The 72,089-nt window shown below is 45.2% G+C and overlaps 1 protein-coding gene and 1 long non-coding RNA gene across 5 annotated transcripts in view; one reads left to right on the top strand and one right to left on the bottom strand.

Annotated features, from left to right (window-relative positions):
- The window catches only part of slc25a5 (solute carrier family 25 member 5), a 57,809-nt gene extending 21,004 nt beyond the window's left edge, over window positions 1–36,805 (top strand). The window contains exons 3-7 of one of the 3 annotated variants that reach the window (XM_086001254.1): window positions 4,946–5,118; window positions 8,122–8,256; window positions 35,117–35,600; window positions 35,745–35,885; window positions 36,380–36,805. In XM_086001254.1, the coding sequence (XP_085857380.1) occupies window positions 4,946–5,118; window positions 8,122–8,256; window positions 35,117–35,600; window positions 35,745–35,885; window positions 36,380–36,537 (1,091 nt within the window). In that variant the 3' untranslated portion in view covers window positions 36,538–36,805. Of the gene's footprint in view, window positions 1–4,945; window positions 5,119–8,121; window positions 8,257–12,129; window positions 14,019–33,348; window positions 33,595–35,116; window positions 35,601–35,744; window positions 35,886–36,379 lie in introns of those variants that run through there. The other 2 variants (XM_086001245.1, XM_086001235.1) reach the window with 2 other exon arrangements.
- An 11,901-nt stretch (window positions 36,806–48,706) lies between these two features.
- Window positions 48,707–70,718, bottom strand: LOC147125323 (uncharacterized). Of its 2 annotated transcripts, none has more exons than XR_015081572.1 (2): window positions 69,958–70,718; window positions 48,707–49,076 (listed from the first exon to the last, which is right to left on the bottom strand). It is a non-coding gene; the product is annotated as an uncharacterized LOC147125323 (long non-coding RNA). The 2 variants fall into 2 exon arrangements; XR_015081567.1 differs by lacking the exon at window positions 69,958–70,718 and adding an exon at window positions 68,739–68,954.
- Between the last annotated feature and the right edge of the window lie 1,371 nt (window positions 70,719–72,089).

The following is a 72,089-nucleotide window of genomic DNA, read 5'->3' as shown; positions in this document are numbered from 1 at the left end:
GGAACTCCCTCCCTAACAGCACTGTGGGAGTACCTTCACCACATGGACTGCAGCTGTTCAGGAAGGCGGTTCACCGCCACCTTCTCAAGGGCAATTAGGGATGGGCAATAAATGCTGGCCTTGCCAGTGATGCCCACATCCCAGGAACGAATATTAAAAAAAATAATTCACAGAGCACCTGCTTGGATTCTCAGTCAGAGCTTCGTCTGGGGGGAGTGGCGACCTGAAGAGGAGATAAATATTTGGAAATAAGTGGGGGGAAAATAAAGCAAGAAAAATGAAATGGGTGAGAAAGCAGCTAAACCCTTTTTTTTTAGGATTAGCTTTGGCCTATTATGGGATTATTATCAAATGTCCTGGTTGCATGCACATTGCATACATGGGTTTTCAAACTGGTACGTTGGACTTGAGGGGTCATCAAGGAAATCCCAGGGAGGCCGTGAGGTCACTAGATATTGGGCACTTGGAGCAGAAGCACAGTGTCTGGGAAACTCTATTTCTCTACACTCATTGGCTTATTAACAAGTTGGTTCTGTTGCTGGAAGAACAATCAGTGTCTTTTTTAAAAACAATGTTTAACACACTGTTCTTTTGGGTAGCTAACACTGTCTTTCAGAAGTTAGGATAGAGTGTGTTAGTATTTGCAGGGGGTCCCCATGTCATGCCATTGTCCACAGGACAGGGACTAGAGACACAGAAGGAAAAATCAGCGCTCGGGGAATCCAGACCAGAAACCCACTTCTGCACCTACTCGCTAAATACGTGTTCAAATCCCTCCATGGCCTCGCCCCTCCCTATTTCTGTAACCTCCTCCAGCCCTATAACCCTCCAAGAACTCTGCATTCCTCCAATTCCAACCTCTCGTGCCTCCCCCCACTTCCCTCACTCCACCATTGGCGGCCGTGCCTTCAGCCGTCTAGACTCTATGCTCTGGAATCCCTCCCTAAACTTCTCCGCGTGTCTCTCTCTTCCTTTTTAAGATGCTCTGAAATTCCCTGCCTAAACCTCTCCGCCTCTGTTTCCTCCTTTAAGACGCTCCTTAAAACCTACCTCTTTGACCAAGCTTTTGATCACCTGCCCTAATATCATCTTCTTTAGCTCGGTGTCAGTTCTTGCCTGATGACGCTCCTATGAAGTGCCTTGGGGATGTTGTACTACATTCCAGGGCAGCACGGTGGCATAGTGGTTAGCACTGTTGCCTCACAGCGCCAGGGACCCGGGTTCGAATCCGGCCTCGGGCGACTGTCTGTGTGGAGTTTGCACATTCTCCCCGTGTTTGCGTGGGTTTCCTCCGGGTGCTCCGGTTTCCTCCCACAGTCCAAAGATGTGCAGGTTAGGTTGATTGGTTATGATAAATTGACCCTTAGTGTTAGGGGGATTAAATACGTGGGGTTACGGGGATAGGGTGGGATATGTGTTGGTGTAGGGGTTACGGGGATCGGGTAGGATATGCGTCGGTGCAGGCTCGATGGGCCGAAATGGCCTCGATCTGCACTGTGGGGTTTCTGTGATTCTGTGATTTCTGTGATTAAAGGCGCTGTATAATTGCAAGTTGTAGCTCAAGAGTGTAACTGGTGGAGGCTTGGCAGTAGGTCGCTGTGTGAGGTGGTGAATGATGCAGAGGGAACTTAAGTTTTGGAGGGAGAATTTGTGGAATTGTGTTGAAAAGAAAAGGTAATTTAGAAAAACTAAGTCGCAGCAAAGTCGAGTTCAGGAACCAAAGCGGGCCGGTCGCATTATCTGTAGTTGCCAGCAGATGGTGCTGTGACTGAGGCTTCACTTCCGTTCTATTACACAGCAGGGACTCTGCAAACATGACTTGAGAGCAGAGATTGGGAGCTGTGCATGTTGGCAGACTGCTTGAAGAACAGAATCCATTTCAAAGGCCGTGGCTCGTTCTACCCTGACATTGGAGCCCGTTGTTTCACTGATTAATCGCACACCGACACTGAACACCCCCCGCACAAAAGCAAAATACTGCGGATGCTGGAAATCTGAAATAATGCTGGAAATACTCAGCAGGCCAGGCAGCATCTGTGCAGAGAGAAACCGAGTTAACGTTTCAGGTCTGTTAACTCTGTTCCTCTCTCCCCACGGATACTGCCTGACCTGCTGAGTATTTCCAGCTTTTTCTGTTTTTATTTCAGATTTCCAGCATCCGGCGTATTTTGCTTTTGTGCGGGTGTGTTCTGTGTCAGTGTGTGTTTAATCAGTGAAACGACAATGTCAGGGTCTAATGGATGCTCCAGCAAAAGGTTCTGTTTGTATATTTTATTCAGAGTGGGCCATTGTTGCATGATTTAGAATATTATGTTTTCTGAGGGGTTTTGTCAATTTTCTCTTCTCTCAAAGATTGGTGCCAACTGTGGCTCAGTGGGTAGCACTCTCGCCTCTGAGTCAGCAGGTTGTGGGTTCAAGTCCCACTCCAGAGACTTGAGCACAAAAATCTAATGAGGGAGTGCTGCATTGTCGGAGGTGCCGTCTTTCAGATGAGACGATAAACCGAGGACCCATCTGTCCTGACGCTATTTAACCAGTTGTTCCCCGGTGTTCTGGCCAATATTTATCCCTCAACCAACATCGCTAAAACAGATTATCTGGTCATTGTCACTTGCTGTTTGTGGGAGCTTGCTGTGCGCAAATTGGCTGCTGCATTCTCTACCCTACGGCGGTGACTACACTTTACATAGAGTTATACAGCACAGAACGAGGCCCTTCAGCCCATCGTGTCCGCGCCGGCCATCAAGCCCTGTCTATTCTAATCCCATTTTCCAGCACTTGGTCCGTAGCCTTGTATGCTATGGCATTTCAAGTGCTCATCTAAATGCTTCTTGAATGTTGAGGGTTCCTGCCACTACCACCCTTTCAGGCAGTGAGTTCCAGATTCCAACCACCCTCTGGGTGAAAAAGCTTTTCCACAAATCCCCTCTAAACCTCCTGCCCCTTACCTTGAAACTATGCCCCCTGGTTATTGACCCCTCTACTAAGGGGAAAAGTTATTTTCTATCTACCTTATCTATGCCCCTCATAATTTTGTACACCTCAATCAGGTCCCCCCTCAGCCTCCTCTGCTCTAAAGAAAACAACCCCAGCCTGTCCAGTCTCTCTTCATAGCTGAAGCGCTCCAGCCCAGGTAACATCCTGGTGAATCTCCTCTGGACCCTCTTCAATGCAATCACATCCTTCCTATAGTGTGGCGACCAGAACTGCACACAGTATTCCAGCTGTGGCCTAACTAGCGTTTTGTACAGCTCCATCATAACCTCCCTGCTCTTATATTCTAGGCCTCGGCTAATGAAGGCAAGTATCCCATATGGCTTCTTAACCACCTTACCTACCTGTCCTGCTGCCTTCAGGGATCTATGTACATGCACACCAAGGACCCTCTGATCCTCTGTCCTTCCTAGGGTCCTACCATTCATTGTGTATTCCCTTGCCTTGTTAGTCCTCCCAAAATGCATCACCTCACACTTTTCAGGGTTCAATTCCATTTGCCACTGTTCTGCCCATCTGACCAACCCGTCTATATCGTCCTGTAGCCTGAGGCTTCCCTCCTCGCTATTTACCACTCCACCAATTTTCGTGTCATCTGCGAACTTACTGATCATACCTCCTACATTCATATCTAAATCATTAATGTACACTACAAACAGCAAGGGACCCAGCACCGATCCCTGCGGTACACTACTGGACACAGGCTTCCAGTCACAAAAACAACCTTCGACCATCACCCTCTGCCTCCTGCCACTAAGCAAATTTTGGATCCAATGTGCCAAATTGCCCTGGATCCCATGGGCTCTTACCTTCTTGACCAGTCTCCCATGCGGGACTTTGTCAAAAGCCTTACTGAAGTCCATGTAGACTACATCAACTGCACTACCCCCATCCACACACCTAGTTACCCTCATCCACACACCTAGTCACCCCCTCTCAAAATTCAATCAAATTGGTTAGACATGATCGCCCCCTGACAAAGCCATGCTGACTATCCTTGATTAATCCTTGCCTCTCCAAGTGGAGACTAATTCAGTCCCTCAGAATTTTTTCCAATAATTTCCCTACCACTGATGTTAGGCTCACTGGCCTGTAATTCCCTGGTTTATTCCTACTACCCCTCTTGAATAATGGTACTAAGTTAGCTGTCCTCCAGTCCTTTGGCACCTCCCCTGTGGCCAGAGAGGTTCTGAAAATTTGTGTCAGAGCCCCTGCAATCTCCTCCTTTGCCTCACACAGCAGCCTGGGATACATCTCATCTGGGCCTGGGAATTTATCCACTTCTAAGCCCGCTAAAACCGCTAGTACCTCCTCCCTCTCAATGCTAATTTGTTCAAGCATATCACAATCCCCCTGCCTGATTTCTGTGCCTACATCGTCCTGCTCCATAGTGAACACAGATGCAAAATATTCATTTAAAACCTCACCTACATCTTCCGGCTCTACACACAGAGTGCCACTTCGGTCCCTAATGGGCCCTACTCTTTCCCTGGTTATCCTCTTGCCCTTAATATACTTATAAAACACCTTCAGAAGTACTTAATTTGCTGCAAAGCACTGTGGGGCATCCTGAGGTGTATATAAAGTGCTATACAAATGCAAATTCTTTTTTTTATAACTTGGTATGTAACTTGCCATCTGAGTCTTTGCAAATATATTTCAACTCCTCCTGTTCACTGCTTCCCCATCCAGTTAGTTAAGTGTTGGTTAGTTATCCATTGGTACCATTTACTGACTGCCATAAAAAAACTCCAGCCTAGACTAGATCAAATAAACAAATGATACAAGTGTTTAGAGATATGCCGGCCAGTACAAACAAGGCAGCATTGGATTTAAATACTAAACAGATATCGCACAGAGCCTCAGCATCTTCTGCTACAGACTAAGGTGTTTTTTTTAAAAAACTGATCATTTATTTGTAATCTCGGAATTCCTGCATTTCCTTTTCCAGGAGCAGTACCCTTTTCCGCAGGTTCCTTTTTGGTCTACATCAACCTGGATAAACTCTGGGATAAGCCCAGTGTGAAACTCACTCCACTCCAGAATTTTGCGAATGGCTGCCTGGCAGCAGGTGTCGCCCAGACTCTCTCGTTCCCCTTTGAAACTGTAAAAAGAAAGATGCAGGTGAGTTCTGATCCGCGCTGTACCTATACATGGCATGAGAAATGTGCGTGCTGTTCTGAGCTGTGCCTGCAGCCTTCGATCTAGGCTGTATGGCTCGGTACATTTACTCACTCGATTACCAGGGAAACTCCAGCAATTTGCTTTTCTTCAAACATATTCTTCATCTTCTAAGAGCCATTAATTTTTTTTTAAATATTCGTTCATGGGATGTGGGCGTCGCTGGCAAGGCCAGCATTTATTGCCCATCCCTAGATGCCCTTGAGAAGGTGGTGGTGAGCCGCCGCCTTGAACCACTGCAGTCCGTGTGGTGAAGGTACTCCCACAGTGCTGTTAGGGAGGGAGTGCAAAGATTTTGACCCAGCGACGATGAAGGAACGGCCGATATATTTCCAAGTCAGGATGGTGTGTGACTTGGAGGGGAACTTAGAGGTGGTGGTGTTCCCATGTGCCTGCTGCCCTTGTCCTTTTAGGTGGTAGAGGTCGCAGGTTTGGGCGGTGCTGCCGAAGAAGCCTTGGCGAGTTGCTGCAGTGCATCTTGTAGATGGTACACACTGCAGCCACGGTACGCCGGTGGTGGAGGAAGTGAATGTTTAAGGTGGTGGATGGGGTGCCAATCAAGCGGGCTGCTTTGTCCTGGATGGTGTCGAGCTAACTGAGTGTTGTTGGAGCTTCACTCATCCAGGCAAGTGGAGAGTATTCCATCACACTCCTGACTTGTGCCTTGTAGATGGTGGAAAGACTTTGGGGAGGTGAGACACTCGCCACAGAATACCCAGCCTCTGACCTCCTCTTGTTGCCACAGTATTTAGTGGCTGGTCCAGTTAAGTTTTTGGTCAATGGTGACCCCCAGGATGTTGATTGTGAATTCCGATGGTATCTTTGTTTTGTGTGTTCCCAGCCGTGTCCACCAGTCGGCGCTGTTGGCCATTGCTGTATCAGGAGCCTTTTCAGATGGCTTGTTTTTTTATTAAACGCAGCAACTCAACATTTTATGAACTAGTCACTCGCTGAGTTTGCAGTAACTGATGACTCGATGTAGACCAACGTGTAGCCAAGGCATTTCGTCACTGGCTCCTAATCAGGAGGATGTGATTCCAAGCTTCATAGCACCTTATAATCAGGAGACCTGACATTCTGGTTATGAGGTGACTTTGATTATAAGGTGCTTTGAAGGTTAAATCGTACCAGACAGACAGCAGCCAGTTCAGGTGTGCTGGAGCAGTACCAGTATAATTGAGCCTTGTCTCATTGGTGGGTTTAATGCAGGCGCGACATCCGAGTCATTCTAAGAAAACTGGCTTTCAGGCTTTCCAGTTGATTTCAGGTTTGTCATCATCACCGTTTCGAAAAGTGCAGCGAACCTAAGTGGAGCTCCCCAGCAGCAAACTGCATGAACACACAGAGCACACCCGTGCAGGGCAGGGCAGCAATGCAGTGTTTTGATATCAGGGGGGAATGTAAACTAAGGATGCAATTGCATCTTTTCAGCGGCAGTGCCAGTACGCGGGTTTTCCCACAACGTGACAGCCAGTGGCTCAGTGGGTAGCACCTTCTCCTCTGAGTCAGAAGGTTGTGGGTTCAAGTCCCCACTCCAGGGACTTGTGCACATAAATCTAGGCTGACACTCCCAGTGCAGTGCTGAGGGAGCGCTGCACTGGCGGAGGTGCCGTCTTTCGGATGAGACATTAAACCGAGGCCCCGTCTGCTCTCTCAGGTGGACGTGAAAGATCCCGTGGCACTATATCGAAGAAGAGAAGGGGGAGTTATCCCCAGTGTCCTGGGCCAATATTTATCCCTTAATCAACATCACTGAAAAACAGATTATCTGGTCATTATCACATTGCTGTTTGTGGGAGCTTGCTACCGTGTTTCCTATATTACAACAGTGACTACACTTCAAAAGTTCTTAATTGGCTGTAAAGCGCTTTGGGATGTCCGGTGGTTGTGAAAGGCGCTATAGAAATGCAATTTTTTTTTTATTTTATTGCCACGAGTGCTTTTAGATGTTCCGAGCAATATAAATGAGTTTAATTCCCAAGCACTGGGAGCTGAAACTCGCCTGTTTGTAGCAGTTCTGTACCAACCAGCATTACAGTGGCAAATAGGCGATGAATTGTGCATCGAACTGACTTCCGTTTAGTACTAATTGTGCACTAAAGTGAAACATGTCCGTCACTGCGCTGTCCCTGCTCTATAATTGTAATTTAATCAGCCTTAATAACCAGAATAATTTCCATCTGACTCATTCTGATTACTGATCTGGATGAAGCATAAATAATTCAATCGCCCACCTCGTACAGGCCGAGAAATCATGCACTTTCGCCCGTCTCCGCCCCTGCCACATCCCATCTGCTGCCGAAACCCTCATTCACGCTTTTGTCACCTCCAGACTCGGAGTATTCCAACACTCTCCTGGCCGGCCTTCCATCTTCTACCCTCCATAAACTTAAGCTTATCCAAAACTCTGCTGCCCGTATCCTAACTCGCACCAAGACTCGTTCACCCATCACCCCTGTGCTTGGATCCCAGTCCACCAGCACCTTGATTTTAAAATCCTCATGTTCAGATCTCTCCATGGCTTCGCCGCCTTCCTCTCTCTGTAACCTCCTCCAGCCCTACAACCCTCCGAGAACTCTGCGTTCCTCCAATTCTGGCCTCTTGTACATCTCTGACTCCTTTCGCCCCCCCACCATTGGCGGCCCTGCCTTCCACCGCCTGGGCCCCAAGCTCTGGAATTCCCTCCCTAAACCTCTCCTCCCTCTCCTCCTTTTAAGACGCTCCGTAAAACCTACCTCTTTGACCAAACTTCTGGTCACCTGCCCTAAAGTCTCCTTCTTTAGCTCGGTGTCAATTTTTGTCCGATTACGTTCCTGTGAAGCACTTTGGGACATTAAGGCGCTATATAAAATGCAATTTGTTTTTGTTGTTGCCGAGTTCAGTCTTGGTAACCTTGCATTCATTGTTCTCAATTTCCGTGTGTGAACACCTTATCTCTCGTTGTAGGCTCGGAGTCCTCTGCTCCCCCACTGTGGAGGGGTTGATGTTCATTTTACTGGCGTCGCGGACTGTTTCAAGCAAATTGTGAAGACAAAAGGTGTCCTGAGTCTATGGAATGGTCTCACGGCCAACCTACTGAAGGTGATAACCGTCTCTATAAAAGCGGTAGTTGTTAGCTGGACGGGCAGCAGGAGGAATGCATTGATTGTGCGGCCCGGCATTATCATTAACATTGACCTTGATTTCTCTGTGCACGAGGCAACCACTACAGACGACGTAACAGCTCTTTGTCTAAAGGGAGAACTGTCCATTAGACATGAAAACAATTTGTTATTGTTTAAATTGGTGTCAGTATATTCTCAACTGTTACTTAATACCTGTTGGAGTCACACAGATTGGCTCCTGGCTTGAAACCTCTCCACTCTCTACCTCCCTCTCCTCCTCCTTTAAGACGCTCCTTAAAACCTACCTCTTTGGCCAGGCTTTTGGTCACCTGCCCTAAGATCTCCTTATCTGGCTCGATGTCAAATTTTGCCTTGGGATGATTTATAACGTTAAAGGCGCTATATAAATGCAAGTTGTTGTAGTTATTGTCTTTTACATTTCACAGCAGTAATTAATATATATATTTTAAAATTCAGTAATTAATAATCAATTGTGGGGGAGGGGGGAATTTGAGTATCGTACAAAAATAATATTACTTAAACTTTGAGGTTTAGCTCCTCTGATGATTCAGCCAGTGTATGTGGCGAGAGGCTGAGTTACACAGACCGGGTGGTAGGCCCCATGTTCAATCCCCAGTCTGTGCTGAGTTAGCTGGCCTCAGCCCTGATGGCGCTGTGGGTTTACGCTTGGCTCCAACAGCCCTGGGTTAAGGAGAGGGTAAAGCCAGCACGGCTTCCCCACGCCCGATGGCTATCCAGTGGCGCACACCAGAAGTGCGCAGGTCACTGCAAGATCGGCTCAGCCCTACCGTTGAACAACCTGCTAACTCTCCTGGTCCAGGCTCGCGCGTGAATAATGGCAGCCTGGGTAAGCTGCAGGAGGCCGTGAAACTCTACCCCCGCCAGGAGTTGACACCTGCGCAAGAAAAGATGAGGACAGAAAATTGGAGAAAAAAGGATCACATTTATTTTCTATAAATTGAGGACTCTCCAGATGATGTCGAAGGAGTTACAGTCTGAAGGTTACTGGATACGGTGTCTGCCTTGGCTCAGTGGTAGCACTGTCGCCTCGGAGTCAGAGGCCATAGGTTCAAGTCCAACTCTAGGCTAACATGCCGCTGCAGTACTGAAAGAGTGCTGCAATGTCGGAGGTGCTGTCTGACGGATGAGCCATTAAACCCTGTCTGCCCTCTTGGGTGGATTAAAAAAAAAAAAAATCCCATGGCACTATTTTGAAGAAGAGCAGGGGAGGTCTTCCTGGTGTCCTGGCCCAGATTTATGGTGAAAGGCTCAGTCGCTAAAAGCATCACTTTGCACAATACTGAACCGTACAGATCAAGAAAGTCCCAGGTTTGATTCCTGGTCGCTGCGGAGATAGCTGATCTCAACCACTGGGGGGCACCACTGCATTCCTGGACACGAGAGAGAGAGAGGGGAAATCAGCCAGGGTTCCCTCTTCTGTTCACTGTCCGGTCACCCCTGCTGGAAAGTCTGCATCGGTGGATGAAAGCATCTTGCTTGGCTGTGATGCCCACAAGAGCTGAATAGCTTTCAGCACTCATGCTGGAAGAGACACTTAGACGAGTTACTGGAGGATTACATAGAATACACAGCACAGAAACAGGCCATTCGGTCTAACTAGCCTGTGCTGGTGTTTATGCTCCACACGAGTCTCCTCCCACTCCATCTACCTCATCTTAGCTATTCAGCATATCTTCCTATTCCCTTTTCTCTCATGTACTCGTCTAGTTTCCTCTAGAAAGCATCCAAGTTATTTGCTTCAACCACTTCCTGTGGTAGCGAGTTCCACATTCTAACCACTCCCCGAGCAAAGACATTTCTCCTTATTTCCCTATGGATTTATTAGTAACTATCCTGTATTCATGGCCCCTAGTTTTGGATTCTCCCACAATTGGAAACATTCTCTCCACATCTACCCTGTCCAGCCCATTCATCATTTTAAAGACTTTTATTAGGTTTCCTCTAAGTCTTCTCTTTTCTTAGGAAAAAAGCCCCAACCTGTTCAATCTTTCCCGATAGCTGTAATCGCTCAGCTCGGGTCCGCCCTTGTAACTCCCTTTTGCACTTTCTCCAGTACTACAATGTCCTTTTATATAGTATGGAGACCAGAGCTGTGCACAGTACTCCGAGTGTGGCCCGACCAGGGTCCTGTATGGTGTATGAAATGGGAAGTTCACATTGGTGCAGTGGGTGTGAGTTAAGGTTCGCTGGCAAGGTAGAGTTTAGGAAGCGTCAGTCTGCACCTGACAGTGCGATAACTGACGTGTGGGTCCTTGATCCTTACAACGGGGCGAGGGGGGGGGGGGTGCAAAATGAGAAGACTGTCCTAATCCCAAACATTGACACTCCTTGATTTGATGAGCATAAAAGCATAAATCTAAAATATGTTCATTAAAATGGAGTTACTAGTGTCGCCTACAAGAGTCTCCATCTTAGGAAAAGGTCCCAGGACCTGACAACATAGGAACAGGAGGAGGCCATTCAGCCCTTCCAGCCTGTTCTGCCATTCAATTAGATCATGGTTGATCTGCATCTTAACTCTATCTACCAGCCTTAGTTTCATAACCCTTCATACCCTTGCCTAAAAAAAAAATCTTTCAATCTCGGCCCTGAACGGCCGAGCTCTAATCTTAAGGTTTTTGGAGCAGCCAGGAGTGACCCCTTTAAGGACCACAGGCCAGGCCACTCACCACCAGGACACGTGGGCAGAGCGTGTGTGTTACAAGCTCCGCCCAGGTGTCCCTGAACACTGCCGTCAGGGTTCCAACAATGTCATAGGACCCTGATTTGCATAATTAGTGGCCGACTGCCTGAAACAGGCAGGCGCTCCGGCCGCCTAAGACTACCGACTCCATTTTGAGGCCGTTGCCGCCCCCTTAAAGCTGACTTGGCCCAGTTACCATCGGCCCCACCGTCTCGCAATGGGTGGTGCACCATAATAGAGGAACTCAAAGGCGAAGAAGGATGGGGAATGGGAATAATTTATTTGGGGGGGGGGGGGGGGGAGATGTTACTCTTGAGCAAGAAAGAGTTAACTGTAGCATTTGAGAAACTAAGACTGATCAAATGTAAAATTCCAGCAAACGTATGGAACCTGTCTGGATGTAATGTGGACGCACAAATGCCACATGGTGATGACCCAGCATTGGGAACTGGCCTGGTTCCAATCCTTAAGACATCTGGAAAAGCCAAATGGAATCTTCAGACCAAAACCTTCAAACTCCTGTGAAGAGGATTTGTGCCGATGCACTTGGCGTGTCCCGTGAAGCTAATTTTAGGACTATTACAAGGCTCTGTTCCTTTGGGAAGAGTGTCCGATAATCTGTTTCCAGTGTACAATATGAGGCTGTTCTGTGGCCACTCTTTTTTTTATTATTAACGAGAGCTATTGAGAACTTACCATGGAGGGGAGGTGGGGGATGGTTCGCGATGTCCAGATTGTCCAGAATTAGGCTGAAGGGTTTTATAAATTTCACATGAATGCAGCAACTGTGGGAAAAGGCCTGTGAGTGACAGCTGCTATAGAAACAGACGCGGATCAAAAGCTTTATTTGCATTATCCCTGCGTGGAACCTCTTTACAATCCCAGGAGACATTCTTAGTGCAGTAGTTCCTCATCACACTGCTCTCCAATGTACTGTGCCCTTCAGTGTAGCATAGACATGTTTTATATGCTAGATATTATAGCTCCCTCACTAATGGGCAAGCCATATAAAATGCCCTCATGCTTGACTCTCAAGTACACTTGTTAGGGGGACCTGTCGCATTCATTTTTAAACCTTTGCCATTTGCCCGCCTGATGTAACCCCCCCTTGCTCTTAATTTACAGATCGTCCCGTACTTTGGTCTGATGTTCAGCACGTTCGAATTCTGCAAGCGGGCTTGTCTGTACAAGAATGGCTACATCGTGTCGCCCCTGAGCTATCGGCTCAGCCCGGGAGTGGACCAGAGCTTGGGGGCCGAGGAGCTCCAGGAACTGAGGAGGATGATCAGGGGAAAGAGCTTCGAGACGAACCAGTCCCCGCTAAGCAACAAATGGTGGGGTTGAGGGGAACGGAGCATAGAGGCCTGTGACAGGACACTGGTTGACCTCGAGCACAACCTTCGCCTGGCTGCTCAAAAGAACCCATCACTTCAAAGAGAGTGCACGCCCCTGTTCACGTCACACTTTGTGTGACATCTCAATCAACTAGTAGTCAAGCTGAATAACGGGGGTTGTACCTGTTATCGAGCTCATTTGGGTTTGTTGTTGTATGAGTGGGGCAGCCAATTATAAAAAGAAATGCCCTTTAAGTCTCAAACTTTAATAACTCATCCTATGATTACCTGCCCTTAAACATAGAAACATAGAAGATAGGAGCAGGAGTAGGCCATTCGGCCCCTCGAGCCTGTTCCGCCATTTAATGAGATCATGGCTGATCATCCAAATTCAGTACCTTGTCCCTGCCTTCTCCCCATATCCCTTGATCCCTTTAGCCTTAAGAAATATATCCAACTCCTTCTTGAATATATTTAATGAATTGGCCTCAACTGCCTTCTGTGGTAGAGAATTTCACAGGTTCACCACTCTCTGGGTGAAGAAATTCCTCCTCATCTCTGTCCTAAATGGCTTACCCCTTATCCTTAGACTGTGACCCCTGGTTCTGGACTCCCCTGCCATCGGGAACAGCCATCCTGCATCTAGTCTGTCTAGTCCTGTTAGAATTTTATAAGTTTCAATGAGATCCCCTCTCATTTAAGATAATACACAAAGTTAGCTTTCATTTTTACTGATCTCGTTTTCTAACGACAGGCAAAGTCACATCTGCGGGTATTGACTGCACCCAATGAATAGGTGGCTGGTAATGAGAAACAATGGAATGGGCGTGAAAGGTGCAGCATCACGACAGACATAAGTGACACGAAAATCATTTGTAAGGCAACAGCAAAAAAAAACTTGCATTTTATATTGTGTCTTTAATATAGAAAACTGTCCCAAGGTGCTTCACTGAGAAAATGAACATCTGAACCAAAGGAAGAGAGATTAGGAGGTGTGACCACGTACATTCTGGACAGGCAGTGTACTCAGTTAACCATTTCACGGATTCTGAACGAATATACTAACACGTGTATCCAGTACTCTTGTTTACTTGGTGCTAAAACAAAATAGTCCAGTGAGTAAAGATGAGCGAGAGAGAGAGAGACTGAAATCAGCTTCTGTAGATGATCTTTGGTAGTAGACAGCAGAGTTCCACTTTATGACCCCAATCTGTAAACAAACTTGATGTCTAAGCAGTTATTTAAGGTGCTAAAGAAGAGAAGGATTGCGTTTTCAACCAATGTACTAACTTATGAGCAAGTATTCACACCAGTCAATATTACTGGATTAACTCTCACTGGGTCATGTCCCGATTGTTTTATTGCACAAACATAAATGGCTCAATTTAGTCTCCTCTCTCCTGTAACGGAAGACTATGAAATCACAGATTTCTTTGCAACAAATTAGCCTGTGGAGACCGTGTGATCTGTCAGAGTTTCACCATTTTCAAGCAATAACAGAATGATGTAATAACTAAGACATGTATCCAATATTACATTTAGATTCTAATCCTTTGAGTTAACCCCTTTTTTACGTCCTTAATGAGGCCAAAGATAGCAATTCTTCTGATAATGTTCTCCCTTTTTAATGACGGTTTAAATTATATGTATTATACGTATAATAAACATTTAAACATGAAATGTTTAATCGTCGCTGTATATCACATGTGTTTCATCCATAATACATCTGAGAGGTAAATGGTTTATCGAGGTGTGACATCCCTTAACAGTTCCTGTGATAGTCGTCACTTGTTCCATGTAGTGTGACTTTTCTCCTCTACTCCTGAATTTTCTAACCACCATTGCAAACGGTGGTTGTAGATGTCACCATTAACCCCAATGCACCTGATTCTGACATAACCATGGCATTCCTGCTCACTGATCCCATGCTGTACATGCCTGACCAACAAAATGACAGCAAGCGAAATTTCAGCGCCCCACTTCTGCCCTTGCAGTTACACTTCCACCTCTGCATCTACGTTATTTGCCTCAACCACTCCCTGTGGTAGCGAGTTCCACATTCTCACCACTCTCTGAGTAAAGAAGTTTCTCCTGAATTCCCTATTGGATTTATTCGCGATTATGTAATACTTATGATCAATGTTCCCTATAAGCTGCAGCGCTGTGCTGGTCCCGCGCAGCCGGGGACCGCCTTTTTCAATGTTAAAGTTTGCACATGCATGTAACTGTGAATGGGCCGCGCAGCCCCTTAAAGGGGCCACGCACCCAAAAAAAAATTACGGGGACTGATGTAAGAAAAAGGAGGCTTACCATCAAGTAACTTTAAAGTAAGCTTGAAGTAACTTATAAACACACTATATACAAGAGAGGTCTTTACCATGCCTCTGGTAGAAGCCTCTTACAATACTGAACAGACCAGTATTTATACCAGTCCAACAGGAAGTGACACATGACAGGAAGTGAGGTATGTACACAGTTCATAGTTCACAGTTCACAGGAAGTGATGACATAACTTCCCGGAAGTGATGACATAACTTCCCGGAAGTTATTATTTTTATCACATTCTTCCCTCCTGCAGGTTTAGGAGGCTGTGGTCTACCTTTTGGTCCGCAGCCGCCGAACAAGGAAGAGTCGCACCCGTTTGGATTCCCGTCGTAGAGGGTCGCTGGTCCGCTTACATGCGGTTGGCCATTGGCCAGAGTCCGTGTGGCCTGGATTGCCCTGTGAAGGGTCGGGGAGATCATGGCTTCGAGTACGAGCCCCAATAGGTTCAAAGTCAGACTGCCTCTGTTCAGAGGGAGATGCAGAGCTGGTCTGTGGCAGACCAGTACTTTCATGCGTGGTACTGGGAGGGTCGCAACCTTGAGCACGGGGTTCTACCGGCACCAAGCTAGTTGGTGTCCGATCAGGATCCTGGAGAGGGGTACCCGATAGGTCCCAAGAGTTTCCTGGTGAAATGCCATCACCCGATGTCCCACTAGGTCCTGGTGGGCAGGGAGCCAGATCCCGTAATGATACGGTAGATTCTCGGCCGTCGGAATATCGTATGTTTGCATAGGTGGGGTTGGCATCGGTTAGTTCGACCTCGTCTACAAGAGGGTCATTTTTAGACGTCCGAACGTATCTTCGGAGTAATACAGGTCCAGGAGTAGTTAGCCATGACGGGAGTGATGTCCCATGAGATGAGCGACGCTGGAATCCAAAGAACCGCTCATGAGGTGTAGTATTTGTGGCTGTAGAAAGCAGGGACCGTATAGAGTGCAATGCATCCGGAAGCACTGTTTCCCATTGCTGGTCTGGTAGGCCCCGAGATCTTAAAGCGAGACGTACGGAATTCCAGATGATACCGTTATACCTCTCTACCTGCCCATTTCCGATGGGATGGTATGGTGTTGTTTTGCTTGTAGCAATTCCCCGTTCTGAGAGGTAGTCCTTGAGTTCCCTCGACATAAAGGATGGACCCCGATCTGAGTGAATATAAGCCGGCATGCCACAGAGAGAAAATACCTGCTCAAGGCAGCAGATTACGGTGGACACCAGCATATTGGAGCAGGGGAAGGCAAACGGAAAACGTGAATATTCGTCGATCATGGCGAGCAAATATGTGTTCCGAGTTGAAGAGGGCACTGGGCCCTTAAAATCGATGCTAAGCCGTTGCATCGGTTGGGTTGCATGTATGAGTATACCATCTGAGGGGCGGAAGAACTGAGGTTTTAATTCCGCACAAAGCCGGCATTCTGAGCATATTTTCTTTACATCTCCAGTGGAAAAAGGGAGATTCCGTGATCGTACGAAATGTAGCATGCGCGTAACGCCAGGATGGCACAAACCATTGTGGACATCCATGAGGGTGGAGGATGACATAGTGGAGCAGAATGCCCGTGTGAGGGTGTCCGGGGCCACATTCTCCTTGCCAGGCCGATAGAGAATGGTATAACCAAAAAAGAGGCCAGTTCCATCCTCCAAAGTTGTATTTTATTATTCTTAATTTTGGTTCGTTTTCGATTATCGAGCATGAAGGCGACTGATCGTTGGTCCGTGATCAATGTAAAGTGCTGGCGAGCTAGAAAATGGTTCCACTTCCATACTGCCTCTATGATGGCTGTGGCTTCTTTCTCAACCGGAGGATAATGTAGCTCGGCACCTTGTAAGGTCCTGGATATAAATGCTACAGGACGACCTTCCTGATTCAGAGTAGCCGAGATCGCCACCTCCGAGGCATCACATTCAACCACGAAAGGGAGATTCTCATCAATGGAGTGAAGAGCCGCTTTCTCCAACTGTTTTTTGAGAAGGTTAAAGGCTGCAACAGCCGCTGTTCCCAGTGGAAATGATCTAGCATGCAGCAAGGGTTGGATTTTGTCCGAAAAATGAGGAATCCATTTAGCGTAGTATGCAAACAGACCGAGAGCCCGACGTAAAGAAGCCGGATTCTTAGGTGACGGGAGCTCTTGGAGCGGGCGAAGTCTTTCTGGGTCTGGCTTAATGATACCATTGCCTACGCAGTAGCCAAGGATGTTGATGGTCGGTTGCGACTCAACAGATTTGGATTCATTCAGGGTCAAATTACGGCGATGGAGGGCATCCCGAAATTTTTGGAGGTTGGAGTCGTGTTCCTGTTGATCGTGACCTGCAATGGTAATGTTATCAAGATAGGGAAAAGTGTCCCTTAGGTTTTCCTGCTTAACCAGGCCATCCATTGCCCGTTGAAAGACAGCCACTCCATTAGTAACCCCGAATGGGAGGCGACAAAATTGGTACAGCCGTCCATTAGCCTCAAAGGCTGTGTACTGCTTATCTGAGACCTTCAAGGGTAACTGATGATAGGCACTTTTTAAATCGTAAGTTGAGAACACTTTGTATTCGGCCAGTTTATTAACCATATCATCAATGCGTGGCAATGGGTAGGCGTCCAAGTCGGTATATTGATTGATGGTTTGCGAATAATCGATGCATAGTCGCTGTTTGTGAGGTTTTAGAGGGTTCTTGACAATGACGACTTGAGCCCGCCAGGGCGACGAACATGGTTCAATGACATCCTCTGCTAGAAGTCGAGAGATTTCAGCCGCAATAAAAGATTGGTCTTCCTGATTAAAGCGCCGCGATTTCGTTATTATCGGTTGGCATTGAGGCGGAATACTGGCAAATAATGAGGGTTCATCAAGTGAAGCTGCTGATAATGCACAAAATGGTAATTTAGACGGTATATTAGAAATAGTAAGTCCGGGTTTGGATCCACCAAACTCAATGGTGAGTTTCTTATGCTGTTTTTGGAAGTCCAGTCCTAAGAGGAGATCACTACATAAGTCCTTGAGCACCGAAAGTCAGGTGGAGGGATACATACGACCATGAAGTGTCATATCAACAACACAAAAGCCGGAGATTCTGGTATTAAGTGATGACTGGGCCATCGCAATTGCCTGGTCCGATGGGAAGACATGTAGTTTCAATTTCGCAACAATCTGTTCCTTAATGAAACTATCAGTACTTCCTGAGTCAATTAAGGCATCTAAGGTATGCCCTTTAATTGAAATTTTTGTGGCAGCATGAGACAGGTTCTGTGGGCAAGCAGCTGTAATTGGTGTCGTTGCACACAGTTTCTTAAGTGCCCGAATCACCTCATCGTAATTATCCCATTCATCAACATATTCGAACACTTTTGGGGTCACATAATTGATAAGTATCTTCAATCTAGCAGGAGCATCCGCTTCACATTCATCCAGAAAATTCTCAAAAGTACGGTACCAATGCTTCCATACCCTGCCAGCTGCTGGTGCATTCGGGTCCAAGTCCAGACGAATAGGTCTAAGGATTTTCTCCATGATGGGTGGTTCCCTGGATCCTTAATTCCGAGTTTGTCCGAAGGTCTAGTATTCGTGAGTGTAAATACTAAGTTACTTAAATTGATGTAAGAAAAAGGAGGCTTACCATCAAGTAACTTTAAAGTAAGCTTTAAGTAACTTATAAACACACTATATACAAGAGAGGTCTTTACCATGCCTCTGGTAGAAGCCTCTTACAATACTGAACAGACCAGTATTTATACCAGTCCAACAGGAAGTGACACATGACAGGAAGTGAGGTATGTACACAGTTCATAGTTCACAGGAAGTGATGACATAACTTCCCGGAAGTTATTATTTTTATCACAGGGACCATTGTTTATGACCAATAGTTTGGTCTCCCCCACAAGTGGAAACATCTTCTCTACGTCTACCCTATCAAACCCCTTCATAATTTTAAAGACCTCGATCAGGTCACCTCTCGGCTTTTTTTTCCTGGAGAAAAGAGGCTCCAGCCTGTTCGGTATTTCCTGCTAGTTGTACCCTTAGATTCACTAAGATTCTTAGATTCAGTAAGGCTGGCTGCGAGGAAGACCCAGTAAATATGTCAGCCAGGCCTTGGCAAATCCCAGCAGGCTTACGCTGGCTACACAAGGTGCATGTGTTGGGAACTGGAACCAACGGTGCTGCCGTGGCTCTCTACATAGTACAAGAAGCAGCTCAAGACATCTTCCGAACCTCTGTACTTGGTTTCTTGAGGGTTTGAAAGTGAAAAGTCGGGCATCCGAAATCCGATTGCTCTAGCTGAGGACTTGCTTCACTAACTGTAACCTTGATTCTCACAGCCATCATTCTGTCACACCCCAGCCATTGGGATGTGAAAGTTCAAAGTTCTGGCCTCGTCGATGTTTTATTGTCCATGTATTTTGTACCTAAAGCTGTTTGAAAAAGAAAAAAATGCTAAAGAGTATGGAGAGCGAACAGGATTGGCTCATGTGGAGAAAAAGGCCCAGGTAGACTTGCTGGGCCAAATGGTCTGTTTCTGTGCGATAAAATTCTACGATTCTATGTAATAACTGTTTCTATAATGTATACCGTCTGTAGTCAACCTCACCAAAAACATAACTCTGGTCTAAGGGTAGAATCTCATTCATTCCTATTGTATTACATATGGATCAGAATTTTATACATAAATATAAAGTTCTCATAGAGGCACTGAATAGAGGAGCAGGGAGATTATGCTTGAACTGTATAAAATACTAGTTAGGCCACAGCTAGAGTACTGCGTACAGTTCTGGTCACCACATTACAGGAAGGATGTGATCGCACTAGAGAGGGTGCAGAGGAGATTTACGAGGATGTTGCCTGGGCTGGGGAATTTTAGCCATGAGGAAAGATTGGATAGGCTGGGATTGTTTTCTTTGGAACAGAGGAGGCTGAGGGGAGACTTGACTGAGGTGTATAAAATTATGAGAGGCCTAGATAGAGTGGATAGGAAGGACCTATTTCCCTTAGCAGAGAGGTCAATAACCAGGAGGCACAGATTTAAAGTAATTGGTAGAATGATTAGAGGGGAGTTGAGGAGAACTTTTTTCTCCCAGAGGCTGGTGGGGGGCTGGAATTCACTGCCTGAAAGAGTGGTAGAGGCAGAACACACATCACATTTAAAAAATACTTGGATATGCACTTGAAGCACTGTAACCTACAGGGCTACGGACCAGGAGCTGGAAAGTGAGAGGCTGGAATGCTCTTTTTCGACTGGCACAGACACAAGGGGTCAAATGGCCTCCTTCTTTGCTGTAAATTTTGAAGATTCTGTGACTCATCTGATGACAGGGGCTCCTCTAATTTCTAGTTATTTGTGTTTTGGTCAGACTTATTGGGGTGGAAATTGGACATTGTGACCCCTGTTTTGCGGGCATACAATGGGCGCAATGAGGCCCAATTTCGGGGACCAATAGCCTACACCCCAAGGTTGCCTGGAAGTCGTCCGTCCTGAAACAGCCACCTGAAACAGGAGTTAGGTCTCTTATGTATGTAAATGAGGGGCCAAATACCTGTCTTAGGCCACTTGACAGAATTGGTCGGCGGTGAGTGGGCCAGACATTGAGCCTACCACACTCAGGCCCGATCCCTGATCCACTCAGGATTCCTCCGGTGTCACTGGCCTAAGCAAAGCCAACTAAAGTTTTTTTTTCCAAAATTTCCAAAGATGTTGCTGCGGAACTCCCCTGACACCACAGTATTCACGATCGCGCCCCACCCCCACTCCCACTGTTGCCACCCCTCCCCTCCACTCTGGGATGTACCTTTGGATATTTTAGCCATCCACTAGGAGGCACATGACACTAATTTTAAGATCATTCGAAATCTTTTGAAAACAACAGGGAGGAATGTTAGCATAGTGGTTATGTTACTGGTCTAGTAACCCAGAGGCCTGGACTAATAAACCAAGAGAATATGAGTTCAAATCCCACTATGGCAGCTGGGGAATTTAAATTCAGTTAATACATTAATCTGGAATAAAAAGTGCCAGTAATGGTGACCATGAAACGACCAGATTATTGTAAAAACCCAGCTGGTTCACTAATGTCCTTTAGGGAAGGAAATCTACCGTCCTTACCCGGTCTGGCCTATATGTGACTCCAGACCCACAGCAATGTGGTTGACTCTTAACTGCCCTCTGAAATGGCCTAGCAAGCCACTCAGTTAAGGGCAATTCGGGATGGGCAATAAATGTTGGCCTTGCCAGTGACACCCACATCCAATGAATTACAAAAAAATTCCCATTCATTTACCTGTGCTACCTTTTGCCATCCTTTCCCCTGTACCATGCAGGTGAGCAGTGAATATTCCATCGCACTCCTGACTTGAGCCTTGTCGGTGGCATTTGATTAGGATTTTTCGCATTGTGTTTGGCCATAGGTGAACCGATCTCTCGGCCACACTGTCCATCATTGTGCTTTCACCAGTGCTAGTACGAGCCCTCCTTTGATATCGAGGGAAGCCCTGGCCAGAGTGTCACAGTCGAGACTTTGCACTTACCTGCACATTTATGCCTGCAGTAAAATTAGAGTTGCATCGGCACATCATCATCAGCCCCTTTATAGAAACAGGAAATTCAGCACCAACGGGCACTATCACAATTGCTGAACTACCCCCAGTGGAACCAGAGAGAAGATCTGTATGGGTTCGGAACAGAAAATAATTTTTTTAAATGGTCCTAAAACATTATCTGAATGGCAGTGTGAGACAGGTAGGCTGAAAGACATTGGCCTAGAAATTCGGTGGCGGCCCGTTTGGGGTGCCAGTCTCGCCAGGGCGCCGGAAGTACCGCCCCGGAAGGAGCCGCGAGCGCCCGCCGGAAATTCAGTTTGAGCGCCCCAAACGGAAGCGCGGCGCTACTCGAGACGCCCCGCATCCGTCTTGGGGCGCTGCAACTGAAAATCGCAGCACAACGTGCCGCAGCGCCACACGCTGCGGCACGGCGCGCTGCGGTACTGCAGGCCTTCCTCCCCTTCTTAAAGGGGAGGGGCCTGCTGCAGCGTGATCTGAGATCAGGAGGCCGGGGACGGCTGCGCGAAGAGGTGCTGGCAGGCGGCCAGCAAAAAAAATGGCCGCCCCGCACCTCAGCGCCTCTACCGCCGCAGGTAGGCTCCCCTGAACTGGTCGCAAATTGCGACCGGCGTTACAGCGGGGGGCGCTACCAAATTTGGCGATCGGGACGGTAGCGGAGCACACACTGATGACGTCATCGGTGGCGGCGCAGCGCTACCGGCTAACGCTGCCATTAGCGCCCCACTAAATTTCGCGGGAGACGTGGCCAGTGGCGCAAAACCCACTGAGTGCCCTCTTTGGGCGCTGACTGGTGGCGCAGCCCACTGAATTTCTAGGCCATTATCTCATTCCCACATTCTAATGTTGTTTGTGTTTCTTATATTTTCCACAAATTATCTTCATTCCTGTCCGGTGACCTGTGCTGGGGTGTAGTTCCATAGTGCAAGAAATCATGGTAGGTTATGTTACCATGGGGTAGGGGGGGGGAAGGAAATCAATGCTGACCCCAATCCTGTACTCACCAGATAGCTACACGAAAATACCTTCCAGAGATCTCCCCGGAAAGTGATCCAGTTTGATGAACCCTGGCTGATTTTTTTCCCTTCCCTCACCCAAGGACACGGACACTGAGGCCCACAACAACATTTTTGCAGTCAGCTGAACTGAGATCTGCTAACTCAGTGCAGACCAGGTTTGTTCTTATACCATTAGGTTCTTTTACCTGCTAATCCATCTGAGGAGGGCAATGGTCTTCTACCTTATTAGTTGCTTTTATACTGGCCTCAGATGAGTATTTACACCATTGGTTCATGACTCACTGGTCTAGCACAGCCAATGGAAACCCTGCTGTACACAGGCTGGATTCATTAACTTGGGCCGGCAGGGAACCTGTTTGCTGCCTGGTGCAGCTGGCGGTGGAGTTTAACAGATCCAGCAATGTGGTACCAGTCACATGAAACCCCAGACTGCAGGAGTCACTGGCGTTAACACTGACTCAAAGTGCAGTGTAAAAGCAGCTATCATCATTTTTTAAGCTCTTTTGTCACTTTTCAGTTTCAGGGCTGGGCTACATTACATGGTTTAAACAAGCACAGCGACCGTCACGTTACAACGATACAGCGTTATCTCCTTGGTAACACACAAACATCATTCCTCTGCTATGACAGAACTAGTTGTTCAGTCTGGTTGTTTTCGTGGTTTCTCAGTTTGTCTGGTTTGGGTGTATTTTTAATCTTATGTGTGACCAGGTTTATGATTTGCTATGCTACCATCTAGTGGGTTTTGATCTTTCAGTTTATATGTTACCTTTCTGGGTTTTAATACTTTCTTTTTGTTCTGTTTCGTTCTCTCCTTTGGTTTGGTTATCACCTGTTTTGTTTCCACTGGGGCTGTGGGTGAGGTAATGGTATCAACAGCTCTTTGTGATCTATTCTAACCCTCTGATTCCTTGTTTACTGGCAGAACATTGTAGGAAGGGAGATCCCATTGATAAGAATTTAATTCCCTCCTGTTTCCTTACCTTTGGGACTGCAGAGAAAGGGGAGGGAGATGGAATTATTTAGAAAAGGCATTCGTACTGTTGCTTTTATGAGAGGAATGTGTAAGATTACATTGTTACATCAGCGAGGATGAGGAAATGAAAGAAATTAAGATTAGTAAAAAAATAGTACTGGAGAAAATAATGGGACTGAAAGCCGATAAATCCTCTGGACCTGATGGCCCGCATCTAAAGGTTTTGAAAGAGGTGGCTATAGAAATCATGGATGCATTGGTTTTCAGGTTGGCTGGCTGTAACTAGTGGGGTACCACAAGGATCAGTGCTTGGGCCTCAGCTATTCACAATCTACCTCAATGATTTGGATGAGGGGACCAAATGTAATATATCCAAGTTTGCTGATGATACAAAGCTGGGTGGGAATGTAAGTTGTGAGGAGGATGCAAAGAGGCTTCAAGGAGATATAGACAAGCTAAGTGAGTGGGCAAGAATATGGCAAATGGAATATAATGTGGAGAATTGTGAAGTTATCCTCTTTGGTAGGAAAAATAGAAAAGCAGAGTATTTTTAAATAGTGAGAGATTGGGAAATGTTGGTGTTCAGAGGGACCTGGGTATCCTTGTACAAGAATCACTGAAAGTTAACATGCAGGTACAGCAAGCAATTAGGAAAACAAATGGTATGTTGGCCTTTATTACAAGAGGATTTGAGTATAAGAGTAAAGACGTCTTACTGCAATTATATAGGGTCCTGGTGAGACCACACCTGGAGTATTGTGTACAGTTTTGGTCTCCTTACCTAAGGAAGGATATACTTGCCATAGAGAGAGTGCAACGAAGGTTCACCAGACTGGTTCCTGGGATGGAGGGATTGTCCTATGAGGAGAGATTGAGTAGACTAGGCCTATATTACATAAGAACATAAGAAATAGGAGCAGGAGTAGGCCAATCGGCCCCTCGAGCCTGCTCCGCCATTCAATAAGATCATGGCTGATCTGATCCTAACCGCCAATCTACTATCACAGAACCATCTCCTGAATCTAACAGAATTAGACACACGAAATAGGAGCAGGATCAGGCTACAAGGCCCCTAGGCCCGCTCCGCTACCCACAGGGCCATGTCCGATCTGAACCTAGACTCATGTCCAAATTCCTGCCCGCTCCCCGTAACCCTTAATTCCCTTTACTTCTAGGAAACTGTCTATTTCTGTTTTAAATTTATGTAATGATGTAGCATCTACAGCTTTTTGGGGCAGCATATTCCATGGACCTACCACCTTCTGAGTGAAGTAGTTCCTCCTCATCTCAGTCTCTAGAGTTTAGAAGAATGAGAGGTGATTTCATTGAAACATACAAAATTCTTACAGGGCTTGACGGGGTAGATGCAGGGAGGATGTTTCCCCTGGCTGGGGAGTCTAGATCCAGGGGTCACAGTCTCAGAATAAGGGGTCGGCCATTTAGGACTGAGATGAGAAAGAAAGAAAGACTTGCATATATATAGCGCCTTTCAAAACCACCGGATGTCTCAAAGCGCATTACAGTCAATGAAGTACTTTTGAAGTGGAGTCACTGTTGTAATGTGGGAAATTTAGGAAAATGTGAGGAGAAATTTCTTCACTCGGAGGGTGGTGAATCTTTGGAATTCTCTACCCCTGTGGCTGTGGAGGCTCAGTCGTTGAGTATATTCAAGACAGAGATCGATAGATTTTTGAATATTAAGGGAATCAAGGGATATGGGGATAGGGCGGGAAGGTGGAGATGAGGTAGAAGATCAGCCATGATCTTATTGAATGGTGGAGCAGGCTCGAAGGGTGAAATGGCCGACTCCTGCTCCTATTTCTTATGTTCGTATGTTCTTATCAGGTGAACTGGTTACAGCCTAGAAATTACTACCAAGTGTGACTATAAATAAATGGGGTAACACCTGCATTGAAATAGAAGACAGAGGAACATCATATAAACAAATTGGGGGTGAATTCAGTGGGAAATTTGGATGGAGTGTAATACGGGCTACTGAGTCACTGTCACCACTGCCACCCAAGATGAACTTTGCCCCCATTAAGTGCTTATCCAGTGACATCATCGGCAGTCAGTTTCAGGCCTACATGATTGTTTCTGCCCAGGTTATTAGCCACAAGAAATGAGAACTGCTTTTATAGGAAGAAACCTCTATGTCATGCCACTGCAGCACAGTACGCACATTGAAAATATATGCTCAATAGTAATTTTACCGGAATAAAGCTTTTGAAATTTGTCCTCTAATTTTTCTTCAAATTATTTTGAGAAACAGACCATTAAGTTTTGTTTGAGCCTCAGCAAGATGCTTTCCGTCCTTTGGCTAGCTCAGTGGTACCTCCTAGGATATTGTGCACATTCTCAGGCTGTGGATATCTGCCAGGGGAGGATTCAGGAAAGAGTTAATTTAAATGCAGCGAGAGAAATGTCGACGCAGAGTAGAGTTTTGGGTAAAAATAAGCAGAGTGGGTCAGGAAGGGACAGAGAGAGTAACAAAGGTAATAAGGCATCAGTGACTAAGGTGACATCAGGGAAAAATAGAAATAAGTCAAAGCTAAAGGCACTGTATCTGAATGCGCGAAGCATTGGCAACAAAATAGATGAACTAATAGCGCAGATAGAAATGAACAGGTTTGATCTAATAGCCATAGCGGAGATGTGGTTGCAAAGAGGCCACGGTTGGGAACTAAATATTCCAGGATACTTAACTTTTAGAAGAGATAGGCAAAATGGAAAAGGAGGAGGGGTAGCCCCGATAATAAAGGATGGGATAAAGACAGTAGAGAGAAAGGATCTTAGCTCCAAAAATCAAGAAGTAGAATCAGTTTGGGTGAAGCTAAGAAACAGCAAGGGGCAGAAAACATTGGTGGGAGTTGTTTATAGGCCCCCAAACAGTAGTTGTAATGTAGGGCAGAGTAAAAATCAGGAAATTAGAGGCACATGTAACAAGGGTAATACAGTAATCATGGGGGACTTTAATCTACATATAGACTGGGCAAACCAAATTTGCAGTAATAGTGTGGAGGGCAAATTCATGGAATGTATGCAAGATAGTTTTCTAGATCAGTATGTTGAGGAACCAACTAGGGAACAGGCTATTTTAGATCTAGTATTGTGCAATAAGAAAGGGTTAATTAATAACCCTGCAGTAAAGGGGCCTTTAGGGAAGAGTGACCATAATATGATAGAATTTTACATTGAGTTTGAAAGTGATTTAGTTAAATCCGAAACTAGGGTCTTAAATCTAAACAAAGCAAACCATGTAGGTATGAGAGGCGAGTTGGCTATGGTAGATTGGGGAACTACATTAAAAGGTATGATGGTAGACAAGCAATGGCTAGCATTTAAAGAATGAATACATAATTTACAACAAATATACATTCCTTTAAGGCACAAAAACCCCACAGGAAAAGTGGTCCAACTGTGGCTAACAAGAGAAGTTAAAGATAGTATTAGATTAAAGGAAGAGGCTTATAATTTTGTCAAAAAGAGTAGTAAACCTGAGGATTGGGAGGATTTTAGAATTCAGCAAAGGAGGACCAAGAAATTGATAAAGGAAGGGAAAATAGAATATGAGAGTAAACTAGTGAGAGTCATAAAAACAGACTGTAAAAGTTTCTATAGTTTTGTAAAAAGGAAAAGATTAGCAAAAGTAAATGTGGGTCCCTTACAGGCTGAGACAAGAGAAGTTATAATGGGGAATAAGGAAATGGCAGAAAAATTAAACAAATACTTTGCGTCTGTCTTCACGGAAGAAGACGCAAAAAACTTCACAGATATAATGGAGAACCAAAGCTCTAGCGAGAATGAGGAACTGAAAGAAATTAACATTAGTAAAAAAATAGTACTGGAGGAATTAATGGGACTGAAAGCCGATAAATCTCCTAGGCCTGATGGCCTACATCCTAGGGTTTTGAAAGAGGTGGCTATAGAGATAGTGGATACCTTGGTTGTCATTTTCCAAAATTCCATAGATTCTAGAACGGCCCCCGCAGATTGGAAGGTGGCAAAAGTAACTGCACTATTTAAGAAAGGAGGGAGAGAGAAAACGGTGAACACAGTTAGCCTGACATCAGTAATATGCTAGAATCTATTATTAAGGACGTGGTAACAGGGCACTTAGGAAATAATAATAGGATTAGGCAGAGTCAACACGGATTTATGAAAGAGAAATCATGTTTGACAAATCTGTTGGAGTTTTTTGAGGTTGTAACTAACAGAATAGATAAGGGGGAACCAGTGGATGTGGTGTATTTGGATTTTCAGAAGGCATTTGATAATGTGCCACACAAGAGGTTATTAAACAAAATTAGGGCTCATGGGATTGGGGGTAATATACTAGCATGGATTGAGGATTGGTTAATGGACAGAAAACAGAGAGTAGGAATAAATGGATCATATTCGGGTTGGCAGGCTGTAACTAGTGGGGTACCACAAGGATCAGTGCTTGGGCCTCAGCTATTTACAATCTACATCAATGATTTGGATGAGGGGACCAAATGTAATATATCCATGTTTGCTGATGACACAAAGCTGGGTGGGAATGTAAGTTGTGAGGAGGATACAAGGAGGCTTCAAGGGGATATAGACAGGCTAAGTGAGTGGGCAAGAACATGGCAAATGGAATATAATGTGGAGAAATGTGAAGTTATCCACTTTGGTAGGAAAAATAGAAAAGCAGAGTATTTTTTAAATGGTGAAAGATTGGGAAATGTTGGTGTTCAGTGGGACCTGGGTGTCCTTGTACATGAATCACTGAAAGTTAACATGCAGGTACAGCAAGCAATTAGGAAAGCAAATGGTATGTTGACCTTTATTACAAGAGGATTTGAGTATAAGAGTAAAGACGTCTTACTGCAATTATATAGGGCCCTGGTGAGACCACACCTGGAGTATTGTGTACAGTTTTGGTCTCCTTACCTAAGGAAGGATATACTTGCCATAGAGGGAGTGCAACGAAGGTTCACCAGACTGGTTCCTGGGATGGGGGGATTGTCTTATGAGGAGAGATTGAGTAGACTAGGCCTATATTCTCTAGAGTTTAGAAGAATGAGAGGTGATCTCATTGAAACATACAAAATTCTTACAGGACTTGACAGGATAGATGCAGGGAGGATGTTTCATCTGGCCGGGGAGTCTAGAACCAGGGGTCACAGTCTCAGAATAAGGGGTTGGCCATTTAGGACTGAGATGAGAAATTTCTTCACTCAGAGGGTGGTGAATCTTTGGAATTCTCTACCCTAGAGGGCTGTTGAGGCTCAGTCGTTGAGTATATTCAAGACAGAAATCGATAGATTTTTGAATATTAAGGGAATCAATGGATATGGGGATAGTGCAGGAAAGTGGAGATGAGGTAGAAGATCAGCCATGACCTTATTAAATGGCTGAGCAGGCCCAAAGGGCCAAATGGCCTTCTCCTGCTCCTATTTCTTATGTTCTTATGTTCTTCAGTCAATAGAGTCACCATTCTAGGCCTTCAAGTAAAAACTTTAATGATGGTGTTAAAAGACACAAAAGACAACTTTAATTTTGATTAAAACCTTATTTTGGACAGTCGAAATTTCTGTTAATTAGAGAACAAAATGGCAGAAATTATATTTTTGACTAAAAAAAGACTTGCATTTATATAGCGCCTTTCACGACCACCAGACGTCCCAAAGCGCTTTACAGCCAATGAAGTACTTTTTTGAAGTGTAGTCACTGCTGTAACATGGGAAAATCACTTTCAAAGCTTCTATTGCTGCATCAACAAACTGATATTGGAATGTTTACTTACGGTTTTTCCATTATTAAATGCTTACGTTAAAAATCCTATCATAAAGTGTTTATATAAGCAGTTTCCTTTGTGAATGTTGGCATAAAAAGCAGTACAGGAAGTAATGTTTATGGACAAAATGCACATTATACACATGATTCTTAATATATAGATGTGCTAATCATAGCATTTTCTGACAATCAATTACAATTTATTTTGATTACCTTTCAGCAATAATACCACAATCATTAATTCTTCTGTGTAAATATCATTACAGAAAGATTGATGATTTTGACATCAATAATGGATATTTAAGTAGCCAAATGTGCCAGCCATTTCACAAACAGAAAGAACCTACAAATTGGGATAAATGACCAGGTAAATTGCTTTTGGTGGTGTTGGTTGAGGAAGGAATAATGACCAGGACACTAAGAGAACTCTCTGCTCTTTTTCAAAGAAGGAACGATTTGCATTTATATAGCACCTTCCGTGACCTCTGGACATCCCAAAATACTTCACAGCCAAAGAAGTACTGTTGGAGTGTTAGGAAAAGGAAAAGCCAAAAAGTGTTGTTGGCTGAAGGATAAATATTGGCCAGGACAACTCACCTGCTCTTCTGTGAATAGTGTCATACATATTTAAGTCCCCCTGAGAAGTAGGGCCTCAATTTAGCATCTCATCTAAAAGATGGCACCTCTGGCAGTGCAGCATTCCCTCAGTGCTGCACTGAAGTGACATCCTAGATTATGTGCTCAAGTCTCCAGGGTTTAAACTCACAACCTTCTGACTCACATGCAAGGGCACTGCCACTATCCAAGGATGACACCTTAATACCATAGGATCTTTAACAAACATCTCATCTGAACAACGGCACCCAGTGCAACATTCATCTGCACTACAATAAAGTGTTAGTATTGATTTAACTTTAAAGTCCTGAAGTGGGTCTCAAACCCACAACTTTCTGACTCAGAGGTAAGAGTGCTATCAACTGAGCCATAAGAATTCCAATAACGCTCAAATGGAAAAAGGAAAGGTGAAAGACCAAGAATAACTTAACAGAGCACTGTTGATAAGGACTGCTCAGAAGCTGACATCACCTAGGTACAAGGAACAGCATTTAACTAAAAATTTAGTCAGTGGCGGATCGATCTCTATGGTGTGAGTTTCAGCTCTCCCGACCTTAGTTTGAATATGGGGCCAAATCAACCGAATCACCAGTGTCCAGCAACAGTGATGTCATCAAGCTGGCCTAGCAGCCAATCATATTGAAGAAGACAACAAATCAGGAAGTAAAATGCACTGATTATAATTTACTTTTGATAAATTTTACAGAGAGCAAAATAAAGATTGGGACGTACACATAGGATTAAGGTAAAAGATGAAATATCATAAACAAACTTTAAAAAATATATTATATTAGAAACTTAATCAAATTAATGGAAAAACTTGACATTCCACAAATATAAAATGAGTTTTTCAGGGCCAGAATGGTTGTTCAGCAGTCAGTATGTCGTCAAAAACCCAGTTACACCTCTTTCAACAGGCCTTAACATTTTTGGGGATTTTTAACAACGATTTTTTAAAAATCCATTCCTCGGATGTGGGTGTCGCTGGCAAGGCCAGCATTTATTGCTCGTCCCTAACTGCCCTTGAGAAGGTGGTAGTGAGCCACCTTCTTGAATTGCTGCAGTCCTTGTGGTGAAGGTACTCCCACAGTGCTGTTGGGGAGGGAGTTCCTCAGTAATGATGAAGGAATGGCGATGGATTTCCAAGTCAGGATGGTGTGTGACTTTGAGGGGAACTTGCAGCTGGTGGTATTCCCATGCGCCTGCTGCCCTTGTCCTTCTAGATGGTAGAGGTCGTCGGTTTGGGAGGTGCTGTCAAAGAAGCCTTGGCGAGTTGCTGCAGTGCATCTTGTAGATAGTATATACTGCAGCCATGGTACGCCGGTGGTGAAAGAAGTGAATGTTTAAGGTGGTGGATGGGGTGCCAATAAAGCGGGCTGCTTTGTCCTGGATGGTGTCGAGCTTCTTAAGTGTTGTTGGAGCTGCACTCACCCAGGCAAGTGGAGAGTATTCCATCATACTCCTGACTTGTGCCTTGTAGATGGTGGAAAGGCTTTGGGGAGTCAGGAGGTGTGTCACTCACTGCAGAATACCTAGCCTCTGACCTGCTCTTGTAGCCACAGTATTTTTGTGGCTGATCCAATTACGTTTCTGGTCAATGGTGACCCCCCAGGATGTTGATGGTAGGGGATTCGGTGATGGTAATTCCGTTGAATGTCAATCGGAGGTGGCTAGACTCTCTCTTGTTGGAGGTAGACATTGTCGGGCACTGGTACGGCATGAATGTTACCTGCCACTTATCAGCCCAAGCCTGTATGTCATCCAGGTCTTGTTACATGTGGGCATGGACTGCTTCATTATCTGAGGAGTTTAGAATGGACCTGAACACTGGGCATTCATCAGTGAACATCTCCACTTCTGACTTTATTGTGGAGGGAAAGTAATTGATGAAGCAGCTGAAGATGGTTGGGCCTAGGACACTGCCCTGAGGAACTCCTGCAGCGATGTCCTGGGGCTGTGATGATTGACCTTCAACAACCACAACCATCTTCCTTTGTGCTAAGTATGACTCCAGCCAGTGGAGAGTTTTCCCCCGATTCCCATCGTAAAAGGGGAAGTTTTTGTCAGTTGAAGTGATGTGAAGTGATTGCCGGCTCTGGGGAGTTCCCCAGCACAACCTGTGGTGGAGTAGGAAATGACTAACTGCAACTTCCAGATTTTTGCGTTTATCTGTGCATGCCCTAAATCCTGAAGTTGCGGTCAGTTTCATCGGGGTAATGACGGCGAATGCTGACAGTTTTGCCGTCATTACCAGCGCAAAATCTGGGCCAATGGTGTGGAAGAGGCTGGTGCATGTCTTGGGCACTACTTACACAGCTTGACCCAGTAGGCTAATTATAATCACACGAACACATTAGCGGTCAACATTCAGTCACTACTAGCATAAAAAAACTTAAAACAGAAGAAATCCCCACTTGCACTGTTAAACTTTAAAAAAAAGTTTAAAAAGCCGAAATCTATTCTATTTTCAAAATCATGAGGGGTCTAGACAGAGTAGATAGAGAGAAACTGTTCCCATTGGTGGAAGGGTTGAAAACCAGATTTAAGGTGATTGGCAGAAGAACCAAAGGCGACATGAGGGAAAACTTTTTTACGCAGGGAAAGAAGAGGTTAGGATCTGGAATGCATGGCCTGAAAGGGTGGTGGAGGCAGATTCAATCACGGCTTTCAAAAGGGAATTGGATAAGTACCTGAAGAGAAAAAAAAATTGCAGGACTACTGGGGAATGGGGAGGGGGACTAGCCGCAGTGCTCTTGCAGAGAGCCGGCCCGGGCTCGACGGGCCCAATGGCCTCTTTCTGTGCTGTAACCATTCTATGATCCAGAGCCTGCAAAGTGAAGAATGGAGGCGACTCTCATTTCCTTCTTGCACTTAATGCACCTTGATTAGATTACTATTTTAAAATCACTAAATTATGGGCAATGCTTTGGCATTAACTTGGAAATGTTTGAAGAAGATATAAAAGGGCATGAGGAAAATGCAACCTAGTCGCAATGTGACCTTCAAGACTTTTGGATGTGGAACTGCTACCCTTCTCTCCCCGAATAGTTTTTAAATTTATTTTTCTATATATATTGGAGTCTTCTCAACAACGATAACATTGTGGCGAAGTTGAACTGCAGAGAGTGTCACTGTAGCGGAGTTGCTGCACTTGGCTACTCAGTAACCTCGCGCGCCGCCCCCCCCCCCCCGGGACAATGGATCAGCTGGCGGCAGCTCCCGGGCGAGGAGCGGCGCGGCCTGGCCAATCAGACGGCGAGGAACGGCGCGGCCGGGCCAATCAGACGGCGAGGAGCGGCGCGGCCGGGCCAATCAGACGGCGAGGAGCGGCGCGGCCGGGCCAATCAGACGGCGAGGAGCGGCGCGGCCGGGCCAATCAGGCGGCGAGGAACGGCGCAGCCGGGCCAATCAGACGGCGAGGAGCGGCGCGGCCGGGCCAATCAGACGGCGAGGAGCGGCGCGGCCGGGCCAATCAGACGGCGAGGAGCGGCGCGGCCGGGCCAATCAGGCGGCGAGGAGCGGCGCGGCCTGGCCAATCAGACGGCGAGGAACGGCGCGGCCGGGCCAATCAGACGGCGAGGAGCGGCCGGGCCAATCAGACGGCGAAGAGCGGCGCGGCCGGGCCAATCAGACGGCGAGGAGCGGCGCGGCCGGTCCAATCAGACGGCGAGGAGCGGCGCGGCCGGGCCAATCAGACGGCGAGGCGGCCGCGCCCCGGGTGACGCTGGCCGCGCTCTCGCGGTAGCTGCGCTGCTTTAAAGCTGCACTTCCGCTGCAAAATCGGCCATTTCATCGGCGCCGGCAGTGCTTTCAAAGTAGCAATTTTTTTGCACTTGCATTAAAAGCAACCCCCGGCCCCCCTCTCTTCCCCACAAGCATTTAAGATAACGAGGCAAAAAAAATACAACGAAATGACGTCCGAGTGGCTTGTAAATTTCGCCAAGGATTTCCTGGCTGGCGGTGTGGCTGCTGCTATTTCCAAGACGGCGGTGGCTCCCATCGAGAGAGTGAAGCTTCTGCTGCAGGTAACGGGTTCTGCCGGAGCGGCCTCTTCCTTCGAGCATTTCGTGCAAGTTGCGGCTGTTGGCTCTTGCCGCATTGCTAATGCAAACTGCTGGTTAACCCGGCGGCTGCGATCATCGTGCTTGTCAATGAGAATCGAAGTTTGGTTGCGATCGGGGTTGACTTTTTTTGCTCTTCCTTTTGCATTTGGCCAAAGTCTTGAGCAAATGTAAAATGGAGCTTCCTCTCTTTCCCCCGCCCTCCCAGAAAGAGTGACTAAGTCAGGGAGGGTACTGGGAACATCTGTACAACATTAATGCAAATGGACATTTTTAATTTTGGGGTCAGCTGAGTCGACGTGTACTTTTTTTTTGGAGGGGAGGAGGAGGGGGGAAAAATTAAACTGCATGCAAAAATGCGACTTGCAAGGCAATCAAGGTCGTGACAAGGAGAAGGAGCGCGGCCTGTTTGCCAAGGCCGAGTGTTGGAGGTGATGCTGGAGGAAGCCCTTCTTGCATTGGTCGCATCCTCTCCCCCACTGCATCCGAAACTGGGATTGGGGATTCGGTGGAGGGGGAATGTTTCCCAATAATCCCTCTACCCGATTGGGGGAAAACTATAAGCCCGGGGAGGTTTTTTTTTGTATTTTTTTTTCTGGGCAGTAACGAGAAGGGGACGGCCAAGGTGAAGCTACAGGAGGAAGCCGAGCTATCCCCCCGCACCAAGCTTTTCCCCAAAACCATTCAGCACATGTGGATGCCGCCATTCCCTAACATTGCGGAAACCGGCAAGAGCCGGCAGAGATCATTCCCATTTTAGATGGATGTTGTCCAGTTTTTGCCCCCTTTTTTTACTGACATATTTGCCAAGCTTATATACCCCTGTCCCTCCCAGGAGGTGTTTTACTGCAAGGCAGCCTTTGGTATTTGGCGCGGTGACTGCAGTCTCTCGCTGCCTGTGTTGAGGCCGAGGTTACGCCAGGATTTCCCGCTGGTGGTGCGCCAGTGGCTTTTCCGCGAGTCTCAATAGCCGAGTGCAGCTCTGACCCTTTCAACACTCCACAGTGTGACCGTGTGACCTCAGTACCCAAAGGTCATCTTGAAGAACGAGCCCATTGCAACGGCTTAACGCGATGCTCTTGTGAACTAGTTTAATGCTCGTCTGATTCCTACTAAAGCGCATCTTCCACTCGGTGCAGAAGAGGATGTCATGGTTTTTTTTGTATCGGGGTCACCTTGGTGCTTGTGGATGGATGGGCCTTTGATGTATGTGATTGTGGGGTACAGGTCAGTCACTTATCCTTGGACCCCCCCCCAAACAGCCTACAACACAGGCTTGGACGGAGACGCTCATTTGATCTTTCAGGATGTCTTATTGCAGCAGCTGACTTTGGGTTCTAGTGCAGCTGGCAGAGGTGAAGGTTGGTCTTGTTTCTGTAGCATCAGTTTGGGTATTTCACTCCTAGGCCATGGGTGTGTAACTGGATTTGATTTTAATTGAATGACCACTGTGATGATCCAGCTAACTTGTTTTCTCTCATTACAGGTGCAACATGCAAGCAAGCAGATAACAGTAGACATGCAATACAAAGGGATCATAGACTGTGTTGTACGCATCCCGAAAGAGCAAGGTTTCATGTCCTTCTGGCGTGGTAATTTGGCCAATGTGATCAGATACTTCCCCACCCAGGCTCTCAACTTTGCTTTCAAAGATGTGTACAAACAGTTTTTCCTTGGCGGCATTGACAAGAGACAGTTCTGGCGTTACTTCGCTGGTAACTTGGCTTCCGGTGGTGCTGCTGGTGCTACATCTCTCTGCTTTGTCTATCCCCTTGATTTTGCCCGAACACGTCTGGCTGCTGATGTTGGGAAGTCTTCGGCAGAGAGAGAGTTCTCTGGATTGGGTAACTGTCTTACCAAGATCTTCAAGTCAGATGGCCTTCGAGGGCTGTACCAGGGCTTCAATGTGTCTGTACAAGGCATCATCATTTACAGAGCTGCATACTTTGGCATCTACGATACTGCTAAAGGTAAGCATTGAAACTTCTTGTTCATGTATTCATGACATGAGTTGCATTTTTAAAATTTCTAATGTGTTGCCACCTTTCTCTCCTCTCTCTCTCTCTTTCTTTTCCCCCCCCCCCCCCCCCCCCCCCCCCACAAAACCAACCCAGGAATGCTCCCAGATCCGCATAACACCCACATTGTGGTCAGTTGGATGATCGCTCAGACTGTAACTGCAGTTGCTGGTGTGACATCCTACCCATTTGACACTGTACGTCGTCGTATGATGATGCAGTCTGGTCGGAAAGGAGGTAGGTTGATGGTGGATACCTGGACATGAACAGCAGTAGAATGCCCTGAGGGTAGCTATCAATTGAACTGGATGGCATCTTCAATATTACATCCTTCGTTCTCTATTAGCACCTATAATAGGTACAGACGGATGCAGCTTCTTTGCTGTCCAGTCCAAGTGGCAGGACAAAAAGTTAACATTTATGGGAGGCCCAAAGGAAGGTCTAGGCAGAGTTCTTTGTTCAAAGTACACTCCCATTTAGTAATACTGGCAGTATATTTTGGGAAGGTGCTCATGTTGCTCCATTGTTGCATGATGAGTTACATGGGGTGAGGAATAGTATTGATTCTCTTTACAGATGTGCAATGTGGGATATTGCAAGTAGCTTCTAAGCTTTGCTTCCCCATTAGGCACACCAGAGTAACATTTGATTGTTGGGGAAACACTTAAATTGAAATTTCCAAAGTTCATTTTAGAAAGAGGTGGCCAAGATAATTGTTTTTCTGCTTTCAGCTGATATCATGTACAAAGGAACAATTGACTGCTGGAAGAAGATTCTTCGGGATGAGGGTGGCGCTGCTTTCTTCAAGGGTGCCTGGTCCAATGTGCTCAGAGGCATGGGAGGTGCTTTTGTGCTGGTCTTGTACGATGAATTCAAGAAGATTGTCTAAATGGTCACAGACATCAATGTTGTGTGAACCAGTGTTGTACTTGTAAAATATCTTGTACATTCATGGACTTGTCAAATTGCACCTATTTATGGGGGCCCATCTGGTATCTTTCTGCTGGTTTGGGTTGTGAAGTGACCATGTTAAGTGACCACAATCATTCTCTGTACACTTAGTATCATTCCATACTGATGGGACTAAATCACTTCATCCAGCCGGTCTGCTCTTTTTAAATTACTGTAACTAAAAATAAAATTGACCGTGTAAATGATTGCAGTCTTTATTCATGTTTCAGTAGCATCCACACTTTTCTGAGCAAGAATTTAGGAATGCTCTTCTCATTGGATCTGGTCTTGCACATTGAAGTAACCTTCATGTGTTGCAGATAGTACTGTTTCAGAATTCCGAGGATAGTTTACTATTTCACCTGAAGGTGTTCATTGATACAATTCTGCAGGTGCCTTCCAGTACCCTGCTCAAAGAGCCATTCTACATGCCTAGACATTGAGTGCGGGCTAGTTGTGGGATTGGGGTGTTGTAAATATGGTGCCAGCCCTGGCTACGCTAACATGGGCAACTACCTAAATGGTAATTCAGCAGTTACTCCTGCAAAGAAAGTAAGCTGATATTTCTCAATACCTGACCTCTACTAGCCCTTTAAAAGAAAAAAAGGAAAGTTCACGCCAAATGGCTTTGCCCTGGGATTTCAACTGAGTGTTCATGTTGAGCCAGAGCCTACAATACCAACTGCAGTATGTATTTTATATGCACATTTATTCTATATGGTGCATCGAGGCTGTATTTTAGAGCCTGATTCCCATTGCTGACTTCAGCTTTATGTTGATAATTGGAAAGTCTTCCAATGGCTCACTAAAGTGCCAATTTGTGAAATCTAAATCCAATATTTCATATTCCAATCGGTATGTGATCATTGAGCTGTACACCTACAACTTTAAAATGGTTAGCTTCCAATTTCCTGCACTCACTAGTGACTCGGGTTAAAGCCCAGTCTCCTGGCCCAGATAAAATTTGAACTTTAAATGAATATAATGGTCTTTTGGTTTTAATGGCAAACTTTCACAGGCTCTGCACTAGTGTAGCAAGTAATGTAAATTAGATTTTTAAAACCCTTAAAATGTTTGGCTGTAAGTTTGCATACCTATAGTTTGGTTTTTGGCACATGTCTTCAAGTGTAGCTGCCAAGAGGATACATTTACAGCTGTGCTTTGGATTAACTGGTGTTGGCAGGGGGGAATGGGTGTGAAATTCTGGAGATATAATTGTCCTTGGTGCTGTTTCATATTCTTTGGCAGTACAAGTGCTGGCCTGTCCCAGAAATTCTACTGAAGTTTCCATGTGATGAAAGGAAATATGCCAATTTAAGAACATAAGAAACGGGAACAGGAGTAGGCTATTCGGCCCTTTGAGCCTGCTCTGCCATGCAATAAGATCATGGCTGATCTTTCACCTCAACTCCACCTTCATGCTCTATCTCCATATCCCTTGGTTCCCATAATCTTATTGATCTCTGTCTTGAATATACTCAATGACTGATAATCCACAGCTCTCTGGGGTAGAGAATTCCAAAGATTCACAAACCTAGTGAAGAAATTTCTCCCCATCCCAGTTCTAAATAGCCGACCCCTTATTTTGAGACTGTGACCCCTGGTTCTAGACTCCCCAGTCAGGGGAAACATCCTCCCTACATCTGTCAAGTCCTGTAAGAATTTTGTATGTTTCAATGAGATCACCTCTGATCTACCTCAACTCCACCTCTCATTTTTCTAAACTTAATTTGTAGGCGTGTGAATTTTCATTTGAGGCAAAAGATAATTTACTGTGTCAAGCCTAAGTGAAGCAGAGTTGTAATGGTCTTGTCAAACTATAATCATTTTGTTTTGGCTTCTGCCTGGATACAGTTATAGGCACTGATAGCTTCAGTATCTTATGGTCATTATGTATTGGTAGACTTTTCAACAATGAGCTATCATAGTTTACTTTGTCTACGCGTATACATTTATCATGATGTAGATTCTACAAATGTTTGACAACTGATCTCTACACATGGAATAGTTATTGGGAGAGTGTTGAGAAGCCAGTGTTATGATCCATCTAGCTAGAACCAAGAATTTTGTGAGCATTGTACAATCAAAAGAAGCTGGGCCTGTATACTTGCATCATGGGTAGTCCATTGCTCAATACTGATCCTTTTAGCTAGTTAATAGAGAAAATGTAGACCTTGAATTAACACAAGTAGGCTATTGAAGGGTTTTATTTCAATTCTAACTGGGATGATTTATTGAATTGTTAAACTGAGCAAGTATCTGGAACCAGGACAGCTCCTCATTCATATTCCATCAGGATTATTTAGAGGATTAATGTCAAGGCCATGGGTAAGACCACTGGTTTATGGCAAGTGAATAAATCATTCAAGTATTATTACTTGGGAGTTAACTGATCTCAGCTGGCGTAGCATGAAGGATGCTACAGCTGGCCTCAGCATTCTTGGGTTGGAAAGGGAAATAACCACAGTCCTGCGCCCGATTGATGCTCACCGACCACAGCTGGAACGTGTTTGTGTAGTAGCCAGGTAAGGGCAGCATTGGGCTGGATTTGATGCCTCTTGTAGTCAAATAGCCTGCCAATAGTCAATAGCCAACCGATGCATGAATAATGGAAATTAAGTACTAGAGAGTTTAAAAAAAGACTTGCATTTATATTCAATTCAATTTTATTTGCCATATATGTAACCAGTACAAGTACAATGGAATGCTTACTCCCCGTAGGGACACGTCAGCTATTCTTAACAGCGCCGTGTTCAGAAAGTCAATTCAATGGCATCCAGTGGCAGTGGGAGCACGATTTCCCTCAGCCACTCCGTCCTCCTCGTCACTGTTGCCAGCTCCATGTGTGGTGGCCTGCTTCTCCCGCTCACGATCCGACCTCTGGCTGCCATGCCCGGCTCCCCTCCTCCCAGTCGGACTGCGAGCTATCACAACCTTAAGATGTCTCAAAGTGCTTTACAGCCAATGAAGTACTTTTTGAAGTGTAGTCACTGTTGTAATGTAGGAAACGCAGCAGCCAATTCCGCTCACAAACAGCAATGTGATCATGATCGGATAATCTGTTTTTGTGATGTTGATTGAGGGATAAATATTGACCAGGACACGGGAGAATGCCCCTGCTCTTCTTCAAAATAGTGCAGTGGGATCTCTTGCGTCCACCTGAGAGAGCAGACGGCATCTCCGACAGTGCAGCACTCCACTGGAGTGTCAGCCTAGATTTTTGTGCTCAAGTCTCTTGAGTGGGACTTGAACCTTTTGACTCAGAGGTGAGGTGCCTCCCACTGAGCCAAGGCTAACTATGCTGTCTGGAACTGGATCATATTAAAGTCAACACCACGTGAGTGGAGAGAATTGGAAATGGGAAAAAGGAACAAATTTCATCTTATAAATAACGATACATATGTCAATGAATTTTTACGGCACAAATCTAATCTGTTCATCTGTATGTTTTTATAGGTTCAGATGACACCATAAACTAATAGATTTTGTGCTGTAATTTGTTTACAGCATGTATTTATCTATGGATGTATATATGTACAAATTCTCAATTAAAGTTACATAAATAGGAGCAGGAGTAGGCCATTCGGCCCTTCGAGCATGCTCCACCATTCAATAAGATCATGGCTGATCTACCTCAACTCCACCTTCTCGCCCTATCCCCATATCCCCTGATTCCTTTAGTATCCAAAAATCTATCGATCTCCGTCTTGAGTATACTCAATGACTGAGCATCCACAGCCCTCTGGGGTAGAGAATTCCAAAGGTGTCACCTGGAGTAATTATGTAGCGACTTCCACCAACAGTATGACTTTCAATGGGAATTGACCTGTGGGAGAGCAATAGTGATAGGGGATTCTATCGTAAGGGGAACAGATGGACGTTTCTGTGGCCGCAGACGTGACTCCAGGATGGTATGTTGCCTCCCTGGTGCCAGGGTCAAGGATGTCACTGAACGGCTGCAGGGCATTCTGAAGGGGGAGGGCGAACAGTCAGAGGTTGTGTTTCACATTTGCTACCAACGACATAGGTGGGATGAGGTCCTGCAACAAGAATTTAGGGAGCTAGGTAGCAGATTAAAAAGCAGGACCTCAAAGGTTGTAATCTCTGGATTACTCCTGGTGCCACGTGCTAGTGAGTATAGGAATAGGAGGATAGAGCAGATGAATGTGTGGCTAAAGAGTTGGTGCAGGAGGGAGGGCTTTAGTTTCCTGGATCACTGGGTCTGCTTCTGGGGAAGGTGGGACCTGTACAAGTCGGACGGGACCAACGTCCTTGCGGGGAGGTTTGCTAGTACTGTTGGGGGAGGGGGTTTAAACTAACTTGGCAGGGGGATGGGATACGGAGTGGAGCTATAGTAGGGGGTGATGCACAGCCAAATATAGAAGAAAAAAACAAGTCAGCCTGGAAGGCAGAGCAAATATGTAATGGCACAAGGGAGTATGGCAAAGCTGGATGGCATTTATTTTAATGCAAGGAGTCTTGCGAGTAAGGCAGATGAATTGAAGGTGTTGATGAACACATGGGAATATGATATTGTTGCTATCACAGAGACATGGTTGAGGGAGGGGCAGGACTGGCAGTTCAATATTCCGGGGTATAGAATCTTCAGGTGAGACAGAGGGGGGTGTAAAAGAGGAGGGGGTGTCGCAATATTAATCGAGTCAATTACTGCTGCAAGGAGGGATGACATCTTAGCAAGTTCCTCTAATGAGGTCATATGGGTAGAACTTAAAAACAAAAAGGGGGCAAGCACTTTGCTGGGAGTGTACTATAGGCCCCCAAACAGTCAGGGGGAGATAGAGGAACAGATATGTAGGCAAATCTCAGAGAAGTGTAGAAATAATAGTAGGGGATTTCAACTTCCCCAATATTAACTGGGATAGTCAGAGTGTGAAAGGCTTAGAGGGTGCGGAATTCTTAAAGTGCATCCAGGAGAGCTTTTTGAGCCAGCATGTAGAAAGTCCTACAAGAGAGGGGGCGGTACTGGACCTAATTCTAGAGAATGTAGACGGGAAAGTGGTATAAGTGTCAGTAAGAGGGCATTTTGGTGAGTGACCATAATTCAGTGAGATTTAAGGTAGTCATGGAAAAGGACAAAGATGGACCGGAAATAAAGGTTCTAAAATGGGGGAAGGCCGATTTTAATATGATAAGGCAGGATCTGGCCAAAGTGGATTGGGATAAGCTACTTGTAGGAAAATCCACATCAGAGCAGTGGGAGTCTTTCAGAAAGGAAATAGAGAGAGCACAACGCCAACATGTTTCCGTAAAGGTCGAGGGTGGGACCAACAAGCCCAGGGAACCCTGGATGTCAAGGGATATACAAGAATGGATTAGGAAAAAAAGGGAGGCTTTTGGCAGATACAAAGGACTAAAAACAGTGGAAGCCCTAGAGGAGTATAGAAAGTGCAGGGGGGTACTTAAAAAAGAAATTAGGAGAGCAAAGAGGGGGCATGAAAAAACACTGGTGGGCAAAATAAAGGAAAATCCCAAGGTGTTTTTATAAGTATATTACGGGCAAGAGGATAACCAGGGAAAGAGTAGGGCCCATTAGGGACCAAAGTGGCAATCTGTGTGTAAAGCCGGAAGATGTGGGTGAGGTTTTAAATGAATATTTTGCATCTGTGTTCACTATGGAGAATGATGATGTATGCATAGAAATCAGGCAGGGGGACTGTGATATACTTGAACAAATTAGTATTGAGAGGGAGGAGGTACTAGCGGTTTTAGCCGGCTTAAAAGTGGATAAATCCCCAGGCCCAGACGAGATGTATCCCAGGCTGCTGTGTGAGGCAAGGGAGGAGATTGCAGGGGCTCTGACACAAATTTTCAGAACCTCTCTGGCCACAGGGGAGGTACCAGAAGACTGAAGGACAGCTAACATAGGACCATTGTTCAAGAAGGGTAGTAGGGATAAAGCAGGGAATTACAAGCCAGTGAGCCTAACATCAGTGGTAGGGAAATTATTGGAAAAAATTCTGAGGGACAGAATTAGTCTCCACTTGGAGAGGCAAGGATTAGTCAAGGATGGCTTTGTCAGGGGGAGATCATGTCTAACCAATTTGATTAAATTTTTCAAGGGTGTGACTAGGTGTGTGATGGGTGTAGTGCAGTTGATGTAGTTTACATGGACTTCAGTAAGGCTTTTGACAAAGTCCCGCATGGGAGACTGGTCAAGAAGGTAAGAGCCCATGGGATCCAGGGCAATTTGGCACATTGGATCCAAAATTTGCTTAGTGGCAGGAGGCAGAGGGTGATGGTCGAAGGTTGTTTTTGTGACTGGAAACCTGTGTCCAGTGGTGTACCGCAGGGATCGGTGTTGGGTCCTTTGCTGTTTGAAGTGTACATTAATGATTTAGATATGAATGTAGGAGGTATGATCATTAAGTTCGCAGATGACACGAAAATTGGTGGAGTGGTAAATAGCAAGGAGGGAAACCTCAGGCTGCAGGATGATATAGACGGGTTGGTCAGAGGGGCAGAACAGTGGCAAATGGAATTTAACCCTGAAAAGTGTGAGGTGATGCATTTTGGGAGGACTAACAAGGCAAGGAATGCACAATGAATGGTAGGATCCTAGGAAGGACAGAGGATCAGAGGGACCTTGGTGTGCATGTACATAGATTCCTGAAGGCAGCAGGACAGGTAGATAAGGTGGTTAAAAAGGCATATGGGATACTTGCCTTCATTAGCCGAGGCCTAGAATATAAGAGCAGGGAGGTTATGATGGAGCTGTACAAAGCGCTAGTTAGGCCACAGCTGGAATACTGGGTGCAGTTCTGGTTGCCACACTATAGGAAGGATGTGATTGTATTGGAGAGGGTGCAGAGGAGATTCACCAGGATGTTACCTGGGCTGGAGCACTTCAGCTATGAAGAGAGACTGGACAGGCTGGGGTTGTTTTCCTTAGAGCAGAGAAGGCTGAGGGGGAACTGATTGAGGTGTACAAAATTATGAGGGGCATAGATAGGGTAGATAGAAAGGAACTTTTTCCCTTAGTAGAGGGGTCAATAACCAGGGGGCATAGTTTCAAGGTAAGGGGCAGGAGGTTTAGAGGGGATTTGAGGAAAACTTTTTCACCCAGAGGGTGGTTGGAATCTGGAACTCACTGCCTGAAAGGGTGGTAGTGGCAGTAACCCTCACAACATTCAAGAAGCATTTAGATGAGCACTTGAAATGCCATAGCATACAAGGCTACGGACCAAGTGCTGGAAAATGGGATTAGAATAGACAGGGCTTGATGGCTGGCGTGGACGAGATGGGCTGAAGGGCCTCTTTCTGTGCTGTATAAATCTATGACTCTATGACTTATGGTGGGAAAAAGTATGAAAGATGTGTATGATCCGAAACAAAATTCTAAACATTGCATCAAAGAATTGATAGTAACTTTTGTCAGTTGAGAATATAAACTTCAGTTACAATCCCTAGAGATGAAAATATGTTACAATAATATTGGAACATTATTATTTGATGGGGAAATGTTTGCAGGGCAATGGGGGAAGACCGGGGGCAGGACTGATGGCTTTCAAAGAGCTGGCAGAGGCACGATAGGCCAAATGGTAAGATTCCATGATTTCTTTATTATGCCTTCACAAGACTACACTGCACATGGATCACACAAGGTAGTGGTACTTTTATAAATAAATAAACAATCCTTTCACCTGCATGCAAAATATATTGTATTACTGTTGGTGCTAAATGATCCCGACACATCCTGGTCATTCTATGAAACTACATTTTTAGAATAAATCCGAAACCGATAGCATTTGGAGAGTATCCCATCTGTCAGGCAAAAAATCCAAAGGAATTGAGAGAAATTTAACTGGTTTTGAAGTTGCTTTTTCCAGTCAAGATATAGAATCTGAAATTCCCATGCCAATATTGTTTCCCTTTGCAACTGGAGAGATAACATAGTATCTATTCCCTTTTGTGAATAATATTTTACGTATGTTTAAAGTAGGACTCTCTATTTGTTTACTTTGTTGCCTAATTCAGACTTGCACAGCCAGTAATACGGGCATATTTTAATATCCGTCTGTATGACTTGTTTTATACCGAAACCTAAAAACTAGTTTGGTTACTGTTATTAGACAGATGTACCAACTAATGTTAATTGGTGTTAGGGGTGCAGATGAGATTTCCTAGAATGGTACCAGGGATGAGAGACTTCAGTCACTTGGAGAGACGAGAGAAGCTGCGATTGTTTTCCTTCCAGTAGAGAAGTTTAAGGGGAGATTTAATAGGGGTGTTCAAAATTATGAAGTGTTTTGATAGAGTAAATAAGTCGAAGCTTTCTTCTGGCAGATGGGTTGGTAGCCAGAGGGCACAGATTTAAGATAATTGGCAAAAGAGCCAGAGGTGCATTGAGATTTTTATTTTACACAGCGAGCTATTGTGATCTGGAACGCACGGCCTGAAAGGGTAGTGGGAGCAGATTCAATAATAACTTTCAAAAGGGAATTGGATAAATACTCGGAAGGGAAGAAAATTGCAGTGGCTGTGGAGAAAGAGCAGGGGAGTGTGACTAATTGGAGAGCTCTTTCAAAGCCAGCACTGGCACGATGGGCCGAATGGCCTTCTGTGCATCATCATTCTATTTCCAATTTGTAGCATTTGTGCATCAAATTTAAGATCCATGTTTTGGCAGAACATTTAACTCATTTAGAAACAAAATCAGTAGTTTTCATAACAAAATGCTCACAGAAACATAGACGATAGGAGCAGGAGTAGGCCATTCGGCCCCTCGAGCCTGCTCCGCCATTCGATGAGCTCATGGCTGATCATCCAAACTCAGTACCCCGTACCTGCCTTCTCCCCATATCCCTTGATACCTTTAGCTCTAAGAAATATATCTAACTCCTTCTTGAATATATTTAAAGACTTGGCCTCAACCGTCTTCTGTGGTAGAGAATTCCACAGGTTCACCAGTCTCTGGGTGAAGAAATTCTTCCTCATCTCTGTCCTAAATGGCTTACCCCTTATCCTTAGACTATGACCCCTGGTTCTGGACTCTCCGACCATCGGGAACATTCTACCTGCATCTAGTTTGTCCAGACCTGTCAGAATTTTATAAGTTTCAATGAGATCCCCTCTCATTCTTCTAAACTCCAGCGAGTATAAGCCCAATCGACCCAATCTCTCCTCATACGTCATTCCTGCCATCCCAGGGATCAGCCTTGTGAATCTTCGCTGAACTCCTTCCATGGCAAGAACATCCTTCCTCAGATAAGGCGACCAAAACTGCACACAGTATTCAAGGTGTGGTCTCACCAAGGCCCTGTACAACTGCAGCAGGACACCCTTGCTCCTGTACTCAAACCCTTTCGCAAGTGTTTGCAGCAATTTCTGTTTTATTTTTGGTCATTTTCACTTTTAATTGATAATTCAGTTTGAATTATTTTGATTCACAATAAATTGTTAACAGTTCAGATTGTGTTTCTATACAGGGGACAACTTGTAGTTTGCTTGAAGCAAATTGGTGTTTAAAATATGGACCTTGATGCTCATTTTCTTGAGCACAATATCACACAATTGTTACTCAATATGGTCACCTGTCAATTTGTTTGTTCACAATTCTGCTGGACCCAAGTCACAACTCATTACTACACTGTAAATTAAAATAAGACCAGTGCTCTCCTCCCCATAACCATCTGTCTTTGAACTCTATTAACACATACATGTGATGCAAATTGATGTAGACAGAAGGATGGCACTGAGTTTAGATTCAGTCCAGTTTGTCTGAATAGATTTATTTCTGATCAGTAGACAATGTAGAGTGGTATGGTGGCCAGTTTTTGAGTCCAATTTGAAGTAAGTTCAGTGATTTGTACCATTTAGATGCAGATTGACTAAACTTATATTTTGAGCTATCAGTTAATACAGGAAACTTTGTGCTATCCGGCACCGAGCTGTTGCCGTCCCATCAAAACTGCCGGGCAAACCAGCGCTAATGTTAAAACATACGGAGCTTTTGAGCTCCGTATCTAGCAACAAACCCTGTTGCTTAGCAACAGCTTCTAAACAGTTGGCCGTAGCTTGCAAGCGTCTCTGTAGCTAAGCAACAGCTTTAGCTAGACCTTGCAGAGCCTGACTGGTGAAAAAAAAGCAACGAAAAGAAAAAAAACTTACTGAACCGACTCCTGAATTTTGCCGGTGGATCGAGCATTCCGGACAGTTAACCTTCGGATAAACCAAAGTTTCCTGTAATTGGCTTTCATAGTCCTTACGTTAATATGATGTACAATGCAGTTTTTTCCCCTGTCCTCACCTCACACACATGAACCTTTCAGGAGAGTCACTGAAAAATGATTAGCAGCGTGAACCATGGCAGATATTTCCATTTGTTAGCCCAGGGACTTGGGACACTGTTACATCAGCTAACTCAACACAGACCAGGAAACACATCCAGGACCTTTCTGGTCTGTGCAGCTGAGTACCACGATGAGCAGTATATCTGCCCACCGAGCCAACGGATCTTATTTTTACATTTGTCTTTATCCCCATCCTACCACAGTCCGGCAAAAGAGCTGGCTATGCCTACCACTTGGGTTCTAGGATCTACCACCATCCGAATTGAAATGGATTGGTTCAGCACAGATCTAACCCGGGCTTTGTATGACTCAGTTACTCAAGGATATGCTGAGCCATTGGGTGAAGCTTGATCGTTTGAATATATTTCTTTATGCTCACCTATACTTGGTTTCTGACAACAAATATGTAATACGTGGCCTGTCTGATATGTACATTTTATTTCTTCTCTTTTCTTTCTTCTTTCTTTCTTAGGCAGTCCCTCGGAACCGAGGATGACTTGCTTCCACATTAAAAATGAGTTCTCAGGTGACTGATGAGTCCAATGCGGGACCTACAGTCTCTGGCACAGGTGGGGCAGACGGTGGTTGAAGGGGCGGGTGGGTGGGGTGCTTGGGTTGACGTGCGCTCCTTGCGCTGCCTGCGCTTGGCTTCCGCTTGCTCTCGGCGAAGAGACTCGAGGTGTTCGGCGCCTTCCCGGATGCTTCTCCTCCACTTTGTGTGGTCTTGGGCCAGGGATTCCCAGGTATCAGTGGGGATGTTACACTTTTTCAAGGAGGCTTTGAGGGTGTCCTTGAAGTGTTTCCTCTGCCCACCTGGGGCTCTCTTGCCGTGCCGGAGCTCCGAGTAGAGCGCTTGTTTTGGGAGTCTCGTATCGGGCAATTATATTTCTATGCAGACAGTTACATCCTGTCAGGGCTGCTCTGTTTAAAGTATCAGGGCTAGTGCTCAGAGGAAAGCCCACATGTCAGGTTCAGGTAATATATGCAGAAAATACTTGTTGCAGTATTGTCTTTGGGAAAACATACAACAAAGGATCAGTAAGACACTGTGTCTATTATTCTGCTGTTAATAGAACTATTAATAATTGTTATCTCAGAGAGTGGGTTCTGTTCTTGGGTGACTTGCACCATGCAGCAACTGAGGAAAGACTAGGAGGCTGACCACCCATCAGTACCACTTCACTACTGCTGAGGTTGCACGATTGCCCTTTGACCTCTGATATACCTATCAATTCATTCCATGAAAAGCGACGAGTTAAGATAGTAACTATAGGTTTTTATTGGCTAAATAACAGAGCCCACCCTCGTGGGTGATCGGTTCCAGCAAGGAAGAATACTAGCCAAGCAATCACCTTTATACCTGGGCAAGCAGGCGGAGCCATGGGCGGAGTCAGCTGAGGTATGCCCAGGTATCACAGCGTGCGAGGCAAGAGGTAACCTTGTGTAGGTGATAACAACAGTGTAACAATAACAGTGGTTTACCACAACCTTATTCAACCTTTGGTCTTTTCTCCTCCACTTGGCAGCTCACATTCTGAGATTGTGAATTTAGTCAGCAGGACTATGCCCACGATGCACTCCTTGTATCCATATCAGAGAGCGAGTTGTTACGGGCTTAGTGTACTTGTGATGGATGAGTTCAAATATACCTTTTGCTTGTGGAATTTTGGTAGCTCACTGAAACTATGTGGAAAAAGATTTAAACAGACTGCAAGCACGTTTATGAAAATTAGTGTTTTTGGGACTTTAAAAAAAAGTTTTGAGCTTAAAACATAAATATTAATGTAATTACTCAAATATCAGTGGTAGGTTTATTACTGTGATAATCCCACATCCCAAAAGCAAACACTTAAAAAATGTAAATAAAAATAAAATGGGACGTCCTGGATTATGCAGTTGGTAAGTGTCGAGTTGTTGAGCCACACAGTTCCTAGGTTCCTAATTTTTACAGATAACACTTGGTGCACGTGATCTCCTGGATTGGTTTCGATCGCCTGAAGGTGTTGGAGAGGAAAGTTCCAGAGGTTTTTTCCCCCTCTTATTGGCCCTCGGACTTTTCTCGCCTCTTCAAGGAGATAACATGGGTAGAGGGATGGTGGGGGATGCAAGGATGTGTTTAGTCATAAAAACAGAAAATGCTGGAAATACTCAGCAGGCCAGGCAGCATCTGTAGAGAGAGAGAGAGAGAAACAGAATTAACGTTTCAAGTCAACAACCATTCATCAGAACAGACTGCAAGCAAGTTTATGGAAATTACAGTGTTCCTCGGACATTTAGTCCTGAAGCTCTGGCCATCATGGTGTGGGACAGGCTTGATGGACCAGCTGGTCTTTCCCTGCCCATCAATTTCTAATTGTTCATAGTCTTTACTGAGTTAGCTGATTGCAGCCAGGGCTGCAATTGGGCCCAAAGTCAGTAGGCTGGGGAAGGGGGAAATAATCAGCCAGGTTTCTGCTTCGGTGCACTATCCAGTGGCTCTTGCTGCAGTGTGTGCAGGTCAGCTGAGGGCAGGGTTGGATCTGATTGTGGTACTCCCCAAGGTTGAATAATGTGTCAACGTTCAGTAAAGTTAAAGCATGTGGGATTGGGGGTAAGGTACTGACTTGGCTAGAGAACCGGTTGGCAGACAGGAAGCAAAGAGTTGGAATAAACGGGTCTTTTTCCGAGTGGCAGGCAGTGACTAGTGGGGTACCGCAGGGATCGGTCCTAGGACCCCAGCTATTCACAATATATATTAATGATCTAGACGAGGGAACTAGATGTAATATCTCCAAGTTTGCAGATGACACAAAGCTGGGTGGGCGTGTGTGCTGTGAGGAGGATGCAGAGAAACTCCAGTATGATTTGGACAGGTTGGGTGATGGGGCAGATGCATGGCAGATGCAGTATAATGTGGATAAATGCGAGGTTATCCACTTTGGTGGCAAAAACAGGAAGGCAGATTATTATCTGAACGGCAATAGATTGGGAGAAGGGGAAGTGCAATGAGACCTGGGTGTCCTTGTACACCAGTCACTGAAGGTAAGCATGCAGGTGCAGCAGGCGGTTAAGGCAGCAAATGGTATGTTGGCCTTCATAGCGAGAGGATTCGAGCACAGGGGCAAGGATGTCTTGCTGCAGTTGTACAGGGCCTTGGTGAGACCACACCTTGAGTATTGTGTGCAGTTTTGGTCGCCTTATCTGAGGAAGGATGTTCTTGCCATGGAGGGAGTGCAGCGAAGATTCACCAGACTGATACCTGGGATGGCAGGAATGACGTATGAGGAGAGATTGGGTCAATTGGGCTTATATTCGCTGGAGTTTAAAAGAATGAGAGGGGATCTCATTGAAACTTATAACATTCTAACAGGACTAGACAGACTTGATGCAGGAAGGATGTTCCCGATGGCGGGGGAGTCCAGAACCAGGGGTCACAGTCTAAAGATAAGGGGTAAGCCTTTTAGGACAGAGATGAGGAGGAATTTCTTCACCCAGAAAGTGGTGAACCTGTGGAATTCTCTACCACAGTTGAGGCCAATTCATTAAATATATTCAAGAAGGAGTTAGATATATTTCTTAAGGCTAAAGGGATCAAGGGATATGGGGAGAAAGCAGGGACAGGGTACTGAATTTGGATGATCAGCCATGATCTCATTAAATGGCAGAGCAGGCTCGAGGGGCCGAATGGCCTACTCCTGCTCCTATCTTCTATGTTTAGGCTAATACACAAAGGACAGGCACCAGGTGACACATACCCCAGCATGAGTCAGTGGGATTGGAGAAATTGCTTGTGTACAATGGAAAATGAGACTGAAGAACCACCAAGACAAATATTGAATGGTGATCACGACATTCCCCTAGCAGAAGTTTAAGTTCATTACCTGCCAGCATCTAAACTGAAGGGTACACCATGGGGACTTAATTCCAGACTGAAAAAAGGAAGTCATGTATTTATTATAGCAACTTACCAAGTCTCTCAGAAATGTCTCAAAGTGGTTTCACAGACAATGAAATACGTGGAAGTGCAGCCACTGTTATGGAGGTAAACACGACAGCCATTTTTTGTGCACTGGAAGATCCCACAAACAGCAATGAGATCAACAGCCAAATTGTATGTTTTTTGTTGTTGTTGGCGGCGACTGAGGAATGCATATTAACTGGAACACTGGGAGATCTCTTTCAAATAATGCAATGGAATATTTAACATCCACCTGAGCAGACAGCTGGGACCTCCAAAAATGCAGCACTCAATGCATCACTGTTCTGAAATAGCAGCTTAGATTATGTGCTCAGGCCTAAGAGTGGGATTTGAACCATTATAAAATGATGGTTTTTTTCAATTTAAATTTGCAATGTATATAGTGGTAAATAAATCATTGTTGACTCATAGTTTTTACAGTAATTAGTCACCAATTTGGCACTTTAAGCAGTGTGGAAAAGAATAGACAAAGTTGGCACAATCACAAGTGGGCACCCTAAAACGTGGCAAGAACTTACACATTTTTCACAATTGATAAGTGGGCTGACAGTTTGAAACGGGAATGGGAGACGAGAGCGGTTGGTTAGCAAGTGGCTGTCAACGAGACTCAGTTCACAATGTAATGAGTTACAATATTTGGCAGCCACTCTGCAAGCTAGAGGTTGGCGAAAAACATTTGAGATTCTTGCTGACTGAATCAGAGCCATTCATTAATCCGACTGCTGTGTAGTACACAGTTCATGTGAATCACCATAATTGCGATGGGAATGTGCACAATAAATAGACTGAGGGGAAAATAGAACATGTGTCAGCCATGGCTCAGTTATAGCACTTTCAGCTCTGAGCCCGAAGGTTGTGTGTTCATGTCCCACTCAGAGACTTGAGCACATAATGCACAGTGCAGTACTGAGGGAGTGCTGCACTGTCGGAGGTGCTGTCTTTCAGGTTGGATGTTAAACTGAAGCCCTGTCTGCCCTCTCAGGTGGGTGTAAAAGTTTCCCTGGCACTATTTGAAGAAGAGCAGGGGAATTCTCCCTGGTGTCCTGGCCAAATATTTATCCCTCAACCAACATCACTAAAAAAAATTATATGGTTGTGATCACATTGCTGTTTGTGTGACCTTGCTGTGCGCAAAATTGGCTGCTGCATATTCCCTACTTTACAACAGTGACTACACTTCAAAAAGTACTTCATTGGCTGTAAAGCACTTTGAGATGTCTTAAGGTTGTGAAAGGCGCTATATAAATGCAAGTCTTTTATTTTAGAGGCTCTCACTGACTGATTTGTTACCAAAAGAAGCTGAATCATAGGAACAGGAGGAGGCCATTCAGCCCCTCGAGCCTGTTCTGCCATTCAATGAGATCATGGCTGATCTGCGACCTAACTCCATATACCTGCCTTTGGCCCATATCCCTTAATACCTTTGGTTAACAAAAAGCTATCAATCTCAGGATTTAAAATTAACAATTGATCCAGCATCAATTGCTGATTGCGGAAGAGAATTCCAAACTTCTACCACCCTTTGTGTGTAGAAGTGGGACGTTTTACTACGTTAAAGGCGCTATATAAATACAAGTTGTTGTTGTTATTGAAATGTTTACTAATTTCACTCCTGAAAGGTCTGGCTCTAATTTTTAGACTATGACCCCCTAGTCCTAGAATCCCCAATCTACCCTAGCTGTTCCTCTTAATATCTTGAAAACTTCGATCAGATTACCCCTTAACCTTCTAAATTCTAGGGAATACTGCCCTAATTTGTGTAATCTCCCCTCGTAATTCAACCCTTGAAGTCCGGGTATCATTCTGGTAAACCTACGCTGCACTCCCTCCAAGGTCAATATACCCTTCTTAAGATGTGGTGCCCAGAACTGCTTACAGTAACCAGGGTTTTGTACAGCTGCAGCTTAACTTCTACCCCCTTGTACTCTAGTCCTCCAGATATAAAGGCCAGCATTCCATTTGCCTTTTTGATTATGATGGGAATGAGATAACACGTGAAATCTTATGTCCAAAGGCTAATTCCTGACTCGGGGTGAACATACTGCAATCTTGTCTGATACACATTCACTGTTTGGCATTTCCTGCCTTCGGTGCGGTGATTTGCCAGTCACAGTATAAGTCAGACTGCTTGATGTTCTGCCCTGCCTGATCCGTATCTGCCTCGCCCACATGCGCAGAGAAGGTCGTTGCCAAGGTGTTATTTAATTAGCAAAAAAAAACACCCCACTTCCGCCGTTTTATCCAACCGGACAGTTGTCGTAAAACTTGGCTCATACCGCTGTTCAGCACGTTATAAATCCGCAAGAGCTGGCTGAGCATGCCCAGAAAGCAGCGACTGCGGAATTTCAAATGAAAATAGGGAAGCGTCACTGCAGAATGAGTCATTCCCCAAGCACTGTACTTCCCTCCGCACGGCAGCCTCTTTCGTAAGACACAACCCTCACACACCCTTCGCTCCACTCACCCAGAATGGAAATGACGAGCAGGGATTGAGCTCGAGTAGTGATAGCAACACCAGGACATGATGACTAACCCTTTCACTTTCCCCCCAATTATTATAATGACAGGGACTCCTCCCTTCTCACGATTCATTTATTCTGTGTATTTTCCACACCTTTACCTCAGGGGATGAAAGTTCTCTCCCACTTAAATATCTCAATATTAAAACAATTCCTATATAACAATCATTTTTAAGGGGAGTTGGATAGGTGCTTGAGGATGAGGAACTTACAGGGCCAGGAGCAAAAAGCGGGGGGTGCAGGATTAAGCACGACTGCTCTTTCAAAGAGCCACAACAGGCCGAATGGCCTCCTTCTATGATTTTATGTAGAGTCAGCCGTGCCTCAGTAGGTAGCACACTCGCCTCTGAGTCAGAAGGTTTGTGGGTTCAAGTCCCACTCCAGAGACTTGGGCTCAAAAATCAAGGCTGACACTCCCAGTGCAGTACTGAGGGAGCGCTGCACTGTTGGATGTGCCGTCTTTCGGATGAGATGTTAAACCGAGGCTCCATCTGCCCTCTCAAGTGGACGTAAAAGATGCCATGGCATTATTTCAAAGAAGAGCAGGGAAGTTATCCCTGGTGTCCTGGCTAATATTTATCCCTCAATCAACAAAAACAAAACATTATCTGGTCATTATCTCATTGCTGTTCATGGGAGCTTGCTGTGCGCAAATTGGCTGCTGTGTTTCCCACATTACAACAGTATTTCATTGGCTGTAAAGTGCTTTGAGATGTCCGGTGGTTGTGAAAGGCGCTATATAAATGCAAGTCTTTCTTTCTATATATTGACCCAGAATTCCTTGGAGACATGTGCCAAATAATTCCCAGCAAATGATGGCCCAGAATTAGGTTAGACTCTTTTCTCTCACCTTTCAGCTTGAAACAATTTTTCCCTGTAACTTGCTAGAAGTGTGAACTGACAATGGCACAGTGAGAGCAACAGGGCATCTGGGACCTTGGTGAGCTACAGAGCCAACAGTGTATCCCCTTACAAAAGTACAGGGTGTTCTTTCAATTCCTTCCTCCCCTCCTAACACCCCCCCCGCCCCGCCGCCCCCCCCCCCCGGCCCCCACCCCCCCCCCGCCCCGCCCGCCCCACCCCCCCCCGGCCCCCCCCCCCCGCCCCCGCGTCTCTGCACCTGCTTAATATCTGTTACATCTCCAGCTTTTTCTGTTTCTCTCTCCACGGATGCTGCCTGGCCTGCTGAGTATTTCCAGCATTTTCTGTTGTTATTTCAGATTTCCAGCATCCGCAGTATTTTGCTATTATATTAGTGTATCCCCTTAACCAATGAGATTTAAGGATTGAGAAAGAAACAGGAATGACTGAGAAGGAAATAGGATGAATTAGAGTCAACTCAGGTACAGAAAGAGAAATAAAGCAAGGGAAAAGAAAGATTGGATTGAGAGAGGAAAAAGAGACAGGAAATGTAAAAATTAAAAAAAAAAAATCTGAGCAATTTACTACTTGTAGGAATGAGACTCAGCAGTTTAAATTGTTCCCTTTCTGGGTCGGAGATGCCGAGTGGTATTGCAGGAACATAAATCTCCACATTAAAAAGGTAGTTACGCTGTTAAGTGCCAGCCCTAACTTTCCACAGTGAGTTTAATAGGCAATTAATGTGCAAGTGCAGCAACTTCATGAAACTCATGGCGAGGTTGAGGGCGAGCGGTCTTTATCGTGAAGTTACCGGCAGAGTGGTGCAAATCGTCCAGCAACTTGTGGCGATTCACAATTCATGGGTTATCTGATCCGCGCCACAAGTTGCTGGACGATTTACACCTTAATAATAGTGAGCGCCGTTAAACTCGCTGTTAATTTGGCATCAAATTCTGGGTCATTGGCCTAGAATTTCATGGAGACTTGTGCCATTATAATGGCGTTCCATATCGTTTTACGGGGAAAAAAATTCTCAGAAAATAATGGCATAAGTGACTCACACCATTATTTACACCAGGCCATAATTTCCTGGGATTTCTGCACCACTGCCGTTTCACTCATCGAAACAGTGAACCGTTAATTATCATAGCTCCACCTCCCAAATTTAAATCAATGGCAGTCACAAATTTGCTGAATGAACGCTACTTTGATCGCCGCTGCCAATTAGACCCTTCAATGAATATTGGCACTGGTGGGCTTTCTACCTTAAATCCCAGAAACCTCCATTAATAAAGTCCTAGTAAATTAAGAGTGCATAGGGTTGTTGTGAGAGTAGGTCAGATATGTGATTTGTGGTGTATGTGCCTTTAAGAGTAATGGTGGTGTATGTGCCTTTAAGAGCCCCAGGTGTGCGTAATGCCAGTAATTGCCACTTGGGCTATATAAGCCTGTGTATTGTGTATATCCTTTAGAACCCCCCCCAGACTTGCTTAGTAAATACCTATGAACCAACTCCTGTCTTCAGTGTCTTTATCTACACACGGACACTACAGTGGCGACGAAGTGGAAACGGACTTACCTGCAATTCGGCAGCACTCAAGGACATCGATTCCTCCAGCGTCCAGAAGACTCAAGGAAGTAATAGAAACTGTGGTTTCACCAGCTGGCCAAGCTGGTGGCAGGTACTGCGCTAATCCTTCCTGGGCGTCAGGCTGGAGCTCCAGCGGCGGGCTCTACAGCTGAGACAAGCAGCGAAATCGGAGGCAAGCAATAACGGACTGGGAGGGTGCACTCGGGAGACGGCCGGCGCGGCAAGCAGGTCAGCATTTAGACCTCCGTCGTGAACGAGTCTCCAACAGTGAATAAACGGAAACCACAGTAAAACAGCGTTGTTATCGGTAGCAGCGGCGGGGAAGCGCGGGAAGCGCCATATCGTTGCTACAGAGAAAAAAAAAAGCGCGGGAAGCGCCATATCTTTTTTTTTTGAAATGCCTAAGTCTGGCAATATTGATGCTTTTGATAACGAAACAGAGCCTAACTTTGGCAATATTGATGTTTTTGATAACAAGATAGAGGATTGGACCACATATGTAGAAAGAGTGGAGGTGTTTTGCACCGCAAATGGAATAGAAGATAAAAAAAAAAGCTTCAGTTCTTCTGGATCTAATGGGCGCAGAAACATACAAGCTGTTACGCAACTTAATCACTCCAGCCGAACCGATGGACAAGAATTTTGAAGAGATTGATACCCTACACTGCCAATTCGAGGCAGGACTGGCAGATTCTCTGCAAGACAAATTCATCTGCGATCCCCTAAGTGTAGAAACACAAAAGAAGGTATCTTCTAGAAAAGATTTAACACTGGACAAGGCTTTCAGTGCAATAGGAGTGGCAAAGATAAAGCAAAGGCCACAGGACTTCGGCACCCATGAAATGACACGGGGTTTCAAGAAATGTTATCGATGCGGCAGATCCAACCATGACCAGAGGGATTGCTGGTTCAAAGAAAAAGCATGCAAGCGATGCCGAAAGATAGGACACATTCCACGTGTATGCCGATCTGAAAATAAAAAATCCACTAACGGGAAAAGAATCAATAAGGAAAAGCACAGAAAGGTACAAATGATGACGGACAGTAGCTCCAAAGACCAGAAGAGCGATAGCGACTCTGGGAACAAGAGACTAAGCTCTCTCAAATTACACAATGTAATTGCCAATGAAGATTACCAAACCATTTGGGTTACCCTCACAATAGCAGGGTCCCCAGTTAAAATGGAGCTAGATACAGGATCAGCTCTAACCGTGATAAATCGACGAGATTACGAGAGGCTATTTTCGCATATACCTCTAAAAGACACATCCATTATCTTAAAAACATATACGGGGCAGAAAGTATACCCCAAAGGAAAAATAAGGGTGCCTGTGGTATACAACGGCAAAGAAATACAAAAGTTGTATTTATACATTCTACAAGATGGTGGTCCACCGTTGTTGGGACATGAATGGATAAGGAAGATACGTTTAGACTGGCACTCCATTCAGGCACTGACGGTGACCAGTAAGGAAAAAAACAATGATGACATCATACCTGAACGATTAAAAGACATCTTGGCCAACGCCAAAGAAGTGTTTCAAGAGAAACTAGGAACCTTGAAAGGCATCACCGCCTCAATAAAAGTGGAAGATGCAGCAATTCTCAAATTTTTTAAGGCAAGACCGGTGCCATACGCAATACGTCCGGCAGTCGAGGCAGAGCTGGAGAATTTGGAAAAGGCAGGCGTATTATCCAAAGTAGATTGGAGCGAATGGGCAACACCCATCGTTCCAGTCATGAAAAAAGCATTGAAAAATAACTCTGAGGAACAGAGAAAAATTCGCATCTGTGGGGACTTTAAGGTGACTGTAAACCCGGTCCTTCACACGGTACAGTATCCTCTTCCGAGGATAGAAGATATTTTCGCCTCACTATCCGGAGGGAAACGTTTCACAAAAATTGACTTGGCACAGGCATATCTACAGATGGAGGTTGAGGAGACCTCTAAAAAGTATCTCACAATAAACACACACAAAGGCCTGTACCAGTACAATCGACTGGTTTTTGGAATAGCCTCAGCTCCAGCTATCTGGCAAAGAGCTATGGAGCAAGTCCTGCAAGGGATTCCGGGGACTCAATGCTACCTAGACGACATCCTTATAACAGGAGAAAACGACAACGAGCACCTTGCCAATTTGGAGCAGGTGCTCACTAGGCTGAAAGAACGGGGCCTACGAGTAAATCGCCCCAAGTGCGAATTTTTCCAAAATCAGATATCATATTGTGGCCACATAATTGATAAGGAAGGGTTGCATAAGTCACCTGAAAAAATTGAAGCAGTTATAAAAGCCCCAGCACCTGAAAATGTTTCACAATTAAGGTCATTCCTGGGATTAATAAATTACTATCATAAATTTTTACCGAACTTATCAACTATTCTACACCCTCTTAATGATCTTCTACAGACAGGAGTGATTTGGAAATGGAACGAAGACTGTAAACGTGCCTTCCATAAATGTAAAGACTTAATCACATCCGAGAAAGTTTTGGCTCATTACAACCCATCACTACCAATCAGACTGGCGTGCGATGCATCCCCTTACGGCATAGGAGCGGTATTGTCCCATAGATTCCCTGATGGCTCAGAACGGCCGATAGCTTTTGCGTCACGCTCATTAAACTCAGCTGAGCGTAACTATGCCCAAATAGACAGGGAAGCACTCAGCCTGGTATGGGGAGTGAAGAAATTCAACCATTACCTACACGGACAAAAATTTACCTTGCTGACTGACCATCAACCCCTCATCTCCATATTCAACCCTAAAAAAGGTGTCCCCATTATGACGGCACAAAGACTACAGAGGTGGTCCCTTTTTCTAGGGGCACACCAATACAACATTGAATACAAAGGGTCAAAACAGCATGGGAATGCTGACGGTTTATCGCGCCTACCGTTGCCAACGATAGAAGAGGCACCTACAGTAGACCCAGTAGAGATATTCCACTCTACCATAGTGGAATGTCTACCGGTGACAAATTCTGCCATTGAAAGGGAGACAAGAAATGACCCTACTCTCTCACGGGTCTATGATTTAACAGTGAAGGGATAGCCAGCACATGGTGAGCCACTGTTGCCAGCATCCTCGCAAAGAAGAGAACAGCTTTCAGTGTGCCGAGGAACCTTGATGTGTGGATCCAGAGTGGTGATTCCACCCAAACTCCAGGATAAAGTGCTAAAGGAGCTTCACGAGGGGCATCTGGGTGGAGTGAAAATGAAGAACCTAGCTAGGGCGTTTGTATGGTGGCCAGGTATCGATGGAGACATCGAAGAAATGACCAAGAGCTGCCTAGGATGCCAGAAGGTCCAAAACGCTCCACCACAAGCCCCTCTACATCCATGGGAGTGGCCCTCATCTCCCTGGCAAAGGGTGCACATCGACTTTGCTGGTCCATTTATGGACTCAATGTTTCTAATCGCAGTTGATGCACACTCCAAGTGGCCGGAGGTAATAAAGATGTCCTCCACCAGCACGGAAAAAACCATCACAGTATTAAGGACCATATTTGCCAGGAATGGGCTGCCGGAACAGATATGTTCTGATAATGGACCGCAATTTGTGTCCGAAGAATTCAGCAAGTTCTTAAAGAACAATGGGGTAAAGCACTACACGTCCGCCCCATACCATCCCGCCACCAATGGATTGGCTGAAAGGTTTGTCCAGACCTTCAAGAAGGCCATAAAGGCCATGAGTAATGAAGACATAAAACTTCAGCACAAGGTGGATAACTTCTTATTTGCATATAGGAATGCAACACATATGGTTACTAACCAAACTCCCGCCATGATGTTCTACAATAGAAACCTAAGATGCCGGCTGGATTTGGTCAAGCCCAACATCCGAAGAGACGTGGAGAACCGGCAGTTTCAGGGCCTGGATGAAAAGCCAACTAGGACCTTCCAGATAGGCCAACCAGTTTTGGCCCGGGACTACCGTACCGAGAAATGGCAGCCTGGAACTATCTGCACACGACTAGGACCACTGATGTATACCGTGGACATCGGAGAAAGCATAATAAGACGCCATGCTGACCAAATCATCAAGTCATCCGAAAAGGGACAACCTACACCACCACTCTATACATCTAACAATGAAGTAGATATACCCATATCTACCTCCGATCCGGTGAGACTGGAACCCGATGAACCCGACACTGGCATTCAAGCCGAAACAGCCTTGCCAGAAGAACCTAGTACACCACCAGAAACTACTACACCCCCGAGGCGTTATCCGGACCGAGTCAGGAAGCCTCCTGAGAGACTAACTTATAATTAATTAATACAGCAATGTATCTTATTTTGCATATAACACTTAATTAATAATTACTTAAAATATGATGTACTAGTTAGCTAGAAGGGGAGGAATTGTGGTGTATGTGCCTTTAAGAGTAATGGTGGTGTATGTGCCTTTAAGAGCCCCAGGTGTGCGTAATGCCGGTAATTGCCACTTGGGCTATATAAGCCTGTGTATTGTGTATATCCTTTAGAACCCCCCCCAGACTTGCTTAGTAAATACCTATGAACCAACTCCTGTCTTCAGTGTCTTTATCTACACACGGACACTACATGATTGTGATAAAGCATAAATTTGCATGAACAGAACGACTTCAGCTTTTTAGAACATGCTTCTTAAAAAGCTGGAGTCACAGGTAGACAAAGAGAGCCCCACAAGTCATGGTTTTGATTAAGCTACAACTAGGAAATCGAAATCTCACACATTTATTACAACTGAGTAACTTTATTCCTTTTCTTGGATTAACTTGTACGTTTTCTAATACACAAGTGGTTTTATATCTGCTTAACGTAAGCAGGCACATTGGCAGCCACTTTCGGTTTTAAGGAAATTACGACAGACCCTTTAACAACCAGAATGACCTTGGGATCTACAGGGCTTAGGGCTGCCGTGATTGGCCCGCGGAACGCAAACCATTATTGTGCACAATAGACGATTCTTCCAATGGCTTTTACACCCGCCTCCCTTGTAATTCAAACTTAAAACAACCTACATGATGCTCTGTATTTTTATATAAGCAGGACATTGGCATATTGAAAGAGAGATGAGAGGCCATCTCCGTTTTACCGTCACTGACCCAGAATTGGCCATTGGCTGCGCCCCAATTCCGATTCGCTGTTATGCTCGCTGCGGCGTATAATCTAATCAGTTCCCCAGCAAATTTTGGCGTAGAGGCTCCACTGGATCATCGAGGTGCCCAACGGAATCACACGGCTCCAGCCCTCATTACGAGCTCAATCCAGACATGGATGCAAGAGCTGACTGGCAGAGGAGCGATGAAATCTTCCGATTAGGCACTTTACAGCCTTCCGGACTCAATATAGAGTTCAACAATTTCAGATCATAACCTCGGCCCCTATTACATTTTTACATCTATTTTTTATCCACACTTTTGTTTTGTGCCCTTCCCCCTTTTTCTCTCTCCCACATGGCAGCTGTCTCTCATTCTGCCAGCGCATTTCACACCTAATCTAGAGCCGTCTTTTGTCTCTCCACTAGTCCTATCACCATCTCGTCTGGTTTTGAATACCTCTTAATGTCTCTTCACTTCTCTTTTGTTCTCTCATCCCCATTTCCCAGCCCCCAAACTGGCCTTTTAATCTGTTTCATTTCCTGTGTTTTTTCAGTCCCGACAAAGGGTTTCGACCTGAAGCGTTAACTCTGTTTCTCTCTCCGCGGATGTTGCCTGGCTTGCTGAGTTTTTCCAGCATTTTCTGTTGTTATTTCGGATTTCCAGCATCCGCAGTATTTTGCTATCGTTCGAGCAATGACAATAGTTGCCCTCTACAACAAGGTAGCATTCAAACAAATGTGGCACCAAGGAGCCCTAGCAAAACTGGAGCTCAAAGGGTAAACCTTTCAGTGGCTGGAGTAATAGCTGAAACAAATGAAGATGGCTGCGGTTGTGGAGGCTAATCATTCAGCACCAGGACATTACTGCAGGAGTTCCTCAAGGAAGCATTCTCGAGGCCAACTCCTCGATTGTCTACATGATGCCTATTAGTAGTATGCCAAGCCAACACTCCACCCATATATGAGACATTTTTTTCATACTGCAAATTTATTGTGCTTTAGGAGACCTCTTTAAAACCTCAGTTGTGGTCCAGGTAACAATGTGTACCATAGAACCATAGAGGTTCACCGCACAGAAAGAGGCCATTTGGCCCATCATATTTGTGCTAGGGCTTTACTGCAGCAATCCAAAACTAATCCCATTGCCCTGCTCTCTCACTATGTCTTCTGTTTCAAATATTTTATTTACTCAGCTTCAATTATGACTAAATACCATATTGGACTTAAGTAAAATTCTTTTGTGAAAATTTAAACTTAAGCTGTATTCTTATTGTTCTTGGGATGTTAGCGCTGCTAGGAAGACTGCATTTATTGCCTTTCCCTGGCTGCTTTAAGATTATGGTGGCAAGCCTTCTTGATACAGATTAGTTTTTTTTTCCACAGCTAGGCCATTTCAGAGGGTTGCTAGTCCAGTACTATGACCATTACATTACCGTACCCTACCCTATTTCGCCAGATCTCTCCCACCCACCCTCCCCTACAGTAATTTTCTTAATTAATGGTTTAGTCAATGTGGTGTATTCCTCAAACTCATGGAAAGCCTGAGAGAACAACGAGCCCAAACAGCCCTTCCCCTTCGCCTGGCACCTTCCCGTGCAAGCGGAGGAGATGTAACACCTGCCCCTATACCTCCCCCCTTCCCACTGTCCAGGGCCCCAAACACCCCTTCCAGGTGAAACAGCGATTTACTTGTACTTCTTGCAATCTAGTATACTGTATTCGCTGCTCACGATGCGGTCTCCTCTACATTGGGGAGACCAAACGCAGATTGGGTGACCGCTTTGCGGAACACCTCCGTTCAGTCCGTAAGGGTGACCCCGAGCTTCCGGTCGCCTGTCATTTTAATTCACCGCTCCATTCCCACTCGGACCTCACCGTCCTTGGCCTCTTGTATTGTTCCACGGAAGCTCAACGTAAACTCGAGGAACAGCACCTCATCTTCCGATTAGGCACTCTGCAGCCTTCTGGACTCAATATCGAGTTCAACAATTTCAGATCATAACCTCGGCCCCTATTTCATTTTTTCTTGTAATTTTTCCACTCCTTTCCCCCCCCCCTTTCCTTTTGTTTCTCTCTCACACCTGGCAGCTATCTCCTGCCCTGCCAGTACACTTCACACCTAATCTCAGCCTATTACCATCTCATCTAGCTTCTAATAGCTTTTATTATCTCTTTTTTACTTCTTTTGTTTCTTTTGTTTCTTTTATCCGATCGCAGCCCTGCCTCCGATCTATCTTTTCTTTCCAGTTTTGAAGAAGGGTTCGACCCGAAACGTCAACTCAAATTTCTGTCCACGGATGTTGCCTGACCTGCTGAGTTTTTCCAGCATTTTCTGTTGTTATTGAGGAGTAATGGTCATTACCATAGTTGCATTATTATTATCAGTAGTAACATATCTCATTCAGTGTGGTAACCTCACCCCACACAGGAGTATCCAATAAATTAATTTTCAATTAATAATGTTGATGGAGTACTTATTGTGGTAAACATATAGGATTCCTTGTTACTTAACTAAGCAGGTTTAATCTATCCTCACCATTTATTAGAACATTCAGGGTGAGGTTTGAAAATGATGTGCATTTGTCTGCGATTAAGGCATGTCTTTCTAGTGACTACATTTCAAAATCCTGTACATGTTTGTTACCTGGAGATTGCTGTGAGGGAGCCAGTATTGACACACATTGGGTGTGTGACTCTCTCTCTAGAAATGCTTTATATATGAATCATATTGAATCACAAAATGTTTGAATTAAGCAGCTGTAGTCCTCCTGTAAAGAAAAATTATTCTTGGCTACCCAAGTAAAATTATTCTTGGCTACCAAGTAAAAAAAGAAACAATTAGACAACTACGTCAATATTCACTTTAGTCCAACTTCATTTTTAAAAATCAAACCTGTTACTAGTCGGCCCAGGGCTGGAAACCATTTTTGAACCGGTTTTCAACCTGGACTGGAATATCCCGTTTCTTGGGATTGCCATTGATATTTCCCTCCTCTCAGCATTAGCTGTTCCCAAAGCAGGAATGTACTGCAAATAAAATTTACAATTGCATTCTACACATACCACTAGGATAATTATGAGTCACCAGTGGAATGGATCACAGTTATTTCAGAAAGGGTAAATGTCTGTCAATTTTATTTTGCTCATCAAAAAAAGACTTGCATTTATATAGTGCGTTTCACGACCAGAGGACGTCTCAAAGCGCTTTACAGTTAATGAAGTACTTTTTTGAAGTGGAGTCACTGTTGTAATGTAGGAAACGCGGCAGCCAATTTGCACACAGCAAGCTCCCACAAACAGCAACGTGATAATGACCAGAAAATCTGTTTTAGTGATGTTGTTTGAGGGATAAATATTGGCAAAGAAACCGGGGATAACTCCCCTGCTCTTCTTAGAAATAGTGCAATGGGATCTTTTACGTCGACCTGAGAGAGCAGACAGGGCCTCAGTTTAACTTCTCATTGGAAATTCGTCACCATCTAACAGTGCAGCACTCCCTCAGCACTGCACTGGAGTGTCAGCCTAGAGTTTTTGTGCTCAAGTCCCTGGAGTGGGACTTGAACACACAACCTTCTGACTCAGAGGCAACAGCGTTGCCAACTGAGCCATGGCTGACACCAAGGTAAGCGATGTTATCACTGTAACCAAACATTTTCTCGTTTCAGGTAACTGTACCTACTTTCAGTATCGAGCATTCCCAGATCAGGAGACGCTCAGCTAGCTGCAGAGCCATTGTTCCGTGCACTGTGCCCCCTAAAAGTTGCCTTAGCCCCAACCTCAGAGGATCAACCCCTACTGCAGTACTGGGTCCTTTGCTTTTTGTGGTATATATCAATGATTTGGACTTGAATGTAGGAAGTATGATTAAGAAGTTTGCAGATGATACAAAAAATAGGCCGTGTGGTTGATAAGGAAGAAGAAAGCTGTAGACTGCAGGAAGATATCAATGGACAGGTCTGGTGGGCAGAACAATGACAAATGGAATTCAATCTGGAGAAGTGTGAGGTAATGGCCCAGTAATTCCTGTCACAACGCGTGAGTACGGACAGGGTACTCACGCGTGTGCCAGGAGGAATTGCCGGTTTTCAGCATGCACAGCGCATGCGCTGAAAACTGGCATTTCCTGTCCTCTGACCCAAGGGGTTAAGAGGCTGAACGCATGCGCGGTATTGGGCAGCGCGTGCGACTTGGATTTCCTGTATTTTTACAGATTTGCGCGTGTGTAAAGGCCTCCGGTTTTTACGCATTGAAAAACCACACGTAAGTACTTAGTTTTTCAGGTAAGTGGTCTTTTAGTACAATTTAGAATTTTTTTTTTGCACAGGTTTATTATTTTTAAAGAATCTACAGTAAGGTAAGTTTAGTTTTAGACCCTATTTTTTAAAAATTTATTTTTTTCAAAAATGTGGTTAATTGTTTAAAATAGTTTTTTAAAGTTATTCAGAGTTAATTTAATTATTGGGATGCTTTTTAAAATTTTATTTAAAGTTTAAGTAGTGTTTTGGGGTGCCGTACTTTTCATGAGTTTGACAGTCTTTGCTATCAAACTTATGAATGAAGTTTCCCCTCCCCTGATTGGCTGAACAGTGCTCACCTGATCCCAGCCGGCACATCGCACTAACTACGCCGCTGGGTCAGGTTAGCACAGCGCGCTGAGATCAGAACCGGGCCACTGACAGGAAATCCACTGCGGGCCAGGTTTCAGATGTCGGCGCGCCGGGTAAGTGCACATCGGGGGCTTGCACGCGCGGCAAGCCCCCGACACCAAGTTCTGGGCCAATGCATTTGGGGAGGGCTAACAAGGCAAGGGAATACACTATAAATGGTAGGACACAGAGAAGTTCAGAGGGACCTTGTAGTGCATGTCCACAGATCCCTGAAGGTAGCAGGACAAGTAGATAAGGTGGTTAAGAAGGCATATGGGATACTTGCCTTTATTAGCCGAGGCATAGAATATCAGAGCAGGGAGGTTATGCTTGAACTGTATAAAACTCTAGTTAGGCCTCAGCTAGAATACTGCGTGCAGTTCTGGTCACCACATTACAGGAAGGATGTGATTGCACTAGAGGGGGTGCAGAGGAGATTTATGAGGATGTTGCCTGGGCTGGGGAATTTTAGCTATGAGGAAAGATTGGATAGGCTGAGGTTGTTTTCTTTGGAACAGAGGAGGCTGAGGGAGACCTAATTGAGGGGTATAAAATTATGAGGGGCCTAGATAGAGTGGATAGGAAGGACCTATTTCCCTTAGCAGAGGGGTCGATAACCAGGGAGCATAGATTTAAAGTAATGGGTCGGAGGGTTAGAGGGGAGTTGAGGAGAAATGTTTTCACCCAGAGGGTGGTGGGGGTCTGGAACTCACTGCCTGAAAGGGTGGTAGAGGCAGAAACCCTCATCACATTTAAAAAGTTCATTTGGATATGCACCTGAAGTGTTGTAAACTACAAGACTACGGACCAAGAGCTGGAAAGTGGGATTAGGGTGGCTAGCTCTGTCAGCCAGCACGGACAAGATGGGCCGAATGGCCTCCTTCTGTGCTGTAAATTTCTATGCAGCAGTGTGACACATCATAGAATCATACAACAGAGGAGACGACCATTCGGCCCATCGTGCTTGAAAGAGCTATCCAATTAGTCCCACTCCCCTGCTCTTTCCCCATAGGCCTGCAAATTTGGCCTTTTTAAATATACTTCTATTTCCATTCCTAGCCAGCTTTGCGCGAGTGAGATTGCCAAAATTGGGTCCCACGGCTCGCTAGAAATTTGAATGATACGGTCAAAGCTCACTTCACTTAGCACCTTTATAGCCAGCAGAGAGGCAAGACTTTCAGCCACTCGGTCTGGGCTAGATTAAAACTCAGGATCTAGAGGTGACATAACAATGTGTTCTTGGACTGCTCCACCCAGACCCCGAGCGTCAAATTCCACACCGCACCCCACCAATTTTCCCCCTTTTCTCCTCTCCAATCCTCAACGTGCTGACAGTGAAGTCCTGCTGCGGTTTGGTCCACGGATGCTGACATTCCTCTAGTACCTGACTCAATTCAGCCTAGACATGGAGTTACTCATAGAATCATCGAAATTTACAGCACAGGAGGCAGCGATTCGGCCCATCTTGTCCGTGCCAGCCGACAAAGAGCGATCCAGCCTAATCCCACTTTCCAACACCTGTTCCGTAGCCTTGCAGGTTACAGCACTTCAAGTGCATATCCAAGTACTTTTTAAATGTGATGAGGGTTTCTGCCTCTACCACCCTTTCAGGCAGTGAGTTCCAGACCCCTCCACCACCCTCTGGGTGAAAAAATTCTCCTCAAATCCCCTCTAAATTCCGACCAATTACTTTAAATCTATGCGCCCTGGTTTTTGACCCTTCTGCTAAGGGAAATAGGTCCTTCCTATCCACTCTACCTAGGCCCCTCATCATTTTATACACCTCAAATTAGGTCTCCCCTCAGCCTACTCTATTCCAAAAAAAACAACCCCAGCCTATCCAATCTTTCCTCATAGCTAAAATTCCCAAGCCCAGGCAACATCCTCATAAATCTCCTCTGCACCCCTTCTAGTGCAATCACATCCTTCCTGTAATGTGGTGAACAGAACTGCACGCAGTATTCTAGCTGTGGCTTAACTCGTGTTTTATACAGTTCAAGCAGAACCTTCCTGCGCTTATAATCTATGCCTCGGCTAATAAAAGCAAGTATCCCATATGCCTTCTTAACCACCTTATCTACCTGTCCTGCTACTTTCAGGGATCTGTGGACATGCACTCCAACATCCCTCTGATCCTCTGCACTTCTCCTTGTCCTACCATTTATATAGTGTATTCCCTTGCCTTGTCCCAAATGCATTACCTCACACTTCTCCAGATTGAATTCCATTTGTCACTGTTCTGCCCACCTGACCAGTCCATTGATATCTTCCCGCAGTCTACAGCTTTCCTTACTCAACCCTTGTTTCACAACACTGCCATCGGGATAAACGAGTTGGTTTTAAGCATGCAATTGCAGGCAGCCAACATATGGAGAATGGTCAGAAGCGGTGACTGTAAATTCCCTTTTAGTCTGCATGAACAACAACTTGTATTTATATAGCGCCTGTAACATAGCAAAACATCCCAAGGCGTTTCACTGGAGAGTTATCAGACAGAATTTGACACCAAGCCACATAGATATTAGGGCAGGTGATTAAAAGCTTGGTCAAAGAGGTAGGTTTTAAGGAGCAGGAAGAGGTAGAGAGGCGGAGAGGTTTAGGGAGGGAATTCCAGAGCTTAGGGCCTCGGCAGCTGAAGGCGCAGCCACCAATGGTGGGGCAACAGGAATTGGGGATGCACAAGAGGCCAGAATTGAAGGAGTGCAGATATATCAGAGGGTTGTAGGACCAGAGAAGGTCACAAAGATAGAGAGGGTGGAGGCCATGGAGGGATTTGAACACAAGGATGAGAATTTTAAAAATCGAGGCGTTGCCGGACCGGGAGTCAATGTAGGTCAGCGAGCACAGGGGTGAAGGGTGAATGGGATTTGGTGCGAGTTAGGACATGGGCAGCGGAGTTTTGGCATTGCTCAGTACCATACTATATGGTACAATAGGTATAAGGGGTGGACGATTTGTTAGGGGAGACTTGTACCAGCTGGAGTACGCTACTTTTATAGTGTATACCATTGCAATTGCTTTAGCACAGTAAAATCTTACAAAAAATTGTTAAAGGATATCCAATTCCCTATTCCTGTGCTCTACAAAAATTGGAAATATTGAGATTTATCAGAATTTGTGTCAGGGATCAGCTTTAACTTTTCCAATGAGATATATATAAAACTGACCAGCAAGCGAACAGAGGGTCATTCCTGGATGCGTCCTTTGGATGAGGTTTCAAAGGGAGGCTCCATCTATCTTCAGATGAACTATTTAAAATGGAGCAGGAAGTTCTCCCGGTGTGTGGCCAGCATTCTTCCCACACGCAACACCAGCAAAAAAAAAAGTTGGTCATTTATCTCCTTGCTGTTTGTGGAAGATTACATAAGAACATAAGAATTAGGAGCAGGAGTCGGCCATACGGCCCCTTGAGCCTGCTCCGCCATTCAATAAGATCATGGCTGATCTTCAACCTCAACTCCACTTTCCCGCCCGATCTCCATATCCCTCGATTCCCCTAGAGTCCAAAAATCTATCTATCTCAGCCTTGAATATACTCAACGATTCAGCATCTTTGCGGTAGAGAATTCCAAACATTCACAACCCTCTCAGTGAAGAAATTCCTCCTCATCTCACCCCTTATCCTTAGATTCATGTCCCCTAGTTTGAGACTCTTCTGCCAGGGGAAATAATCTCTCAGCATCTACCCTGTCAATCTCTTTCAGAATCTTATATGTTTCAATGAGATCACCTCTCATTCTCTAAACTCCAGAGAGAGTATAGGCCCAATCTACTCAATCTCTCCTCATAGGACCCTCTCATCCCAGGAATCAATCTAGTGAACCTTCATTACACCGCCTCTAAAGGCAAGTATATCCTTACTCAGATAAGCAGACCGAAACTGTGCACAGTACTCCAGGTGTGGTCTCACTAAAGCCCCGTACAATTGTAGCAAGACTTCCTTACTCTTATACTCCAACCCCCCCTTGCAATAAAGGCCAACGTGCCATTTGCTCACTATTCCAGAATGGCTACATAACAATAGTCAGCACACTTCAAAGTAAATCATTGCAGGAAGTGCTTTGCGACATTTTGACGTGGCGAAGCACTATATATAAATTCAAGTGCTACTATTTATTATAGTAAATTCACCAATCGCAGCGAGAAAGCCTTTGCCTTGTGGAGTATAAACTAACCCCAACAATTTGCAGCAACATCAGCTTCAGCGGTTGGAGTAAAGGATTTCCTTGTGCCTGCTGCCCTTGTTGAATTAACAACTCCAGTCAAAATTCCTGATTGACGTATAACCCCATAATCTTCCATGTAAGGTCAAGAAAACTGAACAGCAATATTGCAACGTACAATCTACATTGTATCTCAGAACAGGTCAATACCAGTAAAAGTCACCTGGCAAAGTGTCCTTCAGTAGTCCTCCAGGACTCACCTCTCCCCTCCCCTCCCCATTCTCCTTTTGCATATTCCAGTTTTGTCTAGGGTAAGACTTGCTGCAGCCAAGCTGTGCAAAACAATTTAAAACGTGATTAGCCTTAACCGGGAAGCCTATTTGTCGATCGGTATCTCAACCCCTGTTTGGTGCCAGTAGTTAATAATCAGCGGGCCTAATTGCCTCGGCATTCCGAACTTTGATGGTTGGGGGGGGGTGATGCTGGCTGAGCCACGTGAGACGAGTCACATGACCAATGACACATCTGGAACAGCTGACCGGCTGTCAGAACGCTTGGAATGCAAAGCTGGAAGATGTCGAGTGCCGGTGAGACGTGAAGCAGCCTGTGCTGGTGCACCAGAGCTCCTGTTTCAGCAGACGCGCAGTAGCACTCCACCAAGTTTCTGTATTTACCGTGCACATCAAAATAGCCTCTGCAAATAATCCGCAGTGACAGGGAGGAGATTTAGATGCCATTTCAGGCTGCTCTACAGCGAACCAGTTTGTCCCTTTGCCAAGGGCACAGTTTCATTGACACATCAGCAGCAGTGATTGAGTGTGATAACCTTGCTTGCTAAGGTGCAACCCGGAGTCAAAATGGAGGATTTTACAACTGCGTCTGATAAGGGTTATATATCTTTTGTAAACACCTGCTCTGGCAAGGACTTTGCTCAGTTCATTCCTTCTAATACTTTAATCCTTTAAAGCTGTCTTATCTGTCATGATTGACCGGTAACGGTGACAAAATGAACACGATGACCTCCTCCATAATCTCCATGTCCTAATGTTTATGTAATTTGATTACCAAACATTATGTGCCAATATTTTAGCACTGGAGAAATGAAATCTCCACTTTGGGCCTAATAGATGATTTATCACTTGAAAAAGGCCCAATTCCCTAGCACAATACATGATGCTTCTTTGAGGGGGTAGCTTAAAAATCCAGCACTGTAAAGGATCCTTTCTTTAGTTCCACAACCCATGCGATTGCCATTACTTGTCTAATAGATAATATAACTAACTCCTCTAACTACATGACTGTCAAATTTTATTTCAGCAGTCACGAGGGCTGTCATAATAAAAAGAAATGTTAATTAGACGCCAACTTTGGCTCAGTGGTTGTGCTGAGTCAGTAAGCCCCACGCCAGAGACTTGCCAAATCTAGGCTGACATTTCAGTGCAGCCCTGAACGAGGGCGGCAGTGGCTGATGCACTGTCTCTCAGATGAGATGATAAAATCAGCACCTTATCCGCCCCCTCGGGTTTGATGTAAAAGACACCATAGCACCATTCAAAGAAGAGCAGGTGAGGTGTCCTGGACAACATTTATCCCTCAACCAACACCACTAAAAGCAGATTATCTGGTCATTTATCTCATTGCTGTGCACATATTGCGTTCCAGGTTTGCCTACGTAACAACACTGACTACACTTCAAAAGTACTTTCTCGGCTGCAAAGCTTTTTGAGATGTCCTGAGGTTATGAAGGGATCTATATGAATGCAAGTTCTTTCTTTAATTAATGACTTGCCGTTAAATAGCATAAGAACATAAGAAACAGGAGCAGGAGTCGGCCATACGGCCCCTCGAGCCTGCTCCGCCATTCAATGAGATTGTTATGAATCTTATGACCCATAAAGAAAGACTCATGAAATAACACTGGACAGCCAGCTGGTGGCGCCATCCAAGGAGATAAATACTCAGGCGTGGGCCCAGCTTGCCCAGGGACATTTTGTAAGACAGGAACTAGTGAAGTACAACTAGACCTCCATGTTCTGAAACAAGTTGATTAAAAAAGCCTTGCTTTATACTCGAACCAAGTGTGTAGTGAGTTTTAGTACATCAGAGATCATGGCCGATCCAATCTTGGCCTCAACCCCACTTTCCCGCTCTGAAACTATGCCCCCTAGTACTAGATACCCCCGCGAGGGGAAACATCCTCTCAGCATCCACCCTGTCAATCCCCCTCAGAATCGTATATCTTTCAATAAGATCACCTCTCATTCTTCTAAACTCCAACGAGTATAGGCCCACTGAATGACGACTGAATCTCCTTCCACACTCCCAGCGGATTGGCTGCCGTGTTTCCTACATCAC

Source organism: Somniosus microcephalus, chromosome 1 (genome assembly GCF_052327205.1).
Source record: "Somniosus microcephalus isolate GS21.2 chromosome 1, FLI_Smic_1.0, whole genome shotgun sequence".
In the NCBI taxonomy this organism is placed as follows: Eukaryota; Metazoa; Chordata; class Chondrichthyes; order Squaliformes; family Somniosidae; genus Somniosus; species Somniosus microcephalus.
This window is presented reverse-complemented; position numbering and strand designations above follow the sequence as displayed.